A 72089-nucleotide genomic window follows, 5' to 3' on the forward strand; every position below is an offset into this window, starting at 1 on the left:
GGTGGCTGAGGAAATGGAGACAAGCAGCACAGTCTGTGCTTAAACCTTCTAACTTCCTCCTTCCTCTTCCAGCCCTTGCTCGATTGCAACCCCAAATCGCTCCCCGTTTTCTCCTCTGTAGCCTGGGCGGCTAGCGCTGTATCCAAAACATAACAGTCACTCAATAAAATTTTGCTGAACAATAACCCCACACTCTAACCAATAGGGGGAGCTAAAAGAAAACTCACTCTCATCTGTAGAAGGAGCTGGAAGAAACCCCTGAGGAAGTGTTAACCACACACTCTGACCTCTAGGAGGAGCTTCAGGCTTCTTCCAGACATTGCTGAGGAAAACTTGCTTGAGGAGTCTGCGTCAAGGAGTACCACCTTTAGGTAATATTTATTAGTATATATACCTAGTATGTTCCTTCTGTTTGTGGCATGTGGTACCCATTTCCCATTTATGATGGTGATGTGAAGTTTTCTGGTGGCATAGATTTAGCAAACAATATTTTTAAATACGTGTATTTAAGCAATGAACGTAACAAAAAGCGAGTTGAAATGAGTGATACCTAGATATGGCCCAAATCTTCAAAGTAAAATCTGAATCAGAATTTAGATCCAGGGAAAGCATTGGGTCGCAGTGGTGTGTGGAGCTGATGGTTTGAAGAGGTTAAAAGCTGTTGAATCTGTGTAGAGTGCTCTTCTTGGGTGCCTCTTGGATCCTCTCTTTCTGGGATTCTGATTCTGCTCTTCTCCTGTGAAGTGTGGTAAGAGAAGTCTGGTACCTCTTCTTTAGCTTCTGAGGAGAAGACACCCCTCTCTCACCTTGAAGGCCAAGGGGGAATTTGGTTGGGGCTCAGGGAAAAAGCCTAAAGAGGACTTGAGGCCTGGTTTGTTAGGTCCTGGTTTGCTTGGAACAGAGGTGTTATCTGGGGACTTTCAGTGCTAAAACAAGGAAAGTCCTGGACAAACTAGGACTGTTCAGTTACCCTGAAAGGTTTCTTGCCTTCCCTAGGTGTGGTTTTCCTTCAGTTTCTTTCCTTACCTCTCTTCTGACTGAAGGAGTGTTTAGGGCTCCAAAGCTAAGGTCAGAAGGTCAGCTTCAAAGAAAGAAGTTTCTAGTCTAGGTCACTGAAGCCTGTCTACTTTGGGCAAAAGGATTTATTTATTTATTTATTTATTAAAGATTTTATTTATTTATTTGTCAGGGGGGTGGAGAGAGAGAGAGCACAAGCAAGGGGAGCGGCAGGCAGAGGGAAAAGCAGGCTCCTTGCCAAGCAAGGAGCTCGACGCAGGACTCGATCCCAGGACCCTGGGATCATGACCTGAACCGAGGGCAGACGCTTAACTGCCTGAGCCACCCAGGCATCCCAGGCAAAAGGACTTTTTAGTCTATAAAATTTTTAGTCTATATTTTTAGTTATCTAGTGACTACACTGAGGTCTGAGGTGAAAGCCTGGGCTGGTAAAGTGTTTCTTTGAATCTGTTCTTCAGGCATTTATTTCCCTCCAAGACCTATGGCTAGGGGTGGCAGGAAGGGGGACGCTGGCTGTTGCAGGTGGTGGGTCAAGAATTCTAGGATTTATAATCCTGATGGTGTATAGTTTGTCCTCAAGGACAAAACTAACATCTCTTAGCCGTACTTAAAATTATTTTCTTTTTTGTGTGTATTTTTCTTCATTATTTTTTATTCATTTTAAAATCATCAGTTAGGAAGAAAAAAAGCTCACTATAAAAATTTCAAACCTTCTCGAATCAAATAAACTCCTGCCCCCACAGCCTTCTCATCTATAATGTAATAGTTTGATTTGTATAACTAATTAGCCTTTTTATAATATGCAAACATTTATAATAGATACACATGCATATTTTAGAGATTTTTATTGAATTATAGCATACATACAAAAGAGTGTACTGCTTGATGAATTAGCACAAACTAGATGTTCTGTGGAATGTTCTGGAATGTTTTGTGTGAACTGGGTGATGGTTACATGTGTTTATTCAGTGTGTGATAATTCATAGTGTGAATGGCTAGAAGTGGGCATTAGGGGGCGCTTCAGGAGTTCTGGAATTTTCTGTGACCGGGGTGATGGTTAAATGGGTTTGTTCAGTTTGTGATAATTCATCGAGTGTTAAATGGCTGGAGTTGGCATTAGGGGGCGCTTCAAAAGTTCTGGAATGTTCTGTGCTGACCTTGGTGATGGTTACATGGGTTTATTCAGTTTGTGATAATTCATAGGGGGTGAATAGCTGAAGTAGGCATTAGGGAGTACTTTAGGAGTTTTGGAATGTTCTGTGTTGACCTGGGTGATGGTTTATGGGTTCATTTTTAGCAACCGTATATTATTCCCTTGTACAAACATTCCATAATTTATTTAACTAATCCTTACTTGATGGTCATTTAGGCTCTTTATAATTTATTAGTATACATAAGTAATAACATACATTTATTTTTGCTTCTGTAAGTATTTCTGCAGGAGAGATTTTTAAGAGTGATAAATCGTTGGGTCAAAGGGCATGTGCATTTTATTCATAATTTTCCTTTTGAAAAGGTAATACAAATTCAGTGTAAAAAATTCAAGTAGTAAAAAGGGCATATAGAAAAAAGTCAGTCTTCCTTTTCTTCTTTTTTTTTTAAAGATTTTATTTATTCATTTGAGACACAGATAGAGAGAGAGAGATAGAGAGCATGAGCAGTGGGAGAGGCAGAGGGAGAGGGAGAAGCAGACTCCCCGCTGAGCCAGGAGCCCGATGTGGGGCTCGATCCCAGGACCCTGGGATCATGACCTGAGCCGAAGGCAGACGCTTAACCATCTGAGCGACCCAGGCACCCCAGTCTTCCTTTTACTCTTGACCCCCAGTTCCATAAGGTCCTTCCTCAGAAGCATTCTGTGTTACCAGCTTCTGGTGTTTTTTTTTTTTTTTTCCAGAGACAGTCTGTGCGTTGCATATGCATTTACATAGTTTATAGGTACTGCTTAAAACCATACCTCCACCCCGCCTCCAGATTGTACCAATTTATAATCTCTCCTGTAGGGTATGAGAGTTCCCGTTACCCACTAGAGATGATTTAAGGGTTCTAGAAAGATCTGAGTAAAAGTAACAGATTTTATTCACTTATTTATTCATTTATTGGAAATACATTCACATGTTTTAAAATTCCATAGGTACAAAAGAGCAGACAGTGAAATGTCTCCCTCCCATCTTCATCCCCCAGCCACCCTAGTTAATCTTCCTCCAAACAGTTGTATTTTCAGTTTCTTGTGTTTCCTTACAGAGAGTTTGCATATGCATCAGTATTTTCTTTTTTTTTCTTTTTCCCAAAGTTTTACACAGTGTCATTGTTTGTATGAGCTATTGCTATGTATTCTCCCCCTGCTCCCCACCACCCCCAAACCGTAGTGCCTTATAACAATAGTTGTTTGTTTTTTTCTCATGAGTTTATGGGCAAGCTGGAAGGTCCTACTGTTCAGGACCAGGCTCAGCTGTTCTCAGTTGTTCAGTTGGTCTAGAATGGTCTCACAGAGACACAGAGGTGTTTGCCTATATAATCACAGTTTTGTTAGCACACCCAAGAAATTTAACATCGATAAGATAATTTTATTTAATTCACAGTCCATATTCAAATTTCTCAAATTGTCCCAATAATCTCCTTTAGAGCCTTTCTTTTTTTTTTTTTAAGATTTTGTTTATTTATTTGAGAGAGAGAGAGAGAGCAAGAGAGTGAGAGAGAGAGCACAAGCAGGGGGAGCTGCAGAGGGAGAGGGAGAAGCCGACTCCCCTGCTGAGCAGGGAGCCCGATGACGTGGGGCTTGATCCCAGGACTCTGGGATCATGACCTGAGCCAAAGGCAGATGCTTAACTGACTGAGCCACCCAGGCGCCGCCCCAGAGCTTTTCTTTTTTAATCGACGATCCAAAATTCAGGATCAGAGGTCATGCAAATTCATCTAGTTGTCATGTCTCTTTAGTTTTTTTTTTTTTTTTTAAGATTTTTAATTTTTTTTAAGTAATCTCTAGCCCAACGTAGGGCTCAAGCTCACAACCCCGAGATCAAGAGTCACACGCTCTACTGCCTGAGCCAGCCAGGCGCCCCTTTAATTTTCTTTAATACAGAACAGTCCTCCACCTTTTTCATCTTTCATGAAATATTTATTTTGAAGAGCCTGGGCCAGTTATTTTGCATAATGTCTTGTAATTTGGATTTTTCAGATTGTTTCCTCATGATTAGATTCAGTGAAACGTTAAACATTTTTGGCAAGAATACCACGTAGGTGATTCCCATTGTTCCACATCAGGAGGTAGGTGACGTCGGTTGTCCCATTGGCGATGCCAAGTTTGATCACTTGGTGAAAGTAGTGTTCTCCAGATTCTTCCACTGGAAGGGTACTCTTTCCTCTTTGTAATTAACGGATTGACATTAAAAAGTAGGTGTGACCGTGTACATGTCCTATTCCCCAAACATTTTCACCAGATAGTTTTAGCATTCACTAGTGATGCCTATCTGAATCAGTTGTTTTTAAAGATTTATTTATTTATTTTTAAAGATTTTATTTATTTATTTGAGAGAGAGAGAAAGAGCACGCAGGATCAGGGAAGGAGGGGCAGAGGGAGAGAGAGAAGCAAGCTTCCCGCTGAGCAGGGAGCCTGATGTAGGACTTGATCCCTGGGATCATGACTGGAGTGGAAGGCAGACGCTTAATCGACTGAGCCACCCAGGTGCCCCGATTTATTTATTTATTTTAGAGAGAGAGCACGAGCAGGGGGAGGGGCAGAGAGGGAGAGAAGCAGACTCCCTGCTGAGCCTGGAGCTGACCGTGGGACTTGATGTCGCGACCCTGAAATCATGACCTGAGCCGAAATCAAGACTCGGATGCTTAACCGACTGAGCCACACAGGCACTCCCTGAATCACTTTTTAATGGTGGCTGCAAAATGATGTTTTCCTAGTTTTGTCATTTATTAACTAGCATTCTGCTAAAGAAAGCTGCCCCCCTTCTTTTTGCATATCACTTCAAATTATTTTGTTAAATTATTATTCAATGTGCTATAACCTGCTACCATGATTGTACTAGTGCATGAACAGACATATCAGTGGAATAAAGCAAGAAGTCCAGAGGTAGACCCAGGTATATATGAAAATTTAATATATAATAAATATTTAAATATATTATATAGTAATATATAATAAATATAACATATTATATGTTTTTATATTATTATATATAAATAAATATGTAAATATATTTTTAATATATAATAATACCCAAATCACTGGGGCAAAGACAGACTTTTTAATAAATGCTATTGGGATAACTGGATAACCACAAAAAATAAATAATTTGGTTGCACACCTTACACTATACACTGGAGTAAACTCCAGATGGATCTAAATGTAAAAAATAAAACCATATGAGTACTAGAAGAAAACCTGGGTATGGGGAAAGCTTTTCTACATATGACTCCAAATCCGGATGTAATAAAAAAGATGGAAAATGACAACTGCATAAAAATGAAAGTAAAAACCTTTTGCATGGCAAAAAACACATAAGCAAAGTCAAAAGCAAGATGACAAAACTTGGAGAAAAATACTTCTACTATATCCTACATAAAAGGTTAATATCCCCAATACATAAAAAGCTCTCGAATTTCACAGGGGGATACAAGGCTAAAAATACCAAAAGGAAAATGGGTAGAAACATGAATACACAGATCACAGAGTAAACAAATGACCCTTAGACATATGAAAAGATATTCCACTTCATACATAGTGAAGGGAGATGCAAATGTGATTTTGAGAATATGCAGTCAACTTGACCGTGTGGTGTCCTTGGGGAGAGGGCTGAATAGTTGAATGAATGAACTACTTGGGTCCTGCCACTTCATAGTCGGATGGATGACTGGGTGAATCAAGTGGAGGCAACATCCATTCTGTTTCAGTTTCTACCTGGTTTTTATTGCAAAATCTCTCTCCTAAGTTTTCTCCCAGACTTTCTTTTTTTAAAAGATTTTGTTTATTCATGAGAGAGAGGGAGAGAGAGGGAGAAACAGGCTCCCTGCTAAGCAAGGAGCCCGACACAGGACTCGATCCCAGGATCCTGGGATCATGACCTGAGCTGGAGGCAGATGCTTAACTGACTGAGCCACTCAGGTACCCCTCTCCCAGACTTTCATCTCTTGCCAATTTGTTACCTAAAGTAAAACATTAAGCAAGGCCCATAAGCATAAAATCAAAAATGAGAGAAGTTGCAAGTTGTAAAGGGAATTAGGGGCCAGCGAGGAAAAGGCTAGAAAAAGTCCTGCTTTCTTATCTTTCTAGAATTATTTTCTCACGCACCCAAACAAGAAAACTGAGGGGTAGTTTATTGCTAAGATCATTCCTACGTTTGTTTGACCTCATTGCTAAAATCGCTTCCTACAGTTTTGCTGTAAACCTACAGTATTTGAGCTTTCCTTTTGTGAGTGCACTTGGGAACTCTAATAACCATAGCTCCGGTTCTTCAAGAAAATGCATCCCAGGCACCCAAAAATAAATACATCAATAAACATTTGATACGTAGCACAACTGTCATTGGGGGTCTGCGTGTTTATGAGCGCCTGTTGATGGAGTTTGCTAATGAGCCTTCAGCACTTGTACTTTCTTCTCTACGACTAGAAATCCTCCATGTGTTTTTCTATTACACTTAATTTTTTTAACGTGTAGAATAAGGCTTTCTTCGAATGTTGATTTTTACCTCAGACCTTGAATGAGTCACTTGAATTTTTCAAGCCCAGAAAAACAGGCTTTCCTCCAGTCATTGTACAAGGAGCCTCTTGGTAGTCGATCCTATTTTCTCTAATATTCTAATACTGTAATTATAGATTGATCCAATAAATGTGACTTGGAAATTTCGCTCAGTTGAAAGGTCCTGTAGAAAAACCACATGTATTAGACGAGAGCAGTTTGACTCTGCTACCAATCTGTTTGTGTGTATTTGGGAGTTTTGAGAGCCTATATAAATAAGCACGCTGCTTAGCAGCAGTTGAATACAATAAAACAACGCTCTGCAGGGTTGTTTTGTTTTAAGGCTTTGATGAACGTGAATACAAATTGGGACAAGGAAGGGTTTGAGGTTAAAATTGAGGTAGTGATAACTTATTGTAAAAGTACTGTATGGACGTTGGAGAATAAATGAAAAGCAATGGAAAATAGAACATTTTAAAGTGAAAATAAAAAGTCACCCTAAATACACCAGGGAGAAATAGCTCTATGTTTGTGGGTTTTCTCTACTTATGTAGAGTTCAGGCTCTATATACAATATTTTCATCTCTGAAAAGGCTTAAACGTTGTGAGTATTTTTTAAAGAAATAGTCATCCAGGGTATTTAAGTTTTATGGGTTCACACACTACTGTGATGAATGGTTTGAGAATCTGTCTAGAAATCAATTCATAGAAGTCCTGTTTCAGTTACCTGCAGATGTCAGTGTGGATCTGAGTGTAGATCAACAGTTTGTTCCAGGATGTGGTGGACAGTTGAAGTCCAGTTGTGAACCAGTTGTTTATTACACAAACACCAATTTAGTTTGGATGAGAAATATGAGCCACAAGCAAGGGCCTTAAGTTGCTGAAATTTCTTTTTGCATAATTTTCATAAGCATGGATGCATTCTCTAGTTACAGAGTTCACAGAAGATTATACCCTCTTTTCCCACCCCTGATTGTTTGACCAGACTTTCTTAAATTTGTTAGAGTGCTGCAGCCATGGAGTTGATGGAGTTGGGCTTATGAAATTTGACTTCAACCCACATGGCAAGTCTGAGGGATCTATTATGAGCTGTGTTGGTTTACTTTCTGCGTTGCTGTATATTTAAACACAAAGTTTAAAACCAGTAATTCCAACTCTCAGCATCCTCTTTGCCATTCCTTCCTCCTCCCTTTTCTACACGATTCCACTCTCATCCAACTTTACAACGTAAGAAGTCCGAGTGTTTATTAGGCGAGGAAATTGTCAGAGACTTGCAATGGCAAAGCCCTGTTCTTTCTTGGGCCATGACACAAATCTACCATCTGTTTCATAAGCTAGCAAGCTTCCTCTCAGCTATAATTTGCTATATATATTGGTACATAAATTGTTGGTAGCTTATGTTTACCTAGCAACAGAATCTGTTTGGCAGAAGGCTGTGGGAAAGAAGGCTTTCCTTTTTCTGTCTTTTTTTTTTTTTTTAAAGCAGTTTCTTCATCTATAAATTTTCTTCAAGTGCAAGAAAAGCAGATATGCTGGCCCAAACAATCTGCCTTTTATATCATTTTAACCCAAATTGCCTAGTAAATGCTCACTTTAGAGATTATTTTTGCCACTTTGATTACCTTGTATATAACTGAATGCCCTCTTTTAAATTTGTTTTTCTTTTCTAAGCAAACTTCGTACAAATCACTGTGAAAAACTGTCTTTGACCTTGTAGCTGTCAAAGATCACTGAGTTTTGGAACTACCCACATCTGTCCAGTGTAAATTTCTCCGGTTTCCCAGTGCCCTTAGCATCACTTGTGGATTTTGGATGTTGAATTTACATTTCAGGAGCATTGGTCAGGAGACAGAGCAAGGCAGGTACTGTATGGTATCACTTATGTGTGGAATCTAAAAAAAAAAAAAATGTCGAACTCATGGAAACAGAGTAGAATGGCGGTTGCCAGGGGCTGGAGGGTGGGGGAAATGAGAAGATGTTGGTCAAAGGGTACAAACTTCCAGTCATAAGATGAATAAATTCTGAGGATCTAATATACAGCATGGTGACTGTAGTTAATAATACTGTGTTGGGTACTTGAAATTTGCCAAGAGAGTAGATCTTAAGCATTCTTACCAAAAAAAAAAAAAAAAAAAAAAAGTAACTAGGTGAGGTAATGGATGGGTTTATTAACTTGATTGTGGTTAATCATTTCACCATGTATACATATAGCAAATCATCACGTTGTACACTTTAAATACATTGCAATTTTATTTGTCAGCTATAGTTGACCCTTGAACAACACGGGGCTTAGGAACACTGACCCCCACTCCTGTGCAGTCAAAAATCCATGTATAACTTTTGATGGGGGCGCCTGGGTGGCTCAGTCAGTTAAGTGCACGACTCTTGGTTTCAGTTCAGGTCGTGATCTCAGGGTCGTGGGATCCAGCCCTGGGTTGGGCTCTGCGCTCAGTGGAAAGTCTGCTTCTCTCCTTCTCCCTTCTGCCCCTCCCCCCACTTCACACGCATGCACACGCACTCTCTCAAATAAATAAATCTTTTTAAAAAATCCATGTATAACTTTTGATTCCCCCAAAACTCAACGACTAAGAGCCTACTGTTGACCAGAAGCCTTACTGATAACATAAAGTCGATTAACACATATTTTGTATGCTCTATGTTTTATATGCTGTATTCTTACAATGAGGTAAGCTAGTGAAAAGAAAATGTTATTAAGAAAAATCATAAGGAAGGGACGCCTGGGTGGCTCAGTGGGTTAAGCATCTGCCTTCGGCTCAGGTCATGATCCCAGGGTCCTGGGATTGAGCCCCACAGGGCTCCCTGCTCAGCAGGGAGCCTGCTTCTTCCTCTCCAGTTCCCCCTGCTTGTGCTCTCTCTCTGTCAAAATAAATAAATAAAATCTTTTTTAAAAAATAAAATAAAATCTATAAAAAGAAAGAACATCATAAGGAAGAGAAAATACATTTACAGTACTCTACGGTAAAAAAATCCACATATAAGTAGAAGCACATAGTTCAAATCCAGTAGTTCAAGGGTCAACTGTATATACCTCAATAAGACTGGGACGAGGGCTGGGGAGGAACACTGGGCAGGACGTAGTTGTCTTTAAGTGTGACCAACTCCAGCACCATGCCCCTGTGTTGTCTGTATTACTTTAATTTTCCTTTAGCTGAATGAGCTGTATATTTCTACCTGCTCACTTTCTTAGCTTTCTAATCAGCAGAGCAATGTGTCTGCTGAAAAAAAAAAAAAAAAAAAAAGCCAAAGGGAGAAAACAAGTTCTGACTTCCCTTCACATTAGTTATAGACGTCATATGCTGGTAAAGGTTGGAGTGTACTTTATGCGTTCGTTTTGAGAAGGGAAGGAGGTGTTGTCCTGTCAGCTTCCTTCACACAACACCAGGGTGGAATTTGCTGCAGGCTTGCTGAGTGCTATTGCCTTTGTGCAAGTGCTTGGTTTTCCATTTTGATCTACAACTATTGTGTAGTTCGCTATGAAGTGGCAGTGTGGAAGTTACTAACCCGCCCCTCCCTCCAAAAAAGGAAGAAGAAATCGAAAAGAAAAAGAACTTCTATGCCCTCTTGAGACTTTGAAACTAGCCGTAAGAAAGGCTACGGCAGAATTATTATATAAGCAAAGTTCCTTTGGCCAGAGCCTTCACGCATCTTTCATTTTGTAGTCTTTGTTTCTGCCCCCTTCAGTCCCTGACTCTTCACATGCCCACAGTGTCGCGGGGGACGTGGCAATGAACTGGGATGGGGAGCTAGATGGATTGCCCTGCATTCATTGGTAACTGGGGGCATTCACTGATATTATAAACACACATCTTGGTGCTCTCCCAGTAATGCCAGGCATGTCGGCGCGAAATTACCATCTTGAGCCATGAGATTGAATCCCGTTTTCATAGAGCAGATAGTTAAAGGTGAGCAAGGGAAGATGAGCTCGTCAGAGGAGGGCTGGCAGAAAAAATGGAGGATGGGACTTTCGGGACAGGAGGGAGGCAAGCAAGGATCCCGGAGGAGTGGATGATCAAGGAGGGAAGCCCATGGTCTCATCTTACCAACACCTCAGCAGTGGTGCTGTGCCAGGGACCCGAGGTGGGAGGAACAGGTTAGAGAGAAGACATTTGAAGAGGGTGATGACTGACTAAAAAATGGTGGAGACATTTAGAGACTGCTAGCTATGAGGGTAGGACAGTCATTATAACGTAGTTGTCGCTGTTGTGATGAGATTGAAGAACCCATGGGATAGGTAAGGAATCGGAGGACCCTATCAATCATTGCTATGAAAGCTAGAACTTTCTGCAGTGATGGAAATGTTCTATATCTTTGCTGTCCCATACAACGGCCACTAGCCACATGTAGCTGCTGAGCACTTGAAATGTGGCTGAGGCAAGAGCAAAACTGACTTTTACATTTTATTTAATTTTAATTCATTTACATTTAAATGGCCAGTGGCTAGTAGCTACCAGATAGGACAGTGCAAGTCTACAGGGACAGGAGAAATGTGAAGGAGGAAGGTGGGAAGGGGTGAACTCTAAAGCAGAAAGGGCGGGATAACTTTGAGAGTCTTGAGAAAAAAAAGTCATCACCTGATATGGGAGATGTCTCACACCTCCAGTTGCTAAAAGAGTTCAGACTCCTCGCTTCAGTTTTTTTTTCAGCAACCTTTGTCAAGCTCATCTACTAAGAATGGGGAGTTGGGCTGTAGAGGCCTTGGGGACCTGAGAAGAAAGACTTGGAATGTTCACAGGATAAGGTGTTGTAAGGAGCAACTCGGCCACCGTGGGAGCCAGGCTGCAGTTGACAGCGTGAATTTGTGGTGGGCCACGTCTAAGGGGCTTGATAGGGGCCAAATTTGCACTGGGCTAAATGTGTGCAATTCCATATAAGGTTCTTTTTGGACTAAGACGTCAACTAAAAGGATCTGGAAAAGATTATTATGCAGTTTAAGCTTAGAAAGTTATGTTTAAGTATATCTTAGCAGTTCTGTTACTCTACTTTAAACGTTTCCTGGTAAATTTCATTGTTGGTTTTTTTTTTTTTCCCCCCCCCCTGGTGAATTTAAGCCTTGATAGTATAAAATGTGTTTGAAAGAATCTCACCAGACAGGTTGGGCCCCTTCTACCTGGGTGGTGTTTGGTTAGGGTAATCTGCCAGATTCCATTGCTTGTTCTCCTCTTGAAAGACTTTTGGGGCAGCTAACCCATCTCTGGTATAGGAGTGGCAGTGGCAGGAGGCTCCCTTATAGCTATAAAAATTACAGCGCTGTGCAAACTCATAGCTACTTAACTAACACCCTTTCCGGATTCCTTGGGGGGCAGGAGTAGGAGATGCTTATTGCAATATAGATTCTATTTGTGGGAAAGGAGAATTAAAGGAACGAGCAGAGAGGAATGGAAATGGATCGGGTAGGGTTTTTCTCTATGTCAACAACATCAAAAGAATTATGAACTAAAGAGATTTTTTTTTAAGTCTAGGTATAGATAGGTATAGAGAGCAGTTTAAAATCTTGTGTTTTTTTTTAAGATTTTTTTTTTTTTAATTTTTAAGTAATCGCTCTACCCAATGTGGGGCTTGAATTTACAACCGTGAGATCAAGAGTTGCATGCTCCACTGACTGAGCCAGCCCCAAATCTTGTTTTTTTTTTTTATAGAAATATCTCACCAAACCCCAAATTTTAACTTCAGAAAAAAGTACATATTTTGGCTAAGTAGTCAATCCTATGGATATTTCTGTGTAATTGATTCTTATCTTTATTGTGGCCTAACACTCTTGGAAGACACTAGTTTATGTCAAAAGCCCATGACAAATAACCCGATTAGAACTCTTCCTTTCACATTGAGATATAATATGAGCACAACATGTCTCATTTAATATGTTCCAATGGCCAGAAAGGGGCAACATGACTACTCATTCTCTAGAATTCCAGCCAGGGCTTTCAAGGGAAATAAAGATGTTGGATCCTCAGCTTGCCAATATCAGAACTAGGTAATTGTCATTTGTTTCATCCATTGGGAAAGGCGATCTGCTATAAGATATCAAGACATTCCCCCTACTTAAGCCCTGATAGCAGAGTATTTTAACCTGCCTAAGTAACCCCAATAGCTATAACCAAATGAAATTTCCAAAGATAATGGTATAACCATGGAAAGTAGAATCTGGCATACTTCTAAGGTATAATAGGAATAACTCAGAGATTGTAGAATGTCAATCCATTCATTCTAGGCATTTGTTAAATATCTTCCAGGAACCCCTAACATTGGTGGTGAGGTGGGGAGAGGATGGAGATTCAAAGGCAGTAGGAGCTATGAATCTAGTCCCCAAGGATCCTGTACTCTAGTTGGGGTAACAGATCTGGAGCTTCTAAAGCAATGAGAGAACAATTCGGTACTAAGTTACATAGTAAGGACCAGAAGATTGACTAGACTCTAGTCTTAAGATGAAAGAGATATGTGATAGCTTGGAAAGAACTGGGACTCCCATGTCAAAGGCCAGTTTTGTCACGAATTGACTGTATCATCTTGGCCTGAAACTCTCTATGTCCTCCTCAGTTGGTTTTTCTGTAAGATAGAGATGGTGCAAGGTGCTAAGCTGGATCCACAGAGCACTTCTTCAAAAATTCAATGAGAGGAATTTTGTAGGTGACAGTCTTGCCTGGGGTGGGAGGCCATACTAGATAATTCCAAAAAGTCCTGGATAAGTCCTAAAGTCCCACTCTTAGGTGGGGCAAATTCTACGATTCTGTGGTAGTAAACGTGAAAGTGCTTCGGAAAGTGTAGAGTAATAAAATGTGACACGTGTCCTCATCCTTATAAATGCTCCTGGTAGGTTCCCAGGGGCTGATATTCTCCCGATCTCTGCTAAATGGCTTCTTACCCCCCACAGCACATTTCCTGACCGTAGGCTCTCAGAATGTCTCTTAAAAATTAATAAGCTAAGTGATCAGCAGATAATTTCCCAAGGAGGTCCCCACTATTTCCCCACTCCCACAGACATTTATTTTCTCTTCCCCTGCAACCTTCACTACAGGCCACTGAACAAAATAATGTCGTCTTTTAAAATCATTAAAAGAAGTGACCAGGCAGCTCGAAATATAGCGGGGCGTTTCCCAGGGAGGTCAGGTCACCAGTCTTCTCAGCTTCTTCCACATTTATTTAATCTTCCCTTCCCCATCAGAATGCAAGCTGCCATGTAAACCACCGGGCAGACACTTTTTTGGCCTCCTGGAGAGACCAGCGTTAACCACAGGAAGCCAGCAACTGCACAGGGCACTCTGGGTGCAGGGTGGCAATGGGTTAATGAGGTTTCATTTAACTCTAGATGGTCAGCGGTGTTCCACCCCACCTCTTCCAGAGTATGTCATTGTCCCGATTGAAAAGGCCTAAGGGCAATGCTTAGAAATGAGTTTAAGCGGTTATACATCAACTAAGGATAAAGTCCTCTGTGCGTCTGCCTCACTTACAGCTTGCTCTATACCATTCCTTTTGACTCAGCCTATACTACCTTGGATTGTTTATCATCTTTCCAGAGCACATACCATGTATCCCATACTAAAATCTTGGTAGTAGCCCCTTGAACGTTGAGCACAATGTTCTGTATACAATATTCACTTGATTTGAAAACAAATTCCAAGTAATGTAGAAAATATGATCTTTCGAGGTATTTACAGTCCAAAAGAAATTATACTGATACTAATCCAAGAAACTTGGAAGTCTGTTAGCTTCCACCCTTTCACCTCAAATCATGCAGATTGGTTTAATAGCCCAGCACGTCTCTCTAATATTAATGTATGGTTACCTCTGGCAGTCGGTGCTGGGATCTAGGAGTGGAGTTTGGGCATTGGTTCGCTTTGCCAATGACTGTGATATATCATCTATAATATATGATACGTGATATAGCCAGCAGAGCCAAACAAGTCACTCCGAGAGTGAGTTATTGGCTTTCTGGACAGAAAAGGTGTTGGGTCAAGTCCAAAAACAGCACTGAATTTTCCTACTCTGTGAGCAGCGAGAAAAATGAAGGCCAAGGTGACCACAATCCTATCTCGCCTCTACATCTGCCTTTACCAAGATGTTTTTAAAGTCCTTGATGGTAACTCCAGAGAAGCAGTAAAAATGGCCCCAAACCGGAGAGAGGTAAAGGGTGCCTTGCCATCTCTTGGGACAATTAGGCAGCCAGCCAGCCTGGCTAGCTGAGGGAGAACAAGGCAACCTGCCCGGGGAGACCAGGCAGAGGTCAGGCAAGCAACCGAAACCGTTCTGCAAGAGGGGTGGGAGTTTTGACAAATTAAAACCAGGTCAAGGAGGAAGCCAATGATGGGAATGGAAGTTTGTGGCACAGGCCTGTGGCTGTACACCTTCCAGAACGGGGGTGGGAGGGTCACTCTGAGCTCTGCGAATAGTCCGGCCTCGTCTGTGTCAGCGTAGGGAGGCCTCAACCTTGGCTTGAACGAATCGTAGTTTCTCAGGCTGATTCTTTTTTTTTTTAATTTTTTAGAAGATTTTATTTATTTATTTGTCAGAGAGAGAGAGAGAGAGAGTACAAGCAAGGGGAGTGGCAGGCAGAGGGAGAGGCAGGCTCCCCGCTGAGCAAGGAGCCCGGTACGGGACTCGATCCCAGAACCCTGGGATCATGACCCAAGGCGAAGACAGACGCTTAACTGACTAAGCCACCAAGGCGTTCCTGGGCTGGTTCATTTTAAATTCAACATAAACAGTAGAGAGGTGAGGAGGGAAACCGATTTTAGGGCCTCCTACCTCCCTCTGAACCTACAGCTAGTGTTTTTTAACCCAGCACCTTCAAACAAAGGGAAAGCCATGTTAGCTTCCTTCTGGGAAAGGAAGGAACCAGGCTCACTGTGGCTTGGGTCGTGCTTGCTACTGAGGCATTAATCAGGGTCCTGACAAACCTGGAAAGGGCTGGTTTCCTCTTCATGTATAGAATCATAAAGGGGGCACAACATTCAAACAAAAGGCCAAGGAAACCTCTCCCAAAGATCCTATCAACTGTCATTATGGACCAAGCAGTCTGGCCAGAAGGGAAAGCCCATTTTAGAAAAGGACCCTGTTTTTCCAGGCAGTGACATTCCTGTTACTCCGGATATGACTATAGTTCCAAAGAGGTCACTGGGGTAGACCTTAACTTCAACTAGAGCTTTCAGGGAGGGGCCAGTTATTCGTGGTAGGGGTTATTTTTCATTATCTCTAGCATTAGGGAGCACGGATATCCTACGCTTAAGATGGTGGCCATTGCATGTCGATATCCTACCATGGATTCTCACATTGTTTAACACAAGTGTAGTTTGGGGGATTTGCTTCCAGCTTCACTGGGTGGAGCCTCATTAGTCTAAGCCAATCTTGGTAAGGCCGTGCCCCTGGATGCCTCAGGTCTACCTGGCTACGAGGATTTGTTTGGGAATGGGCACGTGACCCACTTCATATCAATGAGAGAGGAGGGAACGTTTGCCGTGGGCTTCTGAGGAGCATTTCCTCGGTGTTAAGAGGTCACTCTGCCTCTAATCTGCTGTCATGTTTGGGTGTGAGGTCTGAAAATGCCGCGTGGTCTCACTTGAACTTGAGGACAGAGGCAACTCGGGGAGTAGAGTGGGGGGAAAAGGAGTTGCGGCTACAGCAATCACAGTGTTCACTCTGGACTTCCGGCCTTGGGAGCCAAAACCTTTCTCATTCTGGGACGTAGATGTGACAAGAGAGGCTGGCTGGTCGCTGAGACGGGAACTCCCAGATCATCCACGGAGACTCTGGGGGACTGATACACACCAACTAGACTCCGAGGAGACTAATTCAGAAGACCAGTTTGTTCATTGACAGTGGAAGGTTGGCCTTTCTGGTGCCTAGAATACTTCCTTGTCCAGTATTAAGGTACCCGGGAAACAAAGTTGGTAGGAATAATAGCCACAATGGCTAATAATAGTAATAATAAAACAGCCTGATTTGCCTAAAGTGACATAGTTAGTAAATGGCAGAACACAGGATTTAAACTCTAACCTACAAAGCCCAAAGTCTTTTTTTAAAAAATATTTTATTTATTTATTTGACAGAGAGAGAGCGAGAGAGCGAGAGAGCAAGCACAAGTAGGCAGAGCAGCAGGCAGAGGGAGAGGAGAAGCAGGCTCCCCACCAAGCAGGGAGCCCAGTGCGGGACTCAATCCCAGAACCCTGGGACTACAACCCTAGCCGAAGGCAGCCGCCCAACCAACTGAGCCACCCAGGTGCCCCTACAAAGCCCAAACTCTTAACTACGAATTTATCTAGCCCTCCGTGGCCATCAGGAGGTGATTACAATAAAGGAAAACAATAGAAAACTTTTTAAAAAAAGATTTTTTTTTTTTTTAAGATTTTATTTATTTGCGAGAGAGAGAATGAGAGACAGAGAGCATGAGAGGGAGGAGGGTCAGAGGGAGAAGCAGACTCCCTGCTGAGCAGGGAGCCTGATGTGGGACTCGATCCCGGGACTCCAGGATCATGACCTGAGCCGAAGGCAGTCGCTTAACCAACTGAGCCACCCAGGCGCCCAAAAAAAGATTTTATTTATTTATTTGCCAGAGAGAGAGAGTGTGCGTGCACAAGCAGGGGGAGCGGCAGGCAGAGGGAGAAGCAGGACCCTGGGATCGTGACCTGAGCCGAAGGCAGACGCTTAACCGACTGAGCCACCCAGGTGTCCCAATAGCAAACTTTAACTGAGCTCCTGCCATATGGCAAGCCCTGTGCTAAGCACTCCACATGTGTTACCTAATTGACTCCTCATCAGAATTTAATGGGGGGAGATATTATTATGATTATTCCTATCTGAGGAAACTGAGACTTGGAGAAGTGAGGTAAGTCTAGGTCTTCTCATGCGGTGTTCACACTCAGTTACCAAAGACTTTTGTCACTACCACATCAAGATAACTGATTTTGCATCAGTTAGCCTTTTAAATTGATGCCTTATGGTTAGAGAGTTTAGAAGCCATTCTCAGCCTCTTGTTGATTTGGAGCCAGTAGCCTAGTCTTAAAAGCACCAACACTTGAGAGTTTTCTCACTAATGTCAGTTTCAGAATGTGCCATTGGCTGGACCTGTTCCCGCAGCCCAGAAGTCTACCTTATTTGTATCCTGTGGACCTTTCCTTACTATCTTTGGCATTCTTGTGGTGTTGAATTGCCCGTTCTCACCTGGACCATACATCTTTGCACTGAAGTATGTTTCTCTTGGTTCTTTATGCCTCTACTTTCTAACTTAATCATTTGGATTGTTCTACGTTTGGAAGTCCTCTCTCTCCCAAGAAAATGGCAAACTTCTTGCAGGCATCACCTGTGTTGTCTGCTCCCTCCGTGTCCCCCACAGCACCAAACAGAATGTTGAGCATTCAGTAAATGCTGATGGAATTGAATTATGAACTATTGTCTCATGTTCCACCTTTCCTCAGGGCTTTGGTTAGAACACTTGGCCGGAATACCATACAGACAAAACCGAATTAGGAAAAAAATCATGGAATATAGGTTACAGTCAAGGCTCAGAATTTCACATTACCTAATGGTTTTTTTTTTTTAAAGATTTTATTTATTTATTTGACAGAGAGAGACACAGTGAGAGAGGGAACACAAGCAGGGGGAGCGGGAGAGGGAGAAGCAGGGAGAAGCAGGCTTCCTGCCGAGCAGGGAGCTTGATGCAGGGCTCGATCCCAGGACCCTGGGATCATGCCCTGAGCCGAAGGCAGACGCTTAACGACTGAGCCACCCGGGTGCCCCTGTTTTGTTTTGTTTTGTTTTGTTTTGTTTTTTTAAAGATTTTATTCATTTATTTGAGAGAGAATGAGCTAGAGAGAGCATGAGAGTGGGGAGGGTCAGAGGGAGAAGCAGACTCCCTGCTGAGCAGGGAGCCCGATGCGGGACTCGATCCCGGGACTCCAGGATCATGACCTGAGCCGAAGGCAGTCGCTTAACCAACTGAGCCACCCAGGCGCCCTGTTTTGTTTTTTTTTTTTTAAGTAGGCTCCACGCCCAGTGTGGAGCCCAATGTGGGGCTTGAACTCATGACTGTGGGATCAAGACCTGAGCTGAGATCAAAGGTTTGACACTTAGCTGACTGAGCTGCCCAGGCGCCCCCCCCCCCAATTTTTTTTTTAATTCCAGTATAGTTAACCTCCAGTGTTAGATTTATGTTTTGACTTCTTTTCAAATCAGTTACTTATTATCTGGTCTCATAAACATTGCCTTTCTTTTCATATCTTCTAGGTGGGCGTTTTCTTCTTTTTGCACCCTAAGTTCTCATTTTCCCTCTCAAATCCTGGAGTGAAGTTTTTCTTTTTGCTGAAGAAGTCACTGTTGTGGCCATCCCATAGTGGCCTAATACGGAACATGGGCCATTTCCTTCTGTCTTCACGTTTCTTTGTTCTCTCTTCCTTTTGTTTTTCTTTGCATTAACAGCTGCATGGAGACGGCAGCAGCTCGAAGGTGACAACAGAAACAGAGGGCCTGGCCCTGGCCATCCTTGGGACTCACACTCTAAAAGACGAGACACACAGCTTCCACACAGAACAGAGCACACACGTTTGAGGATTCCATGCAGGAGGGAATTTAGAGAAGTCATCCATTTTTAAAAAAACATTTATTTATTTTGAGAGAGAGAGCGAGCAGGGGCAGAGGGAGAGGGAGAATCTTCAGCAGACTCCCCGCTGAGCACGGAGCCCAACGAAGGGCTTGCTCTCACGATCCTGAGATCATGACCTGAGCTGAAATCAAGAGGCAGACACTCAACTGACTGAGCCACCCAGGCGCCCCAAGAAGTCATCAGTTTTAGCCCGATTTGGCCCCTTAAGGAAGTCAGCACCCAAACCGTTGCCAAAACTTTGCTTATTCCTACTACCGTGGACTCCAAAACCCCTCTCAATTGGAGAAGACCGCTGTTGTCTAAACTTCACACCGCATGCCCCAGACCACGGGGCCAGGGTCCCGTCTAGGTGCCTGGGCAGGGCTCATAGGGGAGAGTCTGCTCCATCATGGAGGAAACAGTAGGCCTGGCTGCCCACCTTCAGTCACGAGATCTCTTTGAACTGGAACTGGGTAGCTGGATTTAGGCAGCCATGGCCCCCTTTAAGCAGACATGCCTGAGAGCTGACTTCTGTGAGGGTGGAAAAAGGCCCTTCCCCGGTGCCCCATCCCCTGTCCTGTGCCTTTCTGCACCTGTGACTGTTTGAAATCCCCACCCTGCCAGCTTTGTTCCTCACTAATCCCTGCTGAGGGGATTTGGGCCTGCTCTCTGCAGTCCCTTCCATCTGTACTTGGCTTTCGTCTGGAGTCCACAGTCCTGGCAAGTACTGACTTCTTCAAAGCCAGTGTGAGGGGAGTGCACGTTCAAAATCCTCTGCCTGGGGTTGGAGAGGGTGGAAAATGGAAAACATGCTCATTTTAGAGACATCCCATTCTTTTGGAAAAAAATCTGAACCCTCCGCTGGTTTAACTAACGGGTGTGCGCTGCCAAGTGTGTTTTTTGTTTGTTTTTCAAGACAGAGGAAACCATCTTTAAATGTCATTCTTAATAACACACGAACTCTCTGCCATGCCTCTCCCACCCACTGCAAAATTATCTCTTGAGGTGGGGTGACATTTTGGCTGTTTCTTGTTGTTGATCGCAGAAGGTTTACAGCTGATCCACTCTGAGCAAAAATAAGGTCTTGGTCACTGTATCATTACCCAGAACCTCCAGACAATTGCTCTCCTGGAGATCTGTTATCTGTGAACTCTCGTGCTGCCAACTTCAAAGAGGAAAATATGAAAATGGATGTTTGCTCCTTGCTTCTGACCTCCTGTCTTCCAACATTCCCCTCACTGTGCTGTGTGGAAGGAAAGACTAGGGGTATACGTTTGTTAGGGGCATAATTTTTGATTTGGTGGAAAGCCTTCCTTGCTCTGAAGCCTGGCTGAAACATAAACAATGGAACCTCAGAAAGCCAACCTCTCTTTACTCAAAATGGTGGGCAACTGGAAACTAGGTTATCGAATTGTGGATTGATTGATTGATTGATTTTTAAAGATTTTATTTATTTATTTGAGAGAGAGAATGAGAGAGAGAGAGAGAGCACATGAGAGGGGGGAGGGTCAGAGGGAGAAGCAGACTCCCTGCTGAGCAGGGAGCCCGATGCGGGACTCGATCCTGGGACTCCAGGATCATGACCTGAGCCGAAGGCAGTCGCTTAACCAACTGAGCCACCCAGGCGCCCCGAATCATGGATTTTTTTAAATGAATGTTTTGTTGAAGTATACTATACATGTAAGAAAGTGCACAGATGGTTAGTGTACGGCTTGATGAATTTTTACAAGATGAACTTATCTATGTAATCAGCACCCAAATCAAGAAAGAGAGCATCTTTCCTGTATTAGTTTCCTAGGGCTGCCGTAACAAATCACCACAAACATAACAGCTTACAACAACAGAAATGTTTCTCTCACAGTTTGAGAAGGCAGAGGTCTGAAAGCAAGATGGCAGCAGGGCCGTGCTCCTTCTGGGGGCTCTAGGGGAGCGTTCTTCCTCTCCTCTTCCGCCTCTGGCGATTCCAGACCTTCCTTGGCTCGGGGACACATTGCTATGAATCTCTGCCTCTGTCTTCACAGGGCCTTCTCCTTCTTATCCCTCTGTGTGTCTCCTCTTCCACCTCTTATAAGGATACTTGTCACTGAGGGCTCACCCAGATAATCCAGGATGATCTCATCTCGAGATCCTTGATTTAATTACATCTGCAAAGATCCCTTTTTCTTCCCCCAAAGAAGTTCACACTCACAAGTTCTGGAATGTGGGTATATCTTTTGGGGGGCCACCATACAACCTACCACACCTCTCATCTCTCCCAGCTACTCCCTGTCAACGCTAACCAGCGTCCTGACCTCTCACGGCATAGATTAGCTTTGCCTTCATTTGAACTTCATGTAAATGGAATCATACAAGTGTGCTCTTTTGTGTCTGGCTTCTTTTGCTCAACGTCACCCTTGTGAGATTTATATAAACATGTGCTTATAGCTGTAGACCATTCATTCTCATTGCCGTATGGCACTCCATTGAATGACTTTGTCACAGTCTATCCATTCTATGCTTGATGGACCTTTGAGTTACTATCAGCGTGGGCTCTTAGGAATATTTCTGTGCCTGGGCCTTGGAGCATGTGCGCATGCGTTTCTGTTGAGTCCGTGTACTAGGGGCAGAATTACTGAGTCCTGGGTTGTACGTGTGTGTTCAGCTTTGGTGGATGATGTCAAGGAATTACAGAATTTTAAAGTCGGGATGAATTTTTGAGATCAAGACCGGATGCCTCACTTAAATAAAACTCAAATAATCCCCAACCCACCGAATTCAAAATCCACTCTATCCCCCCGGTTCCAGACCTTCTGAATTGGGCAGATAGTATTATTGCACGTTGTCATTCTGGCTTAGTACCCCATCCAGGTGCTGGGCCCAAATCACGCTACACTGCCTTTGTCAGATCACACAAGTGAAAGAGAGCTCGGTGGCCCTGGCCATGGGGAGACAAGAAGCAAACCATGTGGCCAAGAGTGTGAGCTGGAGTTAATTGGCTTCTTCCCTGCAGTTAGGCCTCCTGTTGGCTGCAGGAGTCAGCTGTCTCGAGATTAAATGTCTTAGGAGGCTCTTTCATCCCCATTTGTGTGGGCAGAGGACTGATGTGTGCCTAGTAAAGAGCGTTACAGATGCAGCTTTCATTTCAAGAAGTGTATGTTGCAGAAAAGAGTCCCATCTTTTGGACCCTGAGCTATGGGGAAAGCCAAGGGCAGCACACAGTAAAAAAAAAAAGCAATTTAACAAGGTAGCTCCCACCACCCCCCAGTCCCACCCCGCTGTGTTATTTTTTAAAAAGCATTTAGTGTAATTAAGCCATTGCCTCATAAAGTTGTTTCACCAGGAACTTCAGTTTCCCCAGGAAGAGATGAAAATAAACTGAATGTTTCATGTCACTGTTCCCACGATTCTTAAAAAATCATGTTTGTCTTTAACAGCATGATATGAAACATCTCCCATCGATAAAGTATTGTTTTACTTCAGGATAACAAGGCAACAGAATCTAGAATGACAATTTTAATGCACATTTTAAACATGAATCCTCCGTATAGATAGATTACCAGGCATGTTTGACTCCAACCGTATTTTCCCACATAATTATTTCGTTTAAATCTCCTAATTATTCCATTCTGTTGAATACCATCTGTCCTGCTAAGGGACAATTGTGTCTAAACAAATCAACAGGTTTTGCGTCATTGTCTAAATATGAGGGAGAAACAGCCCCTAAACTATACTCTGGCAGTTGGGTGGAAATTAACAGAGGTCTAAATCCCACATTGGGAATGCCTCATCTCTAGCTCCCCTGGAAGCTAACTTTCATAACTTGTGGAGCCCAAAGCAAAGCCAAATGAATTTTGGAAAGGTCAGTGGGAAAGGGATTGGGGTGGGACTTTCCCAGAGAATGTTTGAGCCTTTGCTCCATGAGCTATCTGGTCACCCCGGGCGGTTTGTACTTCTCAGGGAGGGTGGAGGAGAGGACAAAAGCCATACTCTCTTGGTACCTAGGTTCTGGGGACAGGGGTGGGGGCAGGTGGACACCTGGGATTTGCCCAGTTGGCTTGGGAGCGGCCATCTCTTCCTGGGAATCCCACGAGCAGTGTAGTTATGTCAGGAACCGTGGATGAGTGCATTTGTGGGAAGAAAATTGCTGAGGATTGCCTGCCTTGCGTCTTGTTATCAGGAGAACCACTGACGGCTTCCAAATAATCACATACCGTGTGCTGGGAAAGCGCTTCTCCCTGAAGCCAGCTTCAGGCACCCCAGAGCTCCAGTGCTTCTGCTAAGGGCCTGCAGATGTTGCTCTTAGCACTCTACTTTCCAACAATAATTGACCTTTCCCTTTTCTTACTTTCTTTTTTTCTCACCCTCTCTGTCTTGCTCTCACTACTTGCCCCCCCCAACTTAAGTTTTCCCTTCATATGTTTTTTTTTATATGTTTATTTCTTCCCTCAAAGATGTGGCCAAGAAGCCCCGATGGCTCTCATGGTTAGAAAGGAAGTCAAGTCCACTGGTCTGAGGCTAGCCAGCAGTTCTGAGAAACCAGTAAGTCCCCGGAGATTCTTTTCCTCCTTCTATGATTGTATTAGCCTCCCTCTCCCCTACTTGTTTATGTTATCGTATTGTCTTTTTATACATGCTCACTTCCAAATCAGTTCATTCAAAGACTATAGCATCTGCCTTCAGCTAATGAACTGATTTGTTGTGAAGCCCAATCAAAAGGGACCAGATGAAGGAGTGGAGTAGACTGTCCCCCTCTCCTCCCCCCATCCCGCTTCATTTCCCAGAGACCCAACTGGTTTCTTCGGAGGCCTTGGTGTCATTAAAGATTCCATATCCCCTCCCCACCCCAGCCACATGCAATGTCAGGGGGAAGGGTACAGGAGCTTGCCGTTACAGTGTTGAGAGTTGGCAGTGCTCCCAGTCAGGTGGCGGGGCCCATTAGTGCACACACATTTCCCGGACTCTCCCCTGGCCCCGCCCAGAACCCCAGCAAGTTGATCACAAGGAAAATGTGTGTGCGTGAATGTCAGGAGTGAACAGGCAGGTGGTTTGCTTCAGAATTAGCCGGCAGCATCTCTTTTTCTAACCGCCATCCAGTATCGGACATGGCAGCCACACCGGTTAACACCCCAGCTCGGCTTGGGATTATGAATGAAGGGATGGGAGATCCCCATGCAAGTAAGCAGCTGTCCCTTTGGTTAGTTATTGGGATCCACAAGCCCATCCCCATTGCCAGGGCTCCAGTGTCGAGATGATGAAATAGGTGATTAAGGGACTTGGAGGCCAGTCCACACTGCAGCTTTGTCTGGAGTGTTCCAACGACAAGTGTTATTAGTCCACTAATCATAACATTGCCTGCAGTGGAATTTCCTTGGGAAGGAATGGGGCAGAGCCTCCATGCCAGAGGGCCGCGCTGCATGAAAATACTAACACATCACAATTGGCTGTTCTGTGGGAAGGCGATTCCAACATCCGATTCAGGAAATAGGTCACCAGGCTTCTAGATGCACTGTTATTTTGATTTACTTCCTTAGAGTCTCGCAGTTTTTCTACACTTCTCTCTGGGTAGGAACCAAACTCCTCCGAGTTACTGGCTTCTGGACTGCCACGCGGGACGGGATACAAGCAGGTTCTGAAAACAGAGCCATGTGTTTTCTGTGGCCAGGCCTGCGGGGTCACCTGCTTCTAGGGCTCTGACCGGATGCCCTCCAGGTTGATCATCCTCACCTTGACCCCTTTCCGTGGGTCTCCCGGAGGTCTGAGGCCGTGGCTTTTAGGAGCCTGCAGCTGTGCCTGCCAGACAACACATGTTTAGAGAGAGGGTGAAGAGGTACAGATGAGCTGGAGGGCGCCAGAGCCTTCTCAGTAATGAGCATAGCAAAGCTTCCATTTCCGAGGATCTTGGGAGGACGAGATGTACTCATTTGGAGTGTCGCACTGCCAGGGCTATTAGTACCAGCTGTCGGATTCTGGGACCACCCTGTTGGTGGGGTTAGGGGCCCAGTTGACTCTTTCTTTTATTCTATACCTCTGGTCACTTGGACCTTAAGAAGCAGGAGTCATGGGGGCTCTGGGGCTCTGTCACCAAGCAGCTGCCTCCTCTTTCCTGGATCAGTCTCGAGTTCCCCCTGGTTTCTCCTAAACCCAAGCAGTTGTCCGCTGCCTTGGAGTGTCAGCAAAGGGTATTTGTGGGTCCACTGGTATTTGTAGATTTCACATCAGGCAGAAGCTTATATTTCTTTCTTTCTTTTTTTTTTTTTTAAGGTAGACAGATGGTCTGGCGCTGGAGGTTCTGAATTTACCCCCTGCTCCCTTTTTGTCTTTAACCATTCAACTGCTGGGTATTTCTGGATTCGCAACATCTTTCTTGGTACCCAGAGATGTACTGTATTTTATTGGGGCATACGTTCTGGGCTCTGGCTCACCTGCACAGAGATGCCATCCCAACGCAGTCTTTGAGGAGATGAAGGATTATGCCAGTGGTGCTTTGGGGTGTTGAGATACCGTGGGAGGATTTAAAGAGGTCTCTTGGAGATTACCAGAGGGCTTGCTCTGGCAGGGGGGGTGTGTGTGGCCTCCCTCCTCCCCCCTTCCTTCCCCCCACCCCCTCCAACTTTCCCCCCCACCTCGATTAGTCATGACCAACCTAGACAAATAGTAAAAGGGAATCTTTGTGATAAACTCTCCCAGTATTCTTCTATTTCTTTGGGGCCCTGGACTTGGCGAAGAGTTTCCCTGCCTTTTAAAATTATAAGTAGCCCATTAAACATGCTCTCTACCCTTTGGTTTTGTTTGCTTGTTTGTTTTAGAAATCTTCAGAGCAGGGGCTGCCACTCTGAAGTGACTGGAGTTGAATTTACTGTCACCCCAGAATGAGCACGTGGTTACTGCACGTGACGCAGAGACAAGAAGACAGGACTCCGGAACCGTGGGAACCAGCGTGGTGCGGGGACGCCGCAGAGAGTAGTGTGCTGGGCTGCTTCCTAGCTGTGGGGCCAGGCAAGTTCCTGAGCCCCTTGCTTCCTACACTCCAGATGAAAACAAGAGTTGTTAGCACAAAAGGGTTGGGAAGGATAAATGCGAAAACATAGGTGACGTGCTTTGTTAGGTCAGTGCCGAAAATTCGCGAAGTGGCCGCTCAATATTGACTTTTGTCATTATGAAAATCACCTCCCTGGCTCTGTAATCCTGCTTCCTGTTGAAGAGCAACTGAAGGAGTCACAGGAGCCACCCCCCCCCATCTGAGTCTGGCTATTTTTGAGGCTTCCTTTGGAATGGGCCGGCCCCAGCAGTCCAGGGGGTGGGAGGCAGGGAGGGAGGCAGGCATTATGCTCTGGGTTGCAGCTGTGGCAGGCAGTACAGTATCCCCCACATGCCAGATGAATCAAGCTGAGGGCCAGATCTGGGCTGTGGGCCAGAGGCTCCCCACCCTGATTTATAGTGTGGACAGAGATGTGGGTGTTTTGTGAATATATTTTGATGATGATAAAAAAAGGGGGGGGGAGAAAAAAAAACCCCACCCTTCCTAAAAAATGTGCTGAGGGAGGGAGGTTCAGGCCTATCTGCAAGATTAGAGCAGCCTGACTGTGAGCAGGAGTCACTCGTAGGAAGGAGGCCCCGTGGAAGACTGGCCTGTGAGAGGCAATGCCCCTTGAAACGCAGTGAATTGTGAATGAGGCCCCTGTATGCCAGCCATTGGGGGTTAGACCAGGCCTGCTGGCCCTCCGCAGGTGTGGAGTGGGGGACTAAGCCTGCATTTTAACTCCCCACGTGCACGCCCCACAAGCCGGACAGAGACCACCGGACTTGCTGGGCTCTGGGGAGACCCCCGGCTCCCATGCTTCCCTGGTCCTAACACTTCTCCAGAAACCGGCGAGGCTTTGCTTTGGGGGTCGGGCCTACATCATTGCCAACGGGCTGGGGACAACAGGCGAAGTGTGGGAGGGCTGCCTTGGATGGAGTTTGGAAAAAAAAAAACAAACCACCCACATCCAGGATTTATTCTCAACCTTCAACCCAACACATTTGAGAGGGCTCCCAACTCTGGGGCCGGGAGAGCAGAGTGGAAGCAGGGAGGCCGAGTAGGGGCTGGGAGTGCGGGCTCCTTCCGGAATGTTTCCCCTCCCAGACAAGGCAGAGCCAGGCACAGCCCTCCTTGCTTCACTCAGGAAATGTCAGGCACAGCTGGCCCAGCTTGCTGTATTTCATCTGAGAAAGAACCTCAACCAGGTTCCCTAGGACCCGTACAGATCTTTGAAGACAAGCGGTGTATTTCCCAGACGTGAGGCGGCTAAGCGGACATCATGCTGGAGCGCACAGCACGTAGCCTCACATGGATCTGCAAACATTTTTTCCTGAGGGAAGGGCAGGGAACACTCTCATGCCAATAACCTGTAGTATCTGACAAGTACAATCTGTTGGGGTTTTTTTTTTTTTTTTTTTTTCACTTCTTCACCTCTCAGCACTCCCAGCCTGGGGCCCTCCATTCAAGCCAGGCCTCATCTGGGTCCCTAGTACCCCTGCCACCCGCCATGCTCATTTGTGCCTTTACGCTTTCACTCTGTCTAGAATCTTCTCGTCCCTTGGCGATCTACAACCTCCTTATCCAGTTTTCTGAGGAAACAGCCCCAGGTACCCCTGGCCTCCCCCACCATTGTTGCCGGGCCCAGTTCTTTAGGGGCACGTACTACCTGTGTGTACATCTTCACGAACTCCAAATTAGCCCATCAGTACAGAGGGCAAAGGAGCTGGAAAGGAGAGGGTGAGCCTCTCTCTGTTTGGCTGCCTCTTCAGATCCAGCTCCAATGGGTTTTGGGGAGCTTTTCCTTGGGGTTTGGTTTTTTTTTGCACACACTCCCCTCTTTTATGTGTTCACTCCACCAAAACACAAACCCACCACACCTGCAAGGCCAACCTGGGGTTACTTTCAGAGCCTACAGTGATTTCCCCCATCAGATGAAGCTTCTCTGGCCCTGAGCCCCGCAATTTCTCTGCTTTACCTCTAGGATGAAAAGTCAGGCTCCATGAGAGGGGCTCCAGTCTGTATCACTTGGTGTTGGCTCCTTCGCCAGGATGGTGAGAAGCCCCCGAAAATAAAATAAAATGGCTTCTCAGGCTCTTTTAAATTTCCCATTTCCTTCCTCAAAGCTCAACAAAGGACTTGTGTGTGAAGTGTGAGTGTGTGTGAGTGTGTGTTTGACCATGATGGGAGAAGGCACACAGGATCCTTGTTGTGCATTCCCTTTCCTTGGGAGGAAACCGAAGTGGGTGTCCCGCCTGCTTGCTGGGGATGTCTTTTACTAATAGTTTCATTTGCTGTAACCAAAAAGTTGCATCTCTGGCTTCTGACTACGTCCTACTCCTGATTTGATGCCCGCCAAAAAAGCATGTCCCGTAGATGTTTGGGAGACTGCATATTCCTAGCAGATAAGGGAGTGGGAGGCCATTCCCTTCTCGGGGTGCTGGTGGTTCATTGTAATGAAGGTCAGGGTTTCATTTCCCCCACAGTACTGCTTTTTTGATGATCCGGCTACGGCCAACTTCTGTCCCTGCTTTGGATGGCCCTGTCTCAGCATTTGGGAGCGTCTGCCAGGGACTGGGCTTCATAAAGATTGAGTTTGCTTTGAGATCCTGTTAAAAATGGAGGAAGCATTGTGGGTACATGCTCATTGCAACCCTGGGAACAAACTGTTGGCTAGGAGTATAGTGGGGCCCATTTACAGACCAAATGTGCTAATTATAAATGGTTCTTATCTTGTCATTAAACAGATCTGGCAGGCCTGGGACTTGGCAGCTCTTGGTTAGCTATTAGTTCCACATGCTACTGTACCGGCTGGGCAGTCATAAAACTGTATCTTTTTGAAAAATGGTCCATAATATAGACCAGCCTCCTCGGCACCCATTAGCCCAAATTGGTATGACTTGATGGTCCAATCTTGGGCTGCTCAGATACTGGATTTCATTTCTTCCTGGAGCTTTAGGCAGACTGGAGGGAGGGTCACCAGAGCTGTGTGCAGTGAGGTCGGGGCAGAGGCTCTGGCCCCCAGCCCCCCACCTCCCTTGGCACCACTTGCCTTCCCGCTGTGAGACAGGCCCTCTATGTCACATACTCATCCTGTGTCCCACGCTGTCGAGTCCTGCTAAGGTTGAACTGCGAGTTGGGGTTTAGTTGATAAGAGCCTGTTAACAAGACTCTAGGAGGCAAAAAGCCTCTGTGGGTGGAGGCCACAGTGCTAGAATGAGAGCTGATAGGGTAGATATTTTTGGATTAAGTTTCCTCAGAAGACCACGCAGACCTTTCTGGCATCAGGAGGGAGTGATTGGGAAAACAGGGTGCGGGGGTGGGGGGACAAGTCCCAATACCCCAGAAGTCCCAACAAAGAGACCACACTGAGTCTCCAGGCAGATGGTGGCAATCTCTCTGCTCCTCCCTGGCAGTGTGGCAGAGAGCATTTATGAAGTACCGGGTGGCATGTGTGTCCTTGCAAGTTTAGGGGCCGGACCCTAGGCTAGCTTATAAGGTAAATGAGAAGGCTTTACCCAGCGTTTCTAAAGCTTGATTTGGCTTTCATTTGATTTAAATGTCTCAAAAATAGAGAAAGGAACCAATCTTCTGCTTAAAAAAACACAAATTTGGGAATCAAATCCAACCATTGCTCATTTATTCTCTTTTAAAAGCACGTATTGAGCACTCAGTATGTGCCAGGCGCAGGGCTTAATATATGGCAGGCAAGTATGATTATATCCCCATTTTACAGACCAGGAAACTGAGGCTCAGGTACATTAATCCAGGTCCCACAGCTCTGAAGTGTGATCCCGGAATTAAAACATGGTATAGCAAAGAACACGGGTTCTGAGGTCAGGCTGCAGGGAACATTCTTTGTCTTATAGATGGATGTATGAAATTAAGGGATGTTTATTTTTGTAAGTGTTCTCTGGAGGGGACCCCCGCCCACCTAGGACAACAGCTGTAGCTCAGCGGGGAGGTTTAGTGTAAGGCTAGGCCATCAGCACACAGAAGGCAAGTGAGGGCCGGGAGAGAAAGCACCAGCCAGAATGACTTGTTCAAGGTCATACAGCCATCAAGGGCAGAGCCAAGCCCAGGCAAGAGCACTTCCCCCCACTACTCCCTGCAGCTGGCTGGAAAAGCAGAGCTCTCAGCTGCAACCTCCACAGCAGGAGGTCCTTCCCCCAAACTGTTCCTCAGCCCCCTTCCTCTTGCTTTCAGACAGGAGCTGTTTCCCAGATAGCCATAACTGTATGACCATCAGAGGAGTTTGTGCGGAGTAGTATCTCAGAGCTAACTGAGGGCACTTCGGGACAAACAGACAACCCTGGGGTTTTCATCACCATTTCCCCTGAAGAGCCTTGCTCCAAAGGCTCCCGCATGAAGCTTTCCTTCTCAGAAACTCAATTTGAGCTGTCTGGGAGGATGTTTGCAGAGCAGTGACTGTCCTCTGACCAGGGCTGGTCCTCTCCAAAACAGTAACATTTGTCTCTTGTTGGTCTCTACCTTGTTCCTTTCTCTCCCATGGAGCCTCAGGCCCTCCTGCTCTTGTGTTTTTCCCTCCCCTGACATGATGGCATCTTATGTTAGCTGTCTGCATGTGCACAGTAAAAGCATCTCTCCAGAAAGAATATCACAGCAGCTTGTGTGCCCTTTCCTAGGTCTTTGTTTCAGGGGACAGGAACTTAAGCCAAAGGAATATATCTCTATCAGTGGAATTTCAGGCATTGGCCAGCAAGTGGGAGGGTTAATAAAGGGATATTGAGAGAAGGCACCTTTCTGGCACTTCTGAAATCATACTACTGGCTCTGGATGTCAACTCATTTGGAAACTAGTATCTATAGCTGGAAAATCCTCAGAACTCGTGTGGTCACGTGGAGAGGGCACAGGCTCTGGAGTCAGACTGTCTGAGGTCACATTCTGGCTCTGGCACTCACGAGCTATGGGACCGTGCTTAAATTATTTAAATGCTTGGTGCCACAGTTTTCTCATTCTATAAAACAAGGTAGTCCTAGGACCTAATTCACAGGGTTCTTACATGAATGCAACTAGATAACTTGAATGCATATGAACACTTAGCATGGTGCCCGGCACAATGGGAAGCACTTAGTGAATGATACTTAGTCTTGCCATTCCCTCAGGAAAGCTGCTTTGTCCTTAGGTCCCTGAACTATGTAGATCACTCTGGGTGAACTCAGTTCAACTGGGATTATGGAGTATCTGCTGAGTGCCTAGCCCTCTGCTGGGGGCACTGTGAGTAATACAGTAGAAATCTATGAAGGAGGAGCTGTTTTCAAGGACCTTCTCTGATGGGATGTTTTGAGCTTCTTCCAAAGAGCCCCCTCTGGCAGCTAGGTGGAGAGGCCCAGGGTCTTACACAGCATAGAAAGGGCTTTAAACTCATGGACTCTGCTAGCAGGCAGGCATGTGTTCGATTCTTACCTCCGCCTCTGGACTGTGGTGTGACCTTGGCAAGGCTCACTACCTCCCCATGCCTCTGTTTGGGCATGCCTTGGCTCTTGATCTGTAAAATGAGCATCATCATTACCTTCTTTTACATGATGTACCTGTCAACATAGATCCATACCTATTGCTTTGTGCAGTTATCTTTTCAATCAGATGGAAAAAAGGTGTTGCAAAATGCATTAATATCTTTAAAATTTACCTATAAATATTAATATTATGTGCACTGGTGCTCTTTATTTCTTTGTGTGGATTTGAGTTACTATCTAGCGTCCTTTCATTCAGACTGAAGGACTCCCTTTGCCATTTTCCCCTCTCTTTTTTTTTTAGATTTTATTTATTTATTTAGAGAGCAGATGGCGGGGTGGGGCAGAGGGAGAAAGAGAATCTTAAGCAGGTGCCACGCTGAGTGTGGAGCCCATTGCTGGGCTCGATCCCACGACCCTGAGATCATGACCTGAGCTGAAACCAAGAGTCAGATGCTTAACTGACTGAGCCACCCAGGTGCCCTCCGCTCTTTTTTTAATTGAGGTATAATTGACATATAATATTGTATTAGTTACAGGTGTATGACATGATGATTCGATATTTGCATATATTGCAAAATGATCACCACAGTAAGTCTAGTAACATCTGTTACCATATATACTTATAAAAAAAGTTTTTTCTTGTGACAAAGAATTTTGAGATCTGCTCTCTTGGCAACTTTCAAATATGCAATACAGTATTATGAACTATAGTCACCATGCTGTACATTCTACTCCCGTGACTTACTTATTTTATGACTGGAGGTTTGTATCTTTTGACCCCTTCACCCACTTTGCCCACCCCTAGCATCCCCACCTCTGGCAACCACTAGTCTGTTCTCTGTATCTATGAGCTTGGGTTAGTGTTTTTGGTTCTACATATAAGTGAGATCATATGATATTTGTCTTTCTCTGACTTAGTTCACTTGGCATAATGCCCTCAAGGTCCATTCAGGTTGTTGCAGATGGCAAGATTTCATTTTTTTTTTTTTTTTTTTTTTGTGGCTGAATAATGTTCTCCTTCATTTTTAAGGATCATTTTGCTGGGTATAGAATTCTCAGTTGATAGCTTTTGCCTTTCAACACGTTGACTATATCATCCCACTGCCTTCATGCCTCCCTAGTTTCTGATAAGAAATCAACTGCTAATCTTATTGAGGATCCTTTGTATGTGATGAGTGACTTGTCTCTTGCTGTTTTCAAGATTATCTCCTTGCCTTTGGCTTTTGACAGTTTGCTTATGATGTAACTAGGTGCAGACCTTTTTGAGTTTATCCTGCTTGGAGTTAGTTGAACTTTTTGGATGTGTAGATTAATATTTTTCATCAGATTTGGGGAGGTTTTTGCTATTATTTCTTCAAATATTCTTCCTGCTTCTTTCTCTCTCTTCTCTCCTTCTGAGACTTCCCTTATGTTTATGTTGTACATTGAGGGTGTCCCACAGGTCTCTCAGGCTCTGGTCATTTTTCTTTATTCCTTTTTCTTTCTGTTTCTCACATTGGATATCAACATCTTCAAATTTGCTGATTTTTTTCTTCTGCCTGTTCAAATCTGTGGTAAATTTTTCTCTAGTAAATTTTTCACATCAGTTATTGTACTTTTCAACTCCAGAATTTCTATTTGGTTCTTCTAAAAACTAATTTCTACCTCTTTATTGATATTCTCTCTTTATTGAGACCTCGTTCTCACACATTCCTTTAGTTCTTTAGACATGGTATCCTTTAGCTCTTTGGACATATTTAAAATGGCTGACTTGAATCTTTGTCTAAAAAGCCCAACATTTTGGCTTCCTCAGGGACAGTTTCTAGTGGTTGTTTTGTTTTTTCCTGGGTATGGTCTACTTTGCAGGTATCATAATTTTTTATTAAAAAACTGGTCATTCTGAATATTATGATGTAACCCTGGAAATCAGAATCTTTCTCCTTCCCAGTGTTTGTCGTTGCTGCTGCTTGTTGTAGTTGTTGTTTGTTTGTTAAGTGACTCTATTTGAACTTCCACAAGAGCTGGTTGGCCCTATCTCATAGTTACACTTTACAAAGTATAACTCCCCCTACTGTTTGCTTTGGCTGACCCACAACTCTTTTGATGAAACTTGAGGCCAGTCACTGGGAGGAGCAAATTATAAATATTAAACTTGTCTTATGCTTCTTAGATCTCTGCTGATCTTATGCTTCTTAGATCTCCTCATTTCAAGGAACTCGTAAATCACAGGGCCAACCAGCATTCATTATTTGCCTTCATGTCAGAAAGAGAAAAAAAAAATCATGAGAAATGATCCCATTCCATTTCTCCTAAGAGGGTGAAAACGACTTCCCTAAAGAGAATCAGCCACAATCTGGAAAGAGAGTTGAAATCCATGTCACCCAGGATATATGCCCCCAGCCCTCTCCTTCCATTCCTGATCTTCCCTACTTTTTAAAAAATTTTATTTATTTATTTGACAGAGAGAGACACAGCAAGAGAGGGAACACAAGCAGGGGGAGTGGGAGAGGGGGAAGCAGGCTTCCTGCTGAGCAGGGAGCCCGATGCAGGGCTCGATCCCAGGACCCTGGGATCATGACCTGAGCCGAAGGCAGACGCTTAATGACTGAGCCACCCAGGCGCCTCACTGATCTTCCCTACTTTTGAGGGAAGGGGCACACATCCCTGCAAACTGGGGTTGGCTAAAGTTCTACAGTGTTGCCAGAGACAGGTTCTCACCCCACAGCAAAAGGGGCCAGTTTTCATGGCAATCTGGAGGCAATCAGAGACTGGGGCAGAGGGACTGGAAATGTAGCCTGAGGAGCATGGGCAGAGTATATCCGGCACTGGACACGGAGTTGGGGAGAAAGGGAAAGGGTGAAAGGGAGACAGGCAATGGGGAAAAGAATGGTTGATCAGTTCTGTGTGACTGGGGCAGGCTTACAGCAAGAGGCAGTTTGCTTTTTCTGATTCTATATTTTCACCAGTTTGTATTTTTTATTTATTGATTTTTTTAAAACTTTTTTTTTTTAAGATTTTATTTATTTATTTGAGAGAGAGAGAATGAGAGACAGAGAGCAGGAGAGGGAGGAGGGTCAGAGGGAGAAGCAGACCCCCCGCCGAGCAGGGAGCCTGATGCGGGACTCGATCCCGGGACTCCAGGATCATGACCTGAGCCGAAGGCAGTCGCTTAACCAACTGAGCCACCCAGGCGTCCTAAAACTTTTTTTAAGATTTTATTTTTAAGAAATCTCTACACCCAATGTGGGGCTTGAACTTACAACCCGGAAATCAAGAGTTGCATGTTGTACCAACTGAGTCAGCCAGGCGCCCCTCACCAAACAGTTTTTAATATTGTTATTTGGGTTCTGGTGACACTCCCCAACTATCAACCTTGTACATTCATTTAACAAGCATTTACCATGTATCAGGTACTGGGGATACCGATATGAATAAAATAGGTCCCTCGGGGTCATAGGGGAAACCACTGTATAGAAAATTACAGGATAGTGAGAGCAGGAAAGAAGGCCAGAGAACTGGGGACCCCAGAGAGGCCCCTCACTCCAGCGTGGAGAGGGGGTAGGAAGTAGGATTCTGTTAGGTTTCTGGAAGGAGGTAATGTTTCAGCTAAATCTCTAACCTTAAAGCACAAGAAGTTAGTTAAGTGTTGATGCGAGGAGCATGTGAGAGTGCAGGCATCCTAGACAGAAGGAATAGCAAATACAGACAGAAGCCAGAGAGAGCTTCTGGTACATTCTGAAATGGAAAATAGCTTTGGAGGATGGATATGGAGTGAATGGAGGGTACCAGAAGGAGATGAGATTAGAAAGCTAACTAAGGCCAGATCACAAAATGCCCTGTGTGTTTTAAGGAGGCATCTGTGTTTTATCTTAAGGTTGTGGAGGGGTCAATGAAGGATTTTGCAAGAGGATGACCTGGGTAGTGTAATAAGGTGGTTGACTGTAGAATCATATACTATTGATGTTCAAAACTGTAGCCCTTCTACCAACAGCAGCAGTCTCACCTGGGAACTCATTAGAAATAGAAATTCTTGGGCCCCATCCCAGACCTGCTTGATCAGACACTCTGAAGGTGGGACCCAGTCATCTGTGTTTGAACAAGCTCTCCCAGTGATTCCAATGTTTGCTCAAGTTGGAGAACCACTGCCCGAGACAGATCACCTAGGTTGGAATCCTAGCTCTCCCAGTGTATTACCATGGGCAAGTGCAAAATTTTTCTGAGCCCATTTCCTCAGCTGTAAAATGGGGATTATGAAGCTATTGTGAGGATTAAGGACATTGATGTGTGAAAAGTGCCTGGAGTAATACGTGGTCCATCGAATGTGAGCCATTTTCATGAATGTTATTGTCACCCAAATTCTTTCTGGATGGCTGAATGTTTTTATCTGAACTGTGGGCCTTAGTTTAGTGTCATCGTTCTTCTCCTCCCTTCCCTCTCCTCCCCTCATATGTAGAAAAATAGCTATTACATGTCTGTTGCAAGCAAAGGGGTGCTTAAGGGGAATTCACTTGGAGCTAACACTAGCACCCTAATGAGAATCCAGGTTTGCTGACTATAGAAGAGACGGAGTTCAGGGTGTGGCCTTGGACAAACCCCCTTCCCGGGTCTTGTCCTCAGTATGCTCATCTGTGGAGTGAGGGGGTTGGAACAGATGATTTTGGAGGACTTGGACATTCAGTAATTCTACTTACCTTTAAATGTCAGATTCATCAAATGTTCATTAAGTGTTATTCTAGTAACTATTCACAAGCCTGTGAGATAGGTGGTATTATTATCCCCCAATTGAAAATGAGAACACGAAAGCTGAGAGAAGATAAGCTTGCCCCAGATTGCATAGCACCCCATGGCAGGGCTGAGATTTGAGCCAAGTCTGGCTGATTCTAGGGTGTATGTCTCTTCTGCTTGTCACATTGCCCCCCCCGTGGCACACTGTGGCTTCCTTCAGAGAGATAAATGGGCTTGCCCAAGGTCACACAATGAAGCAAGGGGCAGAGAAAGGACCAAAACCCAGGTTTTCTGACTCCAGGGCCTGTGTTTGGTCTACAAATCACAGTGGCCTCTAACAATGAAGGCTAACAGCATGCTAAGTGCTGGACAGATTAATGGCCTGCCTCTTGCCTTACAGGCTCCAACAATCTAAAGTCAATAGACAACACACCAGCAGTGTAACGAACGGCCATGTGGCACAGAGGTCAGCAATCCTCTGCAGGAGCCAATTTGAAATGCCTAGAGGGGTCCAAGAGGGTTTGAGGTGGACTTCCTGACTGAGGATGCTTTCAGGAGCTATTTGAAGGTGTTAGGACAAGTGACATGCTGCCTCTTTCCAAGGAAATAATGGGTAAAGTTGGAGATTTCTCCATTCACCCCACTCCATCTCCAGAGCGGAGTGTGTACATTGGGGGGCAGGAAGAAAATGCTAGAACGTCTATTCCCATTGCCTCTTTATTTTATCACTTTTAAATGTCTATTTTCTGTATATGCTTTATGATGTAAAACAGACACACTAAAATTCAGGAGTGCCTGATTAGAATTTACAAATTTCTCATGCATAATTTATAAATTTCTGGTTTTGTATATATTATATAATGTCCACAATTATTTTGTTAGTATGCAGTACGTTAATATAATTTGTAAATCGGCAATATATATGTACTTAAGTACATATGCATAAATTAAATATATAAGTAAGTATATTGAAATTATATAATATTTGGGGATATACTCAAACATTTTTCTTTTTTTCTCTTTTTTTATTCAATTAGCCAACATATAAATACATCATTAGACTCAAACATTTTTCTAAATAGGGGTTCAGGGAGATAGGCACCACACCTCACCAGCATCCACTAGGAAGCAATATTCTGAGACTTGCTTATGTTTTGGTAGAGCAGAAACCCTATCTTCTTTGGCATTTATTAGCCACAAATGTCTGTTGGTCCATTTTCTTGGTCTAAGTGTCTACCCGGCAGGCAGAGAATATGGTGGAAACAGAGACCCTGGCTCTGTAGGGTTGACGAGCACAAGATCTCATAATAGGGGGTCAGCGACATCGATTTTGGTGCATCCACACAAAGGAATTTTATCTTGTGATTAAAAAAAATTTAATTTAAATCATGAATGTTAACTAAGTAAAATTTATTTTTTATTTTATTTTTTTAAGATGTTATTTATTTGAGAGAGAGAGAGTGAACGAGCGAGAGAGAGCACACAGCCAGGGGATAGGGGGCAGAGGGAGAGGGAAAAGCAGACTCCCCACTGAGCAAGGAGCCCGATGCGGGACTCGATCCCAGGACCCTGGGATCATGACCTGAGCCGAAGACAGACGTTTAACCAACTGAACGACCCAGGCATCCCAACATTTATGATTTAAAATGTAGGACAAAAATGTCATGATGTGGAGAGATAGTCTTATATTGTAATTGTAAAAAAAAAAGTAATTTGCAGTTATATTGGGATGATTGGTATTTTTATTAAAAGCCCCCCCCAACCATGTATATATGCATGGAAAAAGACTAGGAGGAAATAGCCCAAATTACTCATCATAGTATGTAATTGCAGACATTTTTATTTTCTTCTTTGTAGCTATTTTTGTTTTCCAAAATTTCTATAAGAAGTTTATTATATTTTTTTTACTTTGAGAGAGAGATTGAGAGCGCATGCAAGTGGGGGTGGAGGGTCGGGGAGGGGCAGAGGAAGAGGGAGAGAGTGAATCTTAAGCAGGCTCCATGCTCAGCACAGAGCCCGAGGCGGGGCTTGATCTCACAACGCTGAGATCATGACCTGAGCTGAAATCAAGAGTCAGACACGTAACCAACTGAGCCACCCAGGCGCCCCTCTATAAGAAGTTTATATTGCTTTTGTAATCAGGAAGAACACTCTTTTTAAAAGAAATAAATAAATAGAGCACCTGCACTCGAGAGCTGTGAGCATCCTCTTAGTGCACAATGCCGACCTACAGAAAGAAAAATGAGGCCTACTTGTTGCTGTTTCCTGTAAGAGGATGCTAAAGACCTTATCACATCAGTGTGAGGTGAGGGCAGCAGGGGAGAAGTTTCTCTCGGGTCTCAGAACCAGGAAGAGCTGCAATGGTTTGCTTTTGTCTCATGGACGCTGTGACTCATGTAACTCAATAATCATCAAACGTTTTTGCCTCACAATCCCCTGTGATTTTCTTAAATGTTTTATTTTGAAGTAATTTTAGATTTATGTGAAAGTTGAAAAAAATAGTACAGAGAGTTCCAGTATGCCCTTCGCCCAGTATTCCCTGATGTTAACTGACTTAACCATGGTACAGTGATCCAAACCAGGAAATTAACATTGGTACAATAATACTGACTAAATGTCTTAGTTCAGGCTGCTATAACTAAGTACCACAGAGTGGGTGGCTTATAAACAACAGAAATTTATTTCTCACACTACTGGAGGCTGGAAGTCTGAGAAATGGGTGCCACCATGGTTGGATGAGGGCCTTTTTCTGGGTTGCGGACTGCCATCACATGGCAGAAAGAGGGAGAAAAAGCTTTCTGGGGTCCCCCCCTTTTTTAAAAGATTTTATTTATTTGACAGAGAGAGCACAAGCAGGGGGAGCAGCAGAGGGAGAGGGAGAAGCAGGCTCCCCGTGGAGCAGGGAGCCCGATGCAGGGCTTGATCCCAGGACCCCAGGATCATGACCTGAGTCAAAGGCAGACACTTAACTGACTGAGCCACCCAGGCACCCCTGGGGTCCCCTTTATAATGGCACTCATTCCATCCATGAGGGCTCCACCCTCGTGACCTAATTATCTCCCAAAGTCCCTACCTCCTAATGCCATCACATTAGGGGTTAGGTTTCAACATATGAATTTGGGGGGGGACACATTCAGTCTGTTGCACTAAACAACAGAGTTTATTCACATTTCCCGAGTCCTTCAACTGATTTTTTTTTTTTTCTGTTCTAGGATCCAATCCAGGATCCCACATCGCATTGAGTTGTCATGTCCCCTTAGTCCTTTTCAATCTGTAACAGTCTTTCTCTGTCTTTCATGACCTTGATGCTTTTTTAAAGATACTGACCAGCTACTTTGGAGAATGCTCCTCAATGGAGGGTTGTCTGATATTTTTTCATGATTAGATTGACATTATCCATTTTTGACAAGAATACCGCATAAATGATAACTGTGCCATTCTCAGTGTCCTGACCTTTTGATAACTAAATGTCCCCTTGCACATTTTTATCATACAGTTTTACAGTCTTAAGTGTAAACAGTTGCAAAGATGTTATTTCCAATCTATTGTAAATATCAGCATTTAAAATATAACTGTTTCTTTGTTCTTTTAAATGTATTAATGGAATCTAAACACCGAAGTGATTTTACCCACCATCATTTTATTTGAAAACATATAAACGAGATCTTTTTAAGCATTTAACACTGTACTCCCTCAATCTGTATTTCTAATTCACTTCCCCCAGAGAATTTTATCTTAAGGTAGTACATTTTTTTTAAAAGATTTTATTTATTTATTTGACAGAGAGAGAACACAAGCAGGGGGAGTGGGAGAGAGGAGAACACAAGCAGGGGGAGTGGGAGAGGGAGAAGCAGGCTTCCCACGGAGCAGGGAGCCTGATGCGGGGCTCGATCCCAGGACCCTGGGATCATGACCTGAGCTAAAGGCAGACGCTTAATGACTGAGCCACCCAGGTGCCCCTGGGTAGTACATTTTTATACACAAAAGTCTAATGCTCCCCTCTCAGACTTTTTGGTAACAAAAATATGCTTATAAATTGAAATTAACTTTTACTTCCTGTGTCCACAAAACACTAATTATTTGAAAATATTACAATTGCTGTACACAAATGATAAGAACAGAATATATATGTTAGAAGGTTTTGAAAATAGGGGAGCCTGGGTGGCTCAGTCAGTTAAGCATCCGACTCTTAGATTCGGCTCAGGTCATGATCTCAGGGTCCTGGGATCAAACCCTGCTTGGACTCTGCGCTCAGCACAGAGTCTACTTGGATATTCTCTCCCTCTGCCCCTTCCCCTGCTCGTGCTCTCCCTCTCTCTCTCTCTCAAATAAATAAATCTTAAAAAATAGAAATAATTATTAGCTACAAAAAATAAGTTTATATTTAAACGCATCTTTAATGAAATGGGTGATATTTTTTTTAAGGTATCCGTGGATAGGGCGCCTGGATGGCTCAGTTGGTTAAGCGACTGCCTTTGGCTCAGGTCATGATCCTGGAGTCCCGGGATTGAGTCCTGCATCGGGCTCCCTGCTCGGCAGGGAGTCTGCTTCTCCCTCTGACCCTCCTCCCTCTCATGCTCTCTGTCTCTCATTCTCTCTGTCTCAAATAAATAAATAAAATCTTTAAAAAAAAAAAAAGGTATCCGTGGATAAATATTACTTATTGCTAGAAACACAGTATTCAGCATCAATTCCATTTCTAATTTTCTTTCTTTATATACATAAAGACTGAGAAATCTTATTCATAGAAATAGGAAAATGAGAGTTGACATAATTCCATGAGTTCCTTCTGAGTTACATACCAAAAATCAGAGTGATTGCCCCCAAAAAACTTTTTCCCATTTTTTTATTGCAATGTAATTCACATGCCATAAAATGTACTCTTTTAAAGTATAAAATTCAGTGATTTTAGTATATTCAAAAAGTGGCACAATCATTACCACTATCCAGTTCCAGAATATTCTCATCATACCAGAAAGACATTTCTTACACATTAGCCATCACTTCCCATTCCTTCTCGCCCCCAGCCCTTGGCAACCACTAACCTTTCTGTCTGTATGGATTTTGCTCTTCTGGGCATTTCATGTAAATGGAATCATATAATATGTAGCCTTTTTTTGGTCTGGCTTCTTTCACTTTGCTTAATGTTTTTAAGGTTTATTCTTTTTTATGGCTGAATAAGATTCCATGGTATAGATGTACTGCATTTTCTTTATCCATTTATCAGTTGATGGACATTTCAGTTGTTTCCACCTTTTGGCTATCGTGAATAGTGTTCTTTTTTTTTTTTTTTTTAAGATTTTATTTATTTGACAGAGAGAGACACAGTGAGAGAGGGAACACAAGCAGGGGGAGTGGGAGAGGGAGAAGCAGGCTTCCCGCGGAGCAGGGAGCCTGATGCGGGGCTCGATCCCAGTACCCTGGGATCGTGACCTGAGCCAAAGTCAGACGCTTAATTGACTGAGCCACCCAGGCACCTCTCTCTTTATAGTTCCGATTTGCATTTTCTTGGTGGCTAATGATGCTGAGCATCTTTACATGTCCTTATTGGCCATGTCTTTTCAGATCTTTTGCCCACTTTTAATTGGGTCATTTGTCTTTTTGTTATTAAGTTTGTAAGAGTTCTTTATATATTTGAGATACAAGTAAGTCCCTTATTAGGTGTGTGACTTGCAAATATTTTCTCCCATTCTTCATGCTGTCTTTTCATGTTCTAGATGGTATAGTTTGTGGTACAATGGCTTTACATTTTCACACAGTCTGATTTATCTTCTCTTTTTTCTTTTGTCACTTGTGCTTTTGGTGTCCTATTTAAGAATCCATTACCCTAATCCGAGGTCACGAGGATTTATAGCTATGTTATCTTCTAAGAGTTTTAGTTTTAATAGTTTTAGCTCCTGGTCTCTTGCCATTTCCATGTGAATTTTAGGATCAGCATGTCAATTTCTGCATGAAAAGCCCACTGGGATTTTGTTAGGGATTGCATTGCATCTGTTTGATTCAAAATGATTGATTTGGGGAGTATTGCGATCATAACAATATTATGTCTTCTAATCCATCAATGAAGAATGTCTTTTCATTTATTTAGGTCTTCTTTTATTTTGCTCAATAATGTTCTATAGTTTTCAGTGTGCAAGTCTTGCACCTCTTTTGTTAAATTTATTCCTAATTATTTTATTACTTTATTGTAAATGGAATTGTTTTCTTAATTTGATTTTCAGGGTGTCCATGGTTTATGTATTGTAATACAATTGATCTTTTAAAATTTTATTTTAAATTCTAGTATAGTTATCATACAGTGTTATGTTAGACTCAGGTATCACCCATGTAACACCCAGTGCTCATCACAACAAGTGTACTCCTTAATCTCCATAATCTGTGTAATCCAGCCCCCTACCCACCTCCCCCCGGTAATCATCAGTTTGTTCACTATAGTTAAGAGTCTGTTTCTTGGTTTGTCTCTCTCTTTTTTTCCTTTGTGCTCTCTCTCTCTCTCTCTTTTTTTTTTTTTTGTAAATCTTGTATCCTGCAATCTTGCTGAGCATGATTACTAGCTTGAATAGGTTATTTTGGTAGATTCTTTAGAATTTTCTACGTATAGGGGCACCTGGGTGGCTCAGTCATTAAGCGTCTGCCTTTGGCTCAGGTCATGATCCCAGGGTCCTGGGATCGAGCCCCCCCATCGGGCTCCCTGCTTGGCGGGAAGCCTGCTTCTCCCTCTCCCACTCCCCCTGCTTGTGTTCCCTCTCTCGCTGTGTCTCTCTCTGTCAAATAAATAAAATCTTTAAAAAAAAAAAAGAATTTTCTACGTATAAGATTATATCATCTATGAATAGGGATATTTTTACTTCTTTCTTTCCAATATGGATGCCTTTTATTTCTTTCTCTTGCCTAATTGGCCTGGTTAGAACCTCTGGTACAATGTTGAATAGAAGTGGTGAGAGTAGAAATCTTTGTATTATTCCTGATCTTAGGGAAAGAGCTTTCAGTCTTTTTCTTAAAAGAAAGATTTTATTTTATTTTTAAGGTTTTATTTATTTGCGAGAGAGAGAGAGAGCACACATGAGCAGGGGCAGAGGCAGAGGGAGAAGCAGACACCCCGCTGAGCAGGGAGCCCGATGTGGGACCCGATCCCAGGACTCTGGGATTATGAGCTGAGCCAAAGGCAGACACTGAACCAACTGAGCCACCCAGGCACCCCTAAAAGATTTTATTTATTTATTTGAGAGAGAGAGAGTGGGCAATAGAGAGCATGAAGGGGGAGGGAGGGCGGAGGGAGAGAGACAAGCAGACTCCCTGCTGACTAGGGAGCCCGACATGTGGCTTGATCCCAGGATCATGACCTGAGCCAAAGGCAGATGCTTAACTGACTGAGCTGCCCAGGCACCCCAAAGCTTTCAGTCTTTATACCATTACATTTTATGTTAACTGTGAGTTTTTCATAGATGCCCTTTGACAGACTGAGGAAGTTACTTTCTATTCCTAGTTTGTTGAGTGTTTTTATCATGCAAAGATATTGGATTTTGTCAAATACTTGTCCTGCAACTATTGAGATGAACATGTGGTTTTTGTCCTTTGTTCTATTACTATAGCATATTATAGGGATTGATTTTCATATTGAAATGAATTCCTGGGAAAAATCCCATTTGGTCATTGTATATAATCCCTTTTATATGTTGTTGATTTCAATTTTGGGGTACAGTTGACCTTTGAGCAACATGGGCTTGAAATGCATAGGTCCACTTATATGTAGATCTTTTTCAATAAACAGTAAATGTATTTTCTCTCATGATTTTCTTTCCTTTTTTTTTTTTTAGAAAGAGAGAGGGCGGGGGAGGGGCAGAGGGAGAGGGAGAGAATGAATCCAAAGCAGACTCCATGCCCAGTGCAGAGCCCGACGTGGGGCTCCATCCCACGACCCTGAGATCATGACCCGAGCCAAAACCAAGAGTCGGATGCTCAACTGACTGAGCCACCCAGGCACCCCTCTCTCATGATTTTCTTAATAACATTTTCTTTTCTCTAGCTTATGTTATTGTAAGAATATAGTATATAATATGTATGACATACAAAATATGTGTTAATTGACTGTTTATGTTATTGGTGAGGCTTTCAGTCAGCAGTAGTTAAATTCTTGGGGAATCAAAAGTTACGTGTGGATTTTTCGACTGCATGGGGGGATTGGTGCCCCTAACCCCTGCATTCTTCAAGGGTCAACTATATTTTTGTTGAAGATTTTTTATTATTGTGGTAAAATACACATAACATAAAATTCACCATTTCAACCATTTCAATGTGTCCAACTCAGTAGCATTTAGTACATTCACACTGTTGTGCAATCATCACTGCTATGTAATTCCAGAACATTTTCATCACCCCGGAAGGAAACCCCATACACATTAAGCAGTCACTCCTTATTCTTCCCTCTTCCTAGCCCTTGGCAACCACTAATCTACTTTTTGTCTCCATGGATTCACCTATTCTGAATTTTTTGAGGATTTTTACATCTATATTCATAAAGAATATTTGTCCATAGTTTTGCCCAGGTGTGAGGCGAAAATGAAATTCTTTCTATTTAGAGAATGACTATTATAAATTCTTTATCAGTAAGCAGCCCATAAAGAGGGGGCCTAGCCTTTCTGCCAAACACAATCATTCACAGGCCCCTTTGTACCCAATTCATTTGGCAAGGGAGGGAGGTGTGCAGAGAAAAGGAGGTGAGCAATCTTTCAGCTTTGTCTCCCTTCTGTCTGGTGAGAAAGTAGGACTCTGAGAGAAGTGCTGCCCAGCATGGCTCCAGGCAAAATATAAACAATTTGTTTTCTTTGCCCTCAAATCTCCCTCTTCTGCTGCTGTGTCCAGCCCCTGGTGGCCTCAGGTAGCCAGGTCCTAGGATTAGATCTCTGAGGTCTCTGCCCGCCCGCACCCCTCAGCTGGGACCTTAGGCCCTGAGACTACTCTCATAATTGGTTCCCTATTGAGTGCCCCTTGCCCACAAGCCTTACTAACTGACCAGATGGCATCCACTTGCTTGAGTCACGTGTTCTTGTTTGCTAAGGCCTCCCTAAGTTACCCTGTCCAAATTCTCTGATCATGAGGAATGTCAAGCCCTAAAGCTGTTAAAAGAAAAAAAGATGACTTGCGAGAGAGGCCAAGAAGGAGGTATTTCTGGAGAGCAGGGTGTTCCTTAGGTACTTTTCAAGTAATGTACAAAGGCAAGTTCGTTGTTTGGTGAAGCTTGTTCAGGGAATGGGGAGTGAAAGGTTATACTCCTACCCTCACAGTGCCCTTCAGAGCCCAAGTCCACCCTACCGCTTTGTTGAGAGCCAGAAGTCTCTGGAGAGACTTTGTGACGGGGAACATTTTTTTTTTCTCCATGGAGGCTTCCTGGCTCACACTTCTCCAGACCCCAGAGACACTCCCAGGCTCAAGATGATGTCATTGGAGCGTTTTCAGATAGAGAATTTAAGACTTTCTCTGACTTCATGTGCTTTGTGTTTACAGCTGAACTCAAACTTTACAAGACTTAGGTTCATTTACCTTTAGTCAAAAATTCTCTTTCTTGGCTCCATTTCTAAATACACATGGGCCTCTTAAGTCTTCTTGGCTATCAGGTACCTGTTGATCAAAAGTGCCACATACTTAGGTGGGACTAATGTGGCTGACATGTCCTTTGAAGTTCAAATAGGGTTGGAAATGAGTGCAGTATTGCTCACATGATGTCAACTCACATGTTTGAAATATAGTGTGTGACATTTGACAGACTCAAGCACATGGAAAGACAGTCATTCTTCTTATAGAACCAGAGACTCAAGAATAGGGGAGTGACTTCCCATCAGGGTCTGCTTTTTTTGATGAAGAATGCTATTTCTGGGGCACCTGGGTGGCTCAGTCTGTTGAGCATCTGACTCCTGATTTCGGCCCAAGTCATGATCTCAGGGTCCTGGGATTGAACCCTGTGTGGGGTTCCATGCTCAGTGGGGAGTCTGCTTGAGGATTCTCTCCCTCTCCCTCAGCCCTCTCCTCCCGCTCATGCTCTCTCTCTCAAATAAATAAATAAATCTTTTTAAAAAGAATGCTACTTCCAACCCTAGGCAAGCAGTGGGTTATTTGAGTAGTTTTGGAATTTTAGTAGGCAGGCCTACTCTCCACCCTTGCCTTTACTGTGGGGGGCAGTCCCCACTGAAGCCTTAAGCTTTTTTCTTACACCTGCATGGCTGATAAAAGCAATTTGCCATATGTACACAATGTACTTCTCCCTGAAGAGTATTCCAAGATGGTTCAGGGTTGGCCATTTTCATGGCCAAACCAGAGAAGGCAAATCCCCTGTAAGTAAGCTCCCATTTCTCCTATCTTCACTCATAGCAGGCCTTAGAGCACTGTTTTCCATCGAGTTGGGTTGAGACCACAGAATCCTCAATTCAGCACCCCCAGCAATCTAGACCAGTTGCCTGGAGTTGATATACAAAATGATAATAACTAACATCTTACTGAGGACTTACGGGTCATGCACTGGCTCAGTGCATGCATTATTTTTTTAAATTCACACATTACTCTTTTTATGATACTATTATTTTATAGACAAGAAAACCAAGGCCAAGGGAAGTTATCTTTCCCAAGGTCAAACTGGCAGAACTTGGGCTGCAGTTCTGTTCTGACTTCAGAGACTGACCCCTCCACCATTACGTTATGCCAGTTCATTCATTCACTCAAGAAGTGTTTAATCAGCACCAATGAGATGTTGTCACTGTTCTAGGCACTGGGGGTACAGCAGTCAGAAGAGCTCTACTCAGTAGAACAGGACACTGTGTGGGCCTCCTGGAGGAAGAAGGCCTCTGTGGATCAATGACCCAACAGTGGGCGATATATCCGTTTACTAGCAGGATGAGGGCTCTCAAAATGTGAGAGCTCCAAATTTCGAGCACAGGGAGTGTATGAAAAACACAAGCCACAAGGCAAAGGAGCAGTGGTGGAGTTTGAGCTTAGCTCTGGTCCCATCAGGGCTCCGTGTGCTTAGTATAAGCGATGGCTCATGCTTGAGGTGGAGAACAGGCCCATTCATCTCTGTAACTCTATAAAGGTCAACCACCCAGGGCCCCTCTAACCATAGGCCAACCTTAAGCTTCTCAAACACCCCATGTCTGCTTCTCTCTTTTGCCATTAGCAGCTGGATGTGTGAAGCTCACAGCTCCCTGCAAGGAACCCTGGGGCAGGTCACAGGTGGGGCTGAGCTCACCCTTCCTATGGATACATTTCTCCCTTGTGAAGGGCAAGGAGATAGATCAAAGGACACCTGGGCCCATTTGCTTGATAGGGAGACCCGGGGGAGCTGGAAAGGAAGAGGGAGGAGGGGACTGGGGCAGCCTAGAGCCGTGCCATGATTTATTGGCTTGTTTTGCTCCTGCACTTCTGTTTACCCAGCTGGGCCTGCTGCTGCCCAGGGTACCGGCATGTGCAGAACCACTCTGGCCAGCCTTTGGGGTAGCATCAGAGAGAGCTGTGGACTTGGCCAGCTCCTAGCAAAATTGAGGCAATTGAGTTTGTGTTTTCTATTTGCAAGTTCCCGGCCCCACTAGGCTTTTTCTCACCTCCATGGGGCACCCCTCCACACTACCCCCCCAGTCTCAGCCACAAAGCCCCTCAGCCCTTCTTTTCCTTGGTAGAAAGTGGTGTCACTTGGGCTTCTAAGGCACACTTACACGAACAGGTAAGCATCTGCCAACAGCCTCAAGCCTAATTCTTCTAGCATTTTCAAATGCTGGGCACCTCTGTAATCAATCCATTCAAGAGCAGATTGCCTCCGGAGAGGAAATGAAACAAATAGCTTATGGAAGAGTAGCCGATCCAAGAACATGAATCAAGTCCCGAGTCTAGGCCAGGCTTCTTTCGGCTAATTGATGAACAAAGTTAAAACCAATCCCAGCATCTCAATAATGCTCGCTGCCTGACTTAAACAGCAATAGAGAAGTCCTGACAGCCCCCAGAGTAGAATGATTTCAGAACTCTTTGTGTGTGTGTACATGTGTGTGTGTGTATGCACGTGCGCACGTGCATGCAAGAGGGGGGTGGCCAGGATTTCAGGATCCAAAGGGCCCTTCCAGGCACATGTGGTCAATGGTCTGTCAGTGCATAGAGTCAGCTCTACTTTTCTTACAAACCAACCCAATCTGAAACCAAACAGGAGGAACTGGTGGCAGAGGGCCTCTGGGCCTTGCGTAGGCACTGGGAGTGGTGCTTCTGAGTAGAGGCTTTGCAGTCAGACAAGCCTGATTGGGGGTTTCAAATCTAAGCTCTGCTGCATATTAACTGTTTGGCCTTAGGCAAGTAGCTTAGCTTTTCTGCGTCTCAGTAGAAGACTCTGTTATACGGGAGAAACACCCACCTCACTGCATTGTTGTGAAGATTAAGCACAAGAGAGTGTGCCAACCACTTAGCAACTGGTCTGTGTGCTAGTAATACCTGGGGGCTGTGGTGGTCTGAGACGAGGATTCTGGAGAGCAGAGGATGGGGCACCGGAGAGCTTCAGCACTTCGGGTGTTCATGCCTAATGTTTCCACAATTCAAAGGCAAGTTTAGAAGGTGGAAGCAATGTAAGCAAAAGGTGGTATGTCCATACAGTGGAGTATTACTCAGCCTTAAAAAGGGAGGAAATTCTGACACCTGCTACACATGATAGATGACACCTGAAGATGTTAAGCTAAATGAAATCAGCCTGTCACACACACACAAAAATACCATACGATTCCATTTACGTGGGGGACCTGGAGTAGTCACATTCATGGCGACAGAATGGTGGTTGCCAGGGGCTTGAGGTGGGGCAAAAGGAGAGTTGTTTAATATGTGCAGTTTCAGTCAGGGAAGACGAATTCTGGAGAAAGATGGCACACAACGGTGTGAATGGGCTTAATGCCCCTGAACTGGACACTTAAAAATGGTTAACGTCAATTTTATGGCCTTTCTGGTGGTGACGACCTCCCCATAAGAATATGCCCCTCACGAAGGACCTTCTCCACCCATCCCTGGAAGAGGAGAAGAGGAAGCACAACAAGAAGCGCTTGGTGAAGAGACTCAACTCCTGCTTCATGGACGTGAAATACCCGGGATCCTACGAAGTCACTACCATCTCTAGCCACACACAAACCGTAGTTGTTTGCCGGCTGCCCCTCTACCCTTTGCAGCCCACAGGAGGAAGAGCAAGGCTTACAGAGGGATGCTCCTTCAGACAGAAGCGGCACTAAAAGCACCCAAAATGAAGATGAGTGGGAAACTATCCCAATAAACACATTTTGGATTAAAAAAAAAAATGTCGGGGCGCCTGGACGGCTCAGTCGGTTAAGCATCCGACTCTTGATTTCAGCTCAGGTCATGATCTCGGGGTCCTGAGATTGAGCCCTGCATCGAGCTGCGCATCGGATTCCGCGCTCTGCAGAGTCTGCTTGTCCCTCTTCTTTCCCTTACTCTCAGCTCTCTCTTTTCCTTTCTCTCTCTCTCTCTCACCCTCCCTCTCAAATAAATAAATAAATAAAATCTTTTTTTAAAAATGTCAATTTTATGTTCTGTGTGTGTTGCTGCAATTAAAAAGAAAAAAGTGGAGAATTACTGGGATTTGGGGTATACATGTGAGGAATGAGAGAGAAAAACAAAAGCTCTGGCAAAGGGATGAACGCCCCAGGGAAAGCCTTGCTGGGATTCTGCTATATTCTACTCTACTATGAGAGGACAGCCAATTTCCATAAAGGGACAGAGAGACAGACAGACAGACAGACAGAGACAGAGAATACAGAAGCAAGAAAGGAGGGGGGCCTGGGGCTGTGTCAAATAAAAGCTACAAAGGAATGGAGGTTTCTGAGCTCTGAAAATGCAGCAAGCAAGGAAAGAAGGCTCCATCTCGAGACAGTGGTTACCCCTGGGGTGGGTGAGTCCCCAGCCCCATTTGGGCCTTGGCTGTGCCCAGATGGGGAAACCTCAGGAGGGAAGGAGAAGGTGGTTTGGGCTGGCCCGAGGTAAAAATGGCAGATTCATAAATATGATGGGCTCAGCTCCCCACCACTTCCCAGGCAGAGTGGCTGGGACCAGCCTGTATTCTCTCCCCAGTCTCACTCCCTCTAGGCTCCACAGGGCCCCTGGAGGCTGCCTTCTCCTCTGGTTCAGCTGCCCGATTTCCCTGGAGAGGAGGTTGCAGAGGGGGGCTGCCAGTCCTCACATCCCCAGGCGCCTACTCTCCCCCCCACTCCCCCGGCCACGCTGCCCCTGCACATGTGGCCCCTGGCCGTGTGGACACACCTGAGTCCAGGAACGACCCAAGCTGCAGGGAACCCAGCCCAGGCACGGAGGTAATTAGGCACGTCTTCTCTGCTCCTGAAGTAATGTTTGTCTTTCAAATTCTGCCAACCAAAATGGCTTGGGCTGTGATTTACCATCACAACGTTATGTCATACTTCCTTACTGCTTTTATGACCAAGAAAGACTCCAGGCACAGTAGCCATATTATGTCCTAGCAAACTCCTGCCTAAATTAAGTCACTATTTCTGGTCCCTGTCGCTGGTCAAAAATGACATCCAAGGGTAATTGCTGTTTTAGGGGCACATTTTAAGGCAAATGCAAAAAATAATGAATGTACCTATTTTTCAGACTGAAATTTGCATCCGTCTTTTTACCCTCTCCTGGCAAACATGTTTTATGTTTATTTAAACGGTCCTTAATAAAAATGTACAGCTGCAAAGCATCTTACTACTCAATGCTTTCTGGTTAAGAAAATTGCCCATAATCACAGTTGACTTTCCTATTCGTAACAGAATATTATTTTTCATCGATGTGTGGCTGCCGCCCAATGTGCAAATGTTACAAACGCAGTGGGAGGCTTATCTGAGGTCGCAAGCACTTCATTCATTCATTCCCTCAGTCAGTCAACAAACTTGTTTTGTGGACTTCTTAGGTGGGGTTTTAGACCTTTTGGAGCAGTGGGAAGAGCATGTGCAGAGGCGTGAGAGAGCGTGGCAGGTCACTGACATGACAAGAGGAACCATTGTGATTGGCTGTAAAGTGTTAATGTAAATAACTTGTTACTGATAGGAGTGACTGTACCAACATTGCTGACTGCTTTACTGTAGTTATAAGTTGGAATGGATTCAAGGTTATCCTTCTGTGCCTGCTTGCGTTTCAGTATGTTTTAATGAGAGTTAGAGAAAAGGGCCCGATTAATAGCTGGCGTGCCAAGAATTGTGTAGTCCCCAAGTACACCCATGGGAGTATGTGACACACGTGAATATCATCTGTCAGTTGTATCGCAGTTGAGAATTGGAGTGGCCCACAAGATGTGTGCTCTCTGGGAGAGGAGAGAGATGAACTTGGGGAGGCGAGATGGGTAGGTGCAGCTTTTCAGAGCTGTAGTACACACATTTTCATTTGGATTGCCCCCAAATTTTGCATAGCAGATTGTCATTGATGTCACGGAGCTACTGCTCATTTGTGAGGTCCCAGTATTTTCCCTGATACAGAGATGGGATCTTAATTAAAGTGGTGACCGTCAACCCATTCTCGCAAATTTAGCTTGTCTTGGAGAACCCATAATTATACTTCTTGCAATCAACTACTTCTAGCACCGGCTGCATTGCATGTTGAGCTCCTTAGAAATGAGAAAGTGATCCCAGAGGCAGTTTCCAGGTTAGGTTTAATGCAGTGATTGTATTGGGGACCTCAGATGTCTTGGAAAACAGATGGAAATTCTCAGTAATGAGTCAAACTAGAAAAAGGAACTTACTAGTAATGAACTTGATATGCTCTCTCTCTTAGGCACATGGAGAGCCGTTGGGGTACAGAGAAAGATGCCTATGTTGCCCTACCTTTCTGGACTTGACCAGAAAATATTAGGAATGATATATCATGTGATGTGCAAATAGAATAACTGATTGGCTTGGTGTTCTGTTTGGAAGGGTACTCAAAATGTTTCCCTTTCCCTGAAAACACTCTCCCACTGGTGCTTGATTTTCTATTATTAGAAATTGTGGTGGAATCCTTTGTTTTAAAATTATGCTTTAGGGGCGTCTGGGTGGCCCAGTCCATGAAGCATCTGCCTGCGGCTCAGGTCATGATCCCAGGGTCCTGGGATCAAGCCCTGCGTCGGGCTCCCCACTCAGCAAGGAGTCTGCTTCTCCCTCTCCCCTACCCTCTCTCGTGCTCTCTCTCTCACTCTCTCTCTCAAATAAATACATAAAATCTTTTAAAAGATTATGCTGTATTTCTATGCTTTGGGAAAGGAGGGTAGTTCTTTTAAAAATAAGAAGCACATTCAGGAATGAACTGGAAACCTGCTAGGATTGTTGTTAAGAAAACCAGTTGTGTGTAGATGCGACCTCAGTAATTAATCAGTGAGCATCTAGCCGCCAAATATCTGATGGGAGGGAGGAGGCCCTCTCCTTCGAGAGGGGGAAAATGACTCCCTTCTGATTGAAAAAGCACCATCCCAGACCTTCTTGCTGCTGACATGCAGATGTACATCTGGCTGTAATCTCTCACTCCCTGCTAGCTTTTGCCAAGCTGTGTGGAACAGAAATCCAGTTTCTCCCCCATGTAAAGAGACAGAGAGAAATTGAATAGTTAGATAGTTAAAATTCTGAGCACTGGCTAGGAGAAGGAACATGCCCAAAGCAATAAAAAGACTCTCACTTAAAAGCCGTGGTTGCAGAAAGATTCGAGCCGTTTAAACAACTGGCAGAGTTGATCGGGGTGAAGGGAGTAGGAGTCTCCGAGCTCTGGACAAGACTTGATACTCCACAGACAAACCAAGAAATATTTAAATTGTGTTCAGTCTACTCCAGGTTGACGAGCAGGGTAGAATCCATGCTTGATAAAATTTGAGGGGGTTTGTTTGCACATAGGTGTCCGTGTTTCTATAAACTTGGCTCTAAATTTTATTCCATGTGGAGTTGTTTCAAATGCAGTTGTATTTATAAAGAATGAAAGCATCATTGAATGGGAAAATGTTCTGTTCTCTCTGAGCTGTCCAACTTAACGGGAGCCTATCATTCGCTCAGAGCCGTGGCAACTTACCCAAATTGCAAGACTAGCACAGGGGAGGAAGATAACTCCCTTTGAAGTGTTGTCTTCAAAACTCCAAAACCCACAGTTCATAAGTGACAGTAAATCCCACAGTGCCTCAAGCTTTGGATTAAACACTGCAGCCTTCTTTAAAAATGAAAGTGTCCCTGGGAAGGTTAACATATAAAGTTACTAGTACCTTAATATAATGGTTCCCTAAACTGAGTATTTTTCAGAAGCATCTCATGCCACACCTTTCACTTAGAGCTTTCAAAATATAGGAATGTTCAGAGAAGAACGTAGCAAGCATTGTGTTCTTGCCATGCAGAGTGGAAATACACTACCATATTTATTTTGTTTTCCGTTTTTTAAAGGTTTATTTATTTATTTGAGAGAGAGAGAGAATCTTTAAGCAGACTCCACGCTGAATGTGGAGCCTGATGTGGGGCTCGATCCCACTGACCTTGAGATCTCGCCCTGAGTGGAAACCAAGAGTCGGGTGTTTAACCGACTGAGCCACCCAGGCGCCCCTGTCTTCCAATTTTTTTTTTTAATAAAAAGAGTAAAATACTTAAGGAAAAGTTGAAGTTCCCTTTATCTCCCACTTCCTGTCAACCCATCCTCAGCATTATTTCCTGAGATCAGTCCATGTAGGTTATCTCACTGCTGAACAGCAACCTAATAGTACAGCCATGACACACTTAATTTACTCATTCCCCAGTTGATGGATATTTAGGTTGTTTCCAATTTTTTTACTAATAGTCCTCCCAGTGGTCTACGTGTTCCCATGACACCATACCACTGGTAACTTTTGAGTTTTAATTTTTGCCAATCTGACAAGTATTTTCTTGAATACTAGTGAGGTTGAGCATCTTTTCATACATTTGTAGATCATTCTAGTTCCTTCTGTTTGTTGCCTGTTGGTATTCTTTGCCCATTTTTCTTTTGGGTTGGTTGCCTTTTCAAAATGTATTTATTATGTATCTTTTGGATACGGTTTCTTTTTCAATTTTGTGTGTGGCAGATGTTTTCTCCCACTGTATGGCTTGTTTTTAACTTTATAGTGTCATTTGTTTTCCATACACATTTTAATATTTAAAGCAGTCACATTTATCAGTCTTTTCTATTAAAATTTGTGAGTTTGTATGCATGTGTGATTAATAAATTCTTCCTTACTCCAAGATCATAAAGGTATTCTATATTTGCATCAAAATGTTATAAAATTTTGCTGATCTCGGGGTCATGAGTTCGAGCCCCACATGGGGTGTAGAGGTTACTTAAATGAATAAACTTAAAAAATAACATTTAGATCTTTAATTCATTTTGAATTAATTCTTAGGTAGGATTTGAAGATATTATCTAATTTTATCTTTTCTCACATTGATAATTTTAATATTTATTGAATAGTCTATATCATATCTTCCATGATTTATATATTTTTTAAAGAGTTTATTTATTCTTTTTTTGAGAGAGAGCACACACGAGCGGGGTTGGGGAGGGGCAGAGAGAGAGGACTAAGCAAACTCCCTGCTGAGCAGGGAGCCCGATGCCAGGCTCGATCCCAGGACCCTGGGATCATGACCTGAGCTGAAGGCACATGCTTAACAGACTTAGCCACCCAGGCGCCCCTCTTCCATGTTTTATAATCAATGTCTGTCATATGCCTACTTCCCACAGATTTATAGGAGTTATTTTTAGGCTGTTTTTCTATTCCACTGATCTATTTATCCATCTGCCAATACCACACTGTTTTAATTGCTATACCCTGATAAGTCTTGATAATCTGTCCTCCATTGCTCTTCTTCAAAATTGTTTTGTCTATTCTTGGTGCCTTACTCTTCAGCATAAACTTTAGGATCAGCTTGTTCAGATCCATTAAAAATCCTGTTGCAATTTTTATTGAACCTGAATTAAATTTATCGATCAGTTTGAAGAGAATTGACATCTTGATGTTGAATCTTCTCATACATGATCACTGTATATCTCTGCTTTTTGAGATTACCTTTTTGGAAAGTTTTTATTTCAATGTAATTATGGATTCACGGGAAAATGGAAATGTAGTACAGAGACATCCCCTGTACTGTTCACCCATTTTCTCACAGTGGTTACATTTTGTTTTTTTTACACAGCTTTATTGAGGAACAATTGATATACCGAGAGCTGGACACAGTTAATGTGTACAATTTGATGAGTTTGAAGATATGCATATACCTGTGAAACCACCACCACAATCAGGTGATAAGCATATCCATTACCTCTCAAAGTTTCCTCCTGCCCCTTTTTGTGGTTGTTGTTTTATGGCAAGAAATTTCACATGAGATCTACCCCTTAACAAATTTTTAAGTGTAAAATGCTAAATTATTGACTATAGGCACAATGTTGTACTGCAGACTTCTAGAACTTATTTGTCTTGCCTAACTGAAACTTTATATCAGCAATTACATCTTATATAACTAGACTACAGTGTCAAAACCAGGAATTTGACACTGGCACAATGTTTGTGTATAGTTCTAAGCCTTTTTATTATGTGTAGATTTGTATAGACACCATTGCAATCAAGATACAGAACTAGTCTATCACCACAAAGATATCCCTCATGCTACCCCTTATAGTTACACCCAGCCTGTCTCTAACCCGCAGAAACCACCAATCTGTTCATCTCTACAATTTTGTCATTTTAAGAATGTTTTATAAATGGAATCATACAGGGGTGCCTGGGTGGCTCAGTTGGTTAAGCATTTGCTTTCAGCTCAGGTCATGATCCCAGGGTCCTTGTCCCTCTCCCTCTGCTGGTCCCCCTGCTTGTGCTCTCTCTCTCTGTCAAGTAAATAAATAAAATCTTTTTAAAAAAAATAAAAAATAAATGGAATCATACAGTATGTGACTTTTTGAGAGTGTCTTTTTTTTATTCATCATAATTCCCTGGATATTCATCCAAGTTGTTATGTGTATCAATAGTTTTCTCATTTTTATGGCTGAACATGAGTCCATGGTATGAACGTAGCACAATTTTTTGAACCATTCACCTGTTGAGTGACATTTTGGACATCTCCATTTTTGATGTTTTCTGTTTGTTCTATCTTTTGTTTTCTGTTTTTATTTTTTTCATCTTCCTGTGGGTTACTTGAGCAGTTTTTAGAATTTCATTTTGATTTATCTATAGGTTTCCAAGAGTATCTCTTTGTATAGCAATACTATACAGTATCTCTTTGTATAGAGATACTATACTATACAAAGATACTGTACTAACTGATGTCATTTTACCTAGTAGAGCAAAATGTGAAAACTTTGCCTTCCTTTATGTCCCTTTACCTCCTCCCCAGTTTATAAGATAATTGTCTTAAATATTTCCTCTACAGGTGCACCTGGGTGGCTCAGTTGGTTGAGTCTGACTTCAGCTCAGGTCATGATCTCAGGGTCCTGGGATTGAGCTCCAAGTCAGGCTCTGTGCTCAGTGGGGAGTCTGCTTCTCCCTCTCTCTCTGCCCCTGCCCCTGCTCATGCTCGCTCTCTATTTATTTATAAATAAATAAAATCTTTTAAAAATATTTCCTCTACATATATTGATAAACATATTAGACAATGTTTTTTTTTTTATTCAACCAGCAAACAATTTAGAAAACTCAAAAGAAGAAGGAAAACCTATTGTATTTACCCTTATTTTTTGCTCTTTCTTTGCTCCTCTTTACTTCCTGATGTTCTAAGAGCCCTTTTTTTTTAATCCTTTCTTTATTTTTGGAGAACTTCCTTTAGCCATTCTTTAAGTGTTGGTGTACTAGTGACAAATTCTTTTAATTTTCCTTCATCTGAGAATGTATTGATTTCCCCTTCATTTCTAAAGGATACTTTTGCTGGACAGAGAAGTCTGTGTTGGTGGTTCTTTTCTTTCAGCACTTGAAAAACATTATGCCACTTCCTTGTGACCTCCACAGGTTCTGATGAGAAACCCACTGTCATTGGAATTGTTTTTCCTTGATAGGTAAAGGTATCATTTCTCTCCAGCTCTTTCAAGATTTTTTCTTTGTTTTTAGTTTTCAGAAGTTTGACTATGTAGCTCAGCCTGGATTTCTTTGGGTTTATCCTCTTTGGGATCCACTACACTTCTTGAATCTGTAGGTTTATGTCTTTTGCCAAATTGAGAAATTTTCAGCCAGTATTTCTTTGACTACTTTTTCAGCCCTGTTTTCTTTCTCTTCTCCTTCTGGGATTCTGATGCCATGAGTACTATATCTTTTGATACGATCCCATATGTTCCTAAGGCTCTGTTCATATTTTTTTTTGGTCTACTTTCCCTCTGTTGTTCATCCTGAGTAATTTCCATTTTTTTATCTTCAAGCTTACTACTGCTTTTTTCTGTCTCATCCATTCTGCTGTTGAGCCCATCCATTGAGTTTCTGGTTTTTGGTTTTTTTTTAGCCCATCACTGAGTTTTTTGTTTTGGTTATTTTGCTTTCTCAGTTCTGAAATTTCCATTTGGTTCTTCTTTATATCTTCTATTTCTTTGCTAAGAGTGTTTTACCCTTTGTTTTTATATTTGTAATTACTGGCTCAAACATTTTTATGATGGCTGCTTTAAAATCTTTGTTGGGTAATTCTAACACCTGTGCATTCTCAGTTTTGGCATCTGCTGATTATTTTTTCTCATTCATGTTGAAATCTTCCTGGTTCTTGGCAATGATTTTGATATTTTGATATTTTGGGTATATATTGTTATTGGGCATATATTGTTGAAATCTTCAGTTTTATCAGGCCTTCTCTGACAATGCTCCAGTGGAGGAAGAAGAGCTATAGCTTCATTACTACCAGCTGGAGGTGGAAGTGTAGGCTCCCCACATAGTTGCCACTTTCACCATGTGAGGAGGGACCTTGTTACAGTCCTGGCTGCCCATTCAACTGCCCTCTGACAACACCCCAGGTGGGTGGTTGAGGTACCTCTTTACAGTCTAGGGAGGGTGAAGTCCAGGCTCTCCACTCTGCCTTTGCTGGCATAAGTCAGAGTGGGATCACATTTTTTTTCCCCTGTGTGTATTTAGCTGGAGTAGAGAACAGTTATTGTTAAAAGTTTTCCGTCCTAAAAAAAAAAGTTTTCTGCCCTACTGCATTGCTCCTTTCCTGGTACTTTGGCTAGAAAGAGGAGGCTTTTGTTAGGACTTTTTTGGCCTGTCCTTGTTGGTGTTTTGGGGTTGCCAGTTTCTCCAGCACCCAGTCTGGGATAGATGAGGCCAGAAGAAAACAGAAGGAACTTACTGACATGTCTCCTCAGTTCCCAAGGTCCTTGGGCAGTCTGAGTCTTCTCTCCACCTATCAGAGTCTTCTGATGTTTGTTTTCTATGTAACATGAAGTTTTTACCTATACTTAGTGGGACAAATAGGGAGAAGCACTTCTACATCATCTTGTCCTGCAACTGGAAGTACAAGGTCATCTTTTATGACTTCCAAAATGTTTCATAAAGGTCTTACACAAAGTTTGTGTATATGTATTTCTAGATCCTTGCTAAGAATATATATTTTGATTAGTATCATTCCTTTTTAAAAAATTACATATCCTGATTGGTTGTTTCTGGTATATTGAAATGATACTGATTTTTCATATTACTATATCCAGCACCCTTGTTGAATACTCTCAGTTTTAATGACTTGTAAATCCTCTTGTATTTTATATGTCAGCAACTATATCATCTGCAAGTATGATCATTTTCTCTTTCTTTCCAATCCTTATATATCTTATTTCTTTTTCATATACTATTGTGTTTGCTGGGTCTTCGATTACAGTGTCAAATGCAAGCAGTAATGACAGGCATCCTCATCTTCTTTTCTCTGAGTTTTCAAGTAAATGCTTGTATTCTTTTATCATAAAGTATGATTATCTTTTTTAAAGATTTATTTATTTTTGAGAGGGAGTGAGCGAGCGGGGGCAGGGCGGCAAAGGGAGAGGCAGAGAGAGAGAATCCCGAGTAGACTCCCTACTGAGCACAGAGCCCAACACAAGGCTGGATCTCACGACCCTGAGATCATGACCTGAGCTGAAATCAAGAGTCAGATGCTCAACAGTCTGAGCCACCCAGGTGCCACATTAAGTATGATTATTGTAGATCTTTGGCTACTATGTAAAGAAAGGACTGTAGAAGGGCAACAGGGGAAACTGAAAGACCAGTTAGGAGGTTAATGCAGTAGCCTGGGTGAGAGGCTGGAGTGACCTGGATTAAGATGGTAGCAAATGAATGTAGCAAATATAGAGAGAAAGGGACATATTTGAACTATATTTTGGAGACAGACTTGAAAACATTTGAAAGGGGGCTGAGGGTAAAGAAAAGCGGAGAAATCAGATTGATGCCTTGTCTGGGGCCCAAATAACTGCATGGATGGTGATGCCATTTTCTGAAGTATAGAACACCGAGGTAGGAATATATTTTGGGGACAAAATTAAGGGTTTTCTTTGGGTTACATTAAATTTGAGATTCAATGACAGACATACAAGTGGATATTCTACAAAGACCATTGGATAAGAGTCTAGAGCTCAAGAGGAGATATCAAAATTGTAGATATAAACAGCATATAGATACCGTTTAAAGCCATGGGATTGTATGAGATAATCTAGGGTGTAGTAAAGCTAGAAAAGAGGGCTAAGGACTTTAACATTTAGAGGTTAAGCAGAGAAAGGGAAGGTAGCAAAAGAGACAGAAGAAACAGCCAGCAAGATAGGAGTAAAGCTAGGAATTTATCCTAGTTAGATGATTGAACAAACATGTAGAGATATACATGTACAAGTATACTCATCACACTATTTTTTATAATAACAGAAATTGGAAATAAATGTCTGTAGGGAGATGATTAAATAAATTGTGGTGCATATACACTCTAGAATATACTAGGCAGACATTAAAAGGATGACATAAATCAATACTTATTGACGTATAGGGAGGTATACGACACATTATTCCACACAAGAGCAGGTTACAAAATAGCATATATAGTATGTATCCATTAATGTAAAATTGTATGTGTGAATGTATTTGTATGTGTGTGTAAATAGGGCCATGTGGGTAGTTTTGTTTTTCTACTTTGTTTATTGATCATCCCGTGTGTCTAAAACAGTGTTTTAGCACATAGCAGGCACTAATACTTTTTTTTTTTGAAAGAATGAGTGAACAAATGAATATTGAAAAATGCTCCCCAAAATGTTCCGAGTGGTTATCTCTAGGTCTTGTGATTAAGGGTATTTTATTTTCCTTTCTTTTACATTTTGTTTGGATTCTCTTACAATAAGCATACATTCTTTTTATCAGGAAGAAAATTCTTTTAATTTTTGAAACCACCTCCACCCTCGTTAGTTACCTATGACCTCGAAGTACCCCTGTTTGGCTGAATTCAGAGCAAAGCAGTGGCTTTGCCATTGTAAAGCCATATTTGGGCAGGAAGATCAGAATGATAGCAGAGAGATATGTTGGCTCTTGGAGAGCTGGAGGCAGGAAAAGTGAACTAGGAGGTGAAGACTGACAGGAGCCACAGGGAAGAAAGACTTGCGCCTTTCAGGAAAGAAAAGAGCAAAGCTGGGTTTTGCAGAGCAGAGCAGCATAGCACACGAAGCTGGGAACCCCTTGCAAAACCTGGCCTGGGGGGAAAGGAGCCTGTGGAACCAGAGAGCACAGTGAGTTTTGCAATCTAAATTCTTGACTCACAATTGTGGATGGATATAGGAGTTGATAAAAAAGCCACACTGTGGTTCCAAGATTGTGCTGCTTGGTATAGAAATGCCTCATTCCCTTTGGTGGTGGCAGTGGAAAATGATGAAAGCCTTGTATTTGAAGAAGTCCTTGGTTCTCTATTTTTTCTGAGGCTACAGGAGAAGCAAGTTGGATTATGTTCCTTGAATAACTGATTGGACCTGCTTTGGAATTCCATGTGTGTGTGTTTGCCCAACCATGCTCTGTCCTCCCCTCCATTCCCCCACGTTAGCCTCTTGCTTCCCATCACCAGAATATACCTAGATTTCTCCAACGTGGAAGTTTAATCTCCTGCTAGCATTTCTCCTGTACTGTATTATGCTAAGTGAGTGCTCATTTCCTTCCTGGCCTTGAGTTACAAAATGCTCTCTTCTGTTGCCCAAGTCTTGGAAAGTGCAGGCTCCAGGAAAAGGGTGGTGGTAGAGATAGTGTTGCCAGATAAAATACAGCATGCCCAGTTAAGTCTGAATTTCAGATAATCAATGAATTTCCAGGATAAGTATATCCCAGATAGTGCATGGGACAGACTTATGCCAAAAAATTACTCATCCTTTATCTGTAATTAATTTTTTTTTTTTTGCAAAATCTGGCAACCCTAGGTAGAGAAAAAACTCATCTTGTGATACATGCATTTTCCCAGTGCTTTTCATCCAAAATTTACCAGATGTTTCTTAGATGGATTTTCAATTTACAAAAGGGGAAATAACTAACTTATTACGTCAAAATTAGACTGCAAATTAATACTGGAGCTGAAATTTTAAGTTTTCAACTTCTCCAACACATGATTTAATTCAGTGATCTCTACATCAGTAATTTATTGTCTAGAAGGAAGCAGGAATAGAGTTATCAGAAAGGCGCATATTCCCGTGAAAAGCAAAATTTGAAAAGAATTTAGAGGCAATGACTCTTAAGATTTTAATTTCCTTTGGACCGTGGGTATGACTATGTTTAGTCTCTAAGGTAGTGTTTCTCAAAGCGTGGTCCCTGGGCCACCTCCATCAGAATCTCCTGGGAAGCAGTCTGTAAAGACAGGCAGCAAGTAAAGCTAATTGATCCTGTCAAGGATTGAGCCTATGGTGTTTCCCTCACTGGCACCACAATCACTTCCTCCTTCATCTCCAGAGCTTTTATTTCATTCCACTAATAGCTTTTATCTGGAGGATGTCAATGACAGAGGGTTTGTGAGTTACTTTTAAGGTTTTATTTTTTTCCATTGGACATTACAAAAGTGAAATTGTGAAAAGGCAAAATTGAAGATGGATTTGACACCTCCCCGACACACCCTTGGATTAAGGAATCCAAAATAACTGTTAATTGTATGACATGAGATGATCGTCCTGGCCTATATTAAATCACCAAATTTAATTTGATCTTGGAAGCTGAAGAAATCTCTATCACCTTCATCTTGCCTTGGTACCTAGCCATTCCATAAAATTGACTCCCTACGTCTCCTGGGCCTTCCTCCAAGAGAACTAATCATATCTTAATAATTTGGTCCAGAATCATGGTGTAATTGCTCCAGGTCAGTATTGTACACTATTATACTCTATGGAGAGCAGAAATTATTATCACGAATTAAAAAGAATGAGGTCAAGAGGTACAACTTGACTCTCAAAGCATCCCTAGGACATATGTATAACCAGAATGACTTTTTAAATTAAGGAATTACAATTATTCTCTGGTAGAGCAAAGCAAAGCAAAGCAAAGCAAATGTGTTCCGTCAATCTGTCATTTCACATTTATAGCAAACAGTCTCACATTTGGTCAATTCCTTAATCACATGCTTATAAAAATAACAGAAATAGTTTGGTAACTCACCCCATGCTACTAAAATGCAAGTAACCCAAGATGGCTTGGCTGTGTTGTTCTCATCTCTTTTTTATCACCAGGGACTCGACTCTTCTTAGTTAGCCTTATGTGCTGCCAGTTGATACTTGCCTAAATATTTCCTTCATACTCAGAACATTATAGTTCCTTTTTCAGGCTTCAAATATTTCCACCTAATTCTAGAAATACGTGAGGTACGCCTGAAACGCTGACAGCTGTAGCTCAGACCCAAAATAGTCAGGCCCACTCTAGAAGACACACTGAGCAAACAGAACCAGGAGTTTGAAGGTGACAGCTGAACAGGCATCAATAGGAAACTGCCAGGTGCTCAGTTGATCCAGCTAGGGATGGGAACAGACAGATTCTATTTCTAGAAATAGTACAGAGGATGCCAACAAGTCATGGGATATACGTGATAGTACAGATCTTCCCTTCCATTTTGTGGGTAGCTTGAGAGGATGTCTCAGTAACCTTAAACTTGCTGTGAAAATGAACATGTGTAATGAATAATCTTTGACATTGACTCATTCAACTCCTATTATTTTCAAGTGACTTTGCTAGGCACTTCGAAGGAATATAAAAAAGTTTAGGACACTGGCTCTACTCACATGGAGTTTTCACACCAGTTGGGGAATCAAGACAAATATGGGAAAGTCCTGTCTTATGAGGGGTTAGGTTCCTGGTGCAAAACATAATAATTTATAGACAAAATACCCCTCAAAGTCCTTTGAAAGGGGCTACGCTGAAGACAGAAATACCATTTTTTAGTAAGTCCAACACAGGTTTGTTTTTATTATTTCCTCCAACATTATACCAGATCACTCTTTAGTTGAGAACCAAGCCAATTGGCTTGCATTTAGGGGCCTTGTTGAATTTGTAGAGCACATACATTTAAGCATGAGAATCACTAGTGAGAGGCTCACAGGAACCAGCACCATGTGAGGGAACAGCAGATTCACATCTCCCAGTTTAAGTTAACTCCAGGGCAAAGCAAAATGGAATGATGGATAGAATTACCCACACGATTTCAATTGCCTTCTCCCTCTCCCTTTCTCCTTCTCTCCCTCTCTCCTTCTCTCCTTCTCCCCACCCTCTCTCTCAAAGTTTCTAAATATAGATGGATTCATATAAGAATGGTTTGCTTATATTGTACCTCTCTATACCCATGTACCCAGATAGGAGAGGGCATGAGAAGGTAAGCTTCCCCACTTACTGATTGTATGACCTTGGCCAAGTGAACCCCACCAAGCATCCAGTCCCTCATCCATAAAATGAAGATAATAATTGCATCTTCCTGACAGGATAATTCTGCCAATCAAATGCAATGCTCACAAAATGTTTCACCTAGTACCTAGTAACATAAAAGCCTTAATAATGCTTAACGTGTGTGTGTGTGTGTGTGTGTAATTGCTTTTATTTTTTCAGCTCTATTGAGGTATAATTGACAAGTAAAATCATAAGATATTTATTTATTTATTTTAGAAAGAGAGAGAGAGAGCAGGGGTGGGGGGAGGGACGGAGGGAGAGGGAGAGAATCTCAAGCAGACTCGACACTGAGTGTGGAGCTCGATGCAGGGCTCCATCTCACGACCCTGAGATCATGACCTGAGCTGAAACCAAGAGTCAGATGCTTAACTGACTGAGCCACCCAGGGCCCGAAATTGTAAGATATTTAAAGTATACATCACAGTGATTTGATATATATATATATATATATATACAGTATGAAAGGATTCCCATCTAGTTAATCAACACATCTATCACCTCAGATATTCATCTTTTTTGGTAGAACATTTAAGTTCTACTCTCATAGCCAATTTCAATTATATGGTACAGTGTTATCAACTATAGTCACTATGTTTTACATTACCTCCTCAGCCCTTATTCATCTTACAGCTGAAACTTGATATAACTTTTTACCAACCTCTCCCTATTTCTCCCACTGCCCCCAGCTCTTGATAACCACTTTTCTACTCTCTGTTTCTAAGAGTTTGACTTTCTTTTTAAGATTCCACATATAAGTGATACCGTGCAGTATTTGTCTTTATTTGGCTTATTTCACGTAACGTAATGCCCTCAAGGTCCATCCATGTTGTCACAAATGGTAGGATTTTTCTCCTTTCTCATGGATGAATAATATCCCATTGTGTGTATCACATTATATTCTTTATATACATATATCACATATATGTGTATATATATAAGAAATATATATATACAAGAAATATATATATACACAATATATGTATATAAAGAAAATGTGATTATATATATTTTTCTTTATTCATTCATCCACCAGTGGATACTTAGGCTGTCTTCATATCTTGGCTATTGTGAATAATGCTGCAATGAACATGGGAGTACAGATATCTCCTCGATATCCTGTTTTTATTTCCTTTAACTATATGCCTAGAAGTGGGATTGCTGGGTCATATGGTAGTTCTGTTTTTTGAGGAAGCTGCATACTATTTTCCAGAGTGGCTATATCAATTTACATTCCTATCAACAGTGCACAAGGGTTCTCTTTGCTTTATATCCTTGCCAACACTTGTTATCTCTTATCTTTTTGATAATAGCTATTCTAACAGGTGTGAGGTGATATCTGATTATGGTTTTGATTTGCATTTCCCTGATGATTAGTGATGTTGAGCACCTTTTCATGTACCTATTGGGCCATTTGTATGTCTTCTTTGGGAAAATGTCTATTCAATTGCTCTGCCTGTTTTTTAAATCAGATTGGTTGGGCGCCTGGGTGGCTCAGTTGGTTAAGCGACTGCCTTCGGCTCAGGTCATAACCCTGGAGTCCCAGGATCGAGTCCTGCATTGGGCTCCCTGCTCAGCAGGGAGTCTGCTTCTCCCTCTGACCTCCCCTCTCTCATTCTCTCTCTCTGTCAAATAAATAAATAAAATCTTAAAAAAAAATAAATCAGATTGGTTTTTTTGCTATAGAGTTGTATGAGTTCTTTTTATATATTGGTTATTAACCCTTGTCAGGTATGATTTACAAAATTTTTCCCTCATTCAGTAGGTTGCATTTTTATTTTGTTGATGGTTTCCTTTGCTGTGCAAAAGCTTTTTGGTTTGGTGTAGTCCCACTTACTCATTTTTGCTCTTGTTGCCTTTGCTTTTGGTGTCAAATCCAAAAACTCATTACCAAGACCGTTGTCAAGGAACTTTGTCTGTTTTCTTCTCGGAGTTTTAGGGTTTCAGGTCTTATGTTCAAGTCTTTAATTTATTTTGAGTTGATTCTTGTGTATAGTGTAAGGGTCCAGTTTCATTCTTTGCATGTGGCTGTCCAGTTTTCCCAACACCATTTATTGAAGAGACTATCTTTTCCCCACTGTGTATTTTTGGCTCCTTTGTCATAAATTAATTGACCATATATGTATGAGTTTATTACCGGGCTCTCTTTTCTGTTCCATTGATCTATATGTCCTTTTTAATGCCAATACCATACTGGGTATGCATTTGTGTTAATAAAACCATAAAATTACCAAAAAAACCAAGATGCTGTCTATTAATTTTCTTCACTGCACAGGCTGGCATTGGGTTTGGTGACTCTGATGGCCAGCTGGGCTGCTCTTTTCACAATGGCTTTGGGATTCTTAGAGGAGACACTGTGAGATAAGTAAGATTTTTTGCACATCAGCAGCACTTCAAACTCCTTGATGTTGTGTACTAGGAATTCTGGAAGCCACTGGGCAGCATATGCTTTGTTTTCTTGTTGCTCCAGTAACCAAATGTTGGGTGTCAAACTCTGGCCCTTGAATCTTCTGCACACCCTATTGTCAGTGCCTCTGAGTTTCCACCAGTTGTGCTTTATTTTGACATATTGATCTGACTGGTGCCAGATGAATTTCTTGGTCCTCTTTTTAATGATCTTGGGCTTCACCAGAGGTCTGAGGGCAGCCATGATGCCCAGTAACAGATGGCTGCCACCTCCGCAGGCAGCGCTGAGGAAGAGCCCATACTGTCTTTTTTTTTTTTTTAATTTATTTGACAGAGAGAGAGACAGCGAGAGAGGGAACACAGCAGGGGGAGAGGGAGAGGGAGAAGCAAGCTTCCCGCGGAGCAGGGAGCCTGAGGCGGGGCTCGATCCCAGGACCCTGGGATCATGACCTGAGCCGAAGGCAGACGCTTAACGACTGAGCCACCCAGGCGCCCCGAGCCCATACTGTCTTAATAACTATAGTTATGTAACATAGTTTGGAATCAGGAAGTGTGATGCCTCCAACTTTATTCTTTTTTCTCAAACTTGCTTTGGCTGTTCAGGGTCTTTTGTGACTCCATACAAATTTTAAGATTGTTTTATTGTATTTTTGTGAAAAATGCCAGTAGAATTGTGATAGGTATTGCATTGAATCTGTAGATTGCTTTGTGTAGTATGGGTATTTTAACAGTATTAATTTTTCTTATCTGTGAGCACAGAATATCTTTTTATTTATTAGTGTCTTCTTTAGTTTCTTTCATCAGTGTCATAGTTTTCATTGTACAGATCTTTCACCTCCTTGGTTAAATTTATTCCTATGTATTTTATTCTTTTTGAGGCAATTGCAAGCAGGATTCTTTTCTCAATTTCTCTTTCTGATAGTTCATTATTAGTATAGAGAAATGCAACTGATTTTTGAATATTGATTTTGTATCTTGCAACTTTACCGAATTTGTTTATTAGTTCTAACAGTTTCCTTGGTAGAGTCTTTGGGTTTTCCATGTATAATATCATGTCATCTGCAAATAGAGACAGTCTGACTTCCTCTTTTCCAATTTGGATGTCTTTTATTTCTTTTCCTTGCCTAATTGGTGTGGCTAGGACTTCCAGTACAATGATGAATGAAAGTGGTGAGAGTGGGCATCTTTGTCTTGTTCCTGATCTTAGAGGAAAAATTTTCAGCGTTTTACATTGACTATGATGTTAGCTGTGGGCTTGTCATATGTGGCCTTTATTATGTTGAGGTACATTCCCTCTATACCTGTTTTTTTTTGTTTTTTGAGTTTTTTTTAAGATTTTATTTACTTGTTTGTCGGAAAGAGAGAGAGAGAGCGAGCACAAGTAGGGGTAACAGCAGGCAGAGGGAAAAGCAGGCTCCCTGCTGAGCAAGGAGCCTGATGTGGGACTCAATCCCAGGACTCTGGGATCATGAACTGAACCAAAGGCAGACACTTAACCAATTGAGCGACCCAGGCATCCCTATACCTGTTTTATTGAGACTTTTTTTTTTTAATCATGAATGGATGTTAAATTTTGTCAAATGTTTTTTCGGCATCTATTGAGATTATCGTGTGCTTTTTATCCTTCATTTTGTTAATGTGGTGTATTGCATTGATTTATTTGTGGATGTTGAGCCATCCTTGTATCCCTGGAATAAACCCCACTTGATCATGGTGTATTATTATCCTTTTAATGTATTGTTGAATTCAGTTTGCTAATACTTTGTTGAGGATTTTTACGTTTATGTTCATCAGGAATATTGGCCTGTAATTTTTTTTTCCCTCTAGCGTCTTTGTCTGGTTTGGTATCAGGATAATGCTGACCTCATAAAATGAATCTAGAAGTGTTCCTTCCTCTTTTGTTTTTTGGAAGAGTTTGAGAAGGATTGGTATTAATTCTTTAAACTTTTGGTAGAATTCACCCCTGACACCATCTGGTCCTGGAGTTTTCTTTGTTAGGAGGTTTTTGATTATTGATTCCTTAACTAGTAATTGGTCTCTTCAGATGTTCTCTTTCCTTATGATTCAGTCTTTGCAGGTTGTATATTTCTAGGAATTTATTTATTTCTTCTAGGTTGTCCAGTTTGTCATCAAATAGTTACCCATTGTAGTCTTTTATGATCCTTTGCATTTCTGTGGTATCATTTCTAATGTTTCCTCTTTCATTTATAATTTTATTTATTTGAGTCCTCTCTCCTTTTTCTTGGTAAGCCTAGCTAAAGGTTTGTCTGTTTTATTTATCTTTTTAAAAAACAGCTCTTAATTTCATAGATCTTTTCTATTGTCTTTTTAGTCTTTATTTCATTTATTTCTGCTCTGATCTTCGTTATTTCCTTCCTCCTGCTAACTTTGCACTTAGTTTGTTCTTCTTTTTCTAGTTCCTTGAGGTGTAAAGTTAGGTTGTTTATTTGAGCTTTTCTTTTTTCTTAATGTAGGAATAAATCACCATAAATTCCCTCTTAGAATTACTTTTGCTGGATCCCATAATATACTACTGTTAATTGTTATAGCAAGTGGTTTATATGTGGTATATGAGATGAGAGAGACATGCCTTCTGTGTTGAGGAATTTCAGGGGAGGGAGACATAACTGGATGTGTGTTGGCAGGGACGGGTCAAGGGTAAAGTGATTTTTGAACTTGACAAGGAATGGGTGACATTGGAGAATTGGAAGGGAGGGAAGGAGTGAAGATGGAACACAGAGAAAGCCAAGGTGTGGACAAGGGGGGATGCTCAAGAGACCAGATGTGAATGCAGGTAGGTAAGGAATCCTGTGTAGCAGAACATTAGGAGTTACTGTTGGAGAGGGAAGAAGGGGAGGTGGGGCCATATGACTGAAGGCCTTGAATGCCAGGCTGTGATTCTGGAGGAATTTTTTGAGATATTTTATGCAAGGGTGATAGGATGATAAAACTTACCTAAATATACTTTCCAAATGTAGTTCATCTGCCAAAGTCCAGCTTACAGCCACTTCCTATTGGAAGCCTTACTGGACCACTTCCCCTCTTGGATTTCACTCTTCCTTTTCCAAATTCTGTTGACATTGATTGCTCTTCCCCTGCAGTAATTTTGACCTTAACCTTCTACTGTCTCATCTTGGGAGCTAGCTATGTTTTGTGTATGTGTGTTGTGTAGGGAGAGGCTATCTTTTCTCTGAAGATGTAACCTTGCCTTTCACTTCCTCTTTCCCACACAGAGCTTAGCACAATGTGGGCTCTGAAGGAATAATTTTTTAAAAAGATTTTATTTATTTATTTGACAGAGAGAGACACAGTGAGAGAGGGAACACAAGCAGGGGGAGTGGGAGAGGGAGAAGCAGGCTTCCCACTGAGCAGGGAGCCTGATGTGGGGCTCGATCCCAGGACCCTGGGACCATGACCTAAGCCGAAGGCAGACGCTTAATGACTGAGCCACCCAGGCGCCCCTGAAGGAATAATTTGAATTAACTCAGTGATTGATGATGGACTTGCCTAACTGCAGTAGGAAAAACAAAGTGTCCCACAGGCAGGATGTGTACTGGCTCTGTGAGGAAAGTAGTAAAATTAAAGAAAGGTGGACAGGCCTCACTGTCCTAGGCTCATTCCCGAAGCCCCAGATTCAGGTTTTTTAAACATTTTTCTAAATATCTTTGCCTAAGTTAGTTGGGACCTTCCAAGCCAAACAAAGGCTGGCTGGACTAACTGTTGTAATGGCTTCAGAGAATGGAGGGCTGGCCAGGAAGAGATGCCCCAAGTGCTGCCCAATGGGGGAGACCAGCTTCCTCACAGCCCAGGGAAGGAAGAAAAAGAACCTCTGTCTTTAATCACAGCTATTCAAGAAGCCAGCTCTGCTGAGAGCAGCAGACTCTGGGAGAAAAAAAATACAGTCTTTGCAAAGGAAACTTTTTTCCAACCTGAGGTCAAGCCCAGGAGTCAAACTGTAAAGGGACTGGGAGGGAGAGCCTGGGTATGAAATGAAACAAGAGAGCCTGTTACAGGCCTGATTCCAAGGAACCACATCTCCATGCCTGTCACAGTCCATCTTCCCAAACACCCATCAAATGAAAGAACCCACCTGAACAGATCTTCATTGGTTCAGTGTGGAAGCTCGATGCTTTTCTAATAGAAATCTGCATGTTATCCTGGTTTGCAAAAGCCTCTAAACACATCAGCGGAGGAAGTTATTTGAAATGGATTCTGGTTAGGACTTGTCTCCTTCCTCATGTTCACAGTGATATCATCATTGACAATTTAGAGCCCTGATACCTGCTTCTCTCCCTGAGCCCCCACGCTGCTTTCTGGATTCCCAGCTGAAACTGTTTCTGGGGCTCCAAAATGACCCTTTCCTGGGCCTCCACCAATCAGAGCCCCAACCCTCAGCCCACCCATCTTGTCCAGATGTTGAGGAGAAAGCATTCTGATTTAACTAATGCACACTAAGGTGTAAGTGAGGTCATATACAAACTAGCCCAGGTGTGTTTGCATTTCCAGAAGGGCCATCATAAGGAACAGAATTCTAAACAGTCAAATTTCCAGTGTTATTTTGGGGCGTTGTGTGATGAGACAAGTCTTATTGGGCCAACTCAAATATACCACATGGGTAACCGCCTCAGCCACGTCTGATGCCATTCCCTTCTCTTGGAATGTCCTGGCCTCTTCTGTCTCTCTCTCTCTCTCTCTGTCTCAGCCCTGTTTTTCCTTCAGGGCTCAGCTCAAATCTTACCCATGAAAGCCTGCCCAGAGTTCACCTGGCTTGAATTTCTGCCCCACTCAGAAGTCATTGTTCCTCACTTCTTCCATCTGGGTTAGTTTGGTTTCCTCGAGCAGATCCCGAGCTCTGTGAGAACAGAAATCGTGGTTTAAACTTCTTGTCTATCTTCCACAGCCCTTGGCATGCTGCTGGGCTCCTAAGAAGTGGACAAGCAATTTTTATAATAACAGTCATTGCTTTCCCACATGTTAATCCAATTTGAGTCACAGTTACCCCCATAAGGTCGGGTGTCATTATTCCTGTTTTACAGAGGGACTTATTGTGGGGAGGACACTGCTGAAAAGGAAAAAGTTAATTTAAAATCTTATCTCTTTTCTACTTCTGGAAATTCTCAATTTATCAGCCGATACGATATTTTTTAGTTTGACCTCTGTGACCAGCCCTGTGCTATTGGAAATGTGAAAGAGGCATAGGCCTGGCACCCTGCCTTCAAGCCAGTCATGGAGTCATGCCTCCAAACCTGGTTGACCACCATGAATGCCTTGGAAGTTTTTTTTTTTTAATTCTTATGTTAATCCCCATACATTATATCATTAGTTTTAGATGTAGTGTTCCATCATTCATTGTTTGTGCATAA

The 72089-nt window shown here is 42.8% G+C and overlaps 1 pseudogene; it reads left to right on the forward strand.

Moving 5' to 3' along the window:
• The first annotated feature begins 48950 nt into the window (after positions 1 to 48950).
• On the forward strand, positions 48951 to 49932 carry LOC102747146 (small ribosomal subunit protein eS27-like pseudogene; annotated as a pseudogene).
• Positions 49933 to 72089: the final 22157 nt, after the last annotated feature.

This window comes from Leptonychotes weddellii, chromosome X (genome assembly GCF_054177405.1).
Source record: "Leptonychotes weddellii isolate Sample4059 chromosome X, ASM5417740v2, whole genome shotgun sequence".
Taxonomy (NCBI): Eukaryota; Metazoa; Chordata; class Mammalia; order Carnivora; family Phocidae; genus Leptonychotes; species Leptonychotes weddellii.